General features: G+C 45.8%; 3 protein-coding genes across 5 annotated transcripts in view; all 3 read left to right on the forward strand.

Moving 5' to 3' along the window:
* The first annotated feature begins 14,441 nt into the window (after nt 1-14,441).
* On the forward strand, nt 14,442-30,924 carry LOC114592277 (zinc finger protein RFP-like). Of its 3 annotated transcripts, XM_077921938.1 has the most exons (9): nt 14,442-14,939; nt 17,134-17,229; nt 18,773-19,003; nt 20,327-20,349; nt 21,696-21,814; nt 23,042-23,074; nt 23,627-23,656; nt 24,637-24,819; nt 30,136-30,924. In XM_077921938.1, the coding sequence occupies exons 1-9, from the start codon at nt 14,505-14,507 to the stop codon at nt 30,651-30,653; spliced, it is 1,668 nt and encodes a 555-aa protein (XP_077778064.1). In that variant the 5' UTR covers nt 14,442-14,504; the 3' UTR covers nt 30,654-30,924. The 3 variants fall into 3 exon arrangements, with proteins under 3 accessions (XP_077778064.1, XP_028576172.2, XP_028576173.2); XM_028720339.2 differs by lacking the exon at nt 24,637-24,819 and having other exon boundaries at nt 14,445-14,939; XM_028720340.2 differs by lacking the exons at nt 23,627-23,656; nt 24,637-24,819 and having other exon boundaries at nt 14,445-14,939.
* A 2,709-nt stretch (nt 30,925-33,633) lies between these two features.
* On the forward strand, nt 33,634-53,009 carry LOC144326605 (zinc finger protein RFP-like). Its single transcript, XM_077923079.1, has 8 exons — nt 33,634-34,172; nt 34,921-35,016; nt 36,286-36,516; nt 37,657-37,679; nt 38,452-38,568; nt 39,176-39,210; nt 50,252-50,281; nt 52,223-53,009. Exons 1-8 carry the CDS (start codon nt 33,747-33,749, stop codon nt 52,738-52,740), a joined length of 1,476 nt encoding a protein of 491 aa, XP_077779205.1. The 5' UTR covers nt 33,634-33,746; the 3' UTR covers nt 52,741-53,009.
* A 12,142-nt stretch (nt 53,010-65,151) lies between these two features.
* Nucleotides 65,152-70,244, forward strand: part of LOC114592270 (zinc finger protein RFP-like) — a 12,225-nt gene continuing 7,132 nt past the window's right edge. The window contains exons 1-4 of the mRNA XM_077922269.1: nt 65,152-65,596; nt 67,167-67,262; nt 67,785-68,015; nt 69,350-69,372. Coding sequence (XP_077778395.1) covers nt 65,171-65,596; nt 67,167-67,262; nt 67,785-68,015; nt 69,350-69,372 — 776 coding nt within the window. The 5' untranslated portion in view covers nt 65,152-65,170. The remainder of the gene's footprint in view (nt 65,597-67,166; nt 67,263-67,784; nt 68,016-69,349; nt 69,373-70,244) is intronic.

Here is a 70,244-nt window from a genome sequence, read left to right on the forward strand (position 1 = left end):
GTGGCTACTCTCGCGGGACAGAAACTGCGAGTTCCAAAGGAAGAACTTCCCGCAATGCGAACATTTATATGGCTTATGCGGTGTGTCGCCTCGGTGAGTTTGCCGATGAGCTTTGAGCTCCCACCAGTTTATGTAGGATTCCGGGCAAAAGCAGCATTTATAAGGTTTCTCGCCTCTGTGGAGTTGCTGGTGTTTGAGGAGGACCGACTTGGAGGAGTAGCTTTTCTCGCATTCTGTGCAGGAATAGCGTTCTTCTCTCCCACGGGTTTTTACTTGAGGGATCCAGTGAAAGTTTTTCCCGCAATGGGAACATTTATGCGCAGTCTGGCCAGTCTGGATTGTCTCTTTCTTTCCACAGTGGGAGCATTTATACAGTTTCTCACCTACGTGGCTCCTCTCATGTATCAAAAGGTCTGAGCTGCTGCTGAAGCTCCGACTGCATTGCCAACACTTGTATGGCGTCTCCTCTGTGGGAATATCCCCGTCAGTACTCCCGTGGGCCTTTTGACCACAGATTTCCCCACCCGTGTCATATTCCATGTCATTCTCTTTATGCTGCTGGGCGGCATCTTTGCAAACCCCCTTTTGGATAATAAATGGATCTGCTTTCTTCTCTGTGTCTTTTCTCTTCTGTGTCTCTGCCCTACGCTGGTTCTTATCAGCTTCTCCCTGGCCCAGGAAATCCTTCTCTTGGCCTGCTTTCAAGGTTGTCTTCCGCTGCTCTGTTTGTTCAGGACTTTCTCGCAAGCGCTTCTGCCCCTTGCTTTCACTCAGTCGCCTGTCCCCTGCTGGAAGAAAAAGAGAATCAGGGTAGGAATCAGACACAGCTCCAACCAGGGCTTTTTTTTCAGCCAGAACACACTGGAGTTTGGTTCTGGCTCCTCTCAGGTGGGTGTTATTGCCATTATAAGAGAACAAGGGAAGTGTTCATTGTGAGTTCTGGCACCTCTTTTTTCTAGAAAAATAGCACTGGCTCCAGCTTTGCTCTTTGTGAAGAAGTGCTTCCTGTTTTGTCTATCATGAATCTTCTACCACTTGTGATACAAAGTATTATGAGGAAGTGGACTTCTTTTTTGTCCCTATTCCCTTTTCTCCATTCCATGCCTACAGCTCTACTATGTTTTCCCCACCAAATTAAATAGCCCCCAAAATTTATAAGCCATTTGATTTTAGAGAACCCCAAAACAGTTTTAAAAAATAATAAAACAGTAAGATTGCGCTGGATTATGGAGAAAGCTAGAGAGTTCCAGAAGGACATCTACTTCTGCTTCATTGACTATGCAAAAGCCTTTGACTGTGTTGACCACAGCAAGCTATGGCAAGTTCTTAAAGAAATGGGAGTGCCTGATCACCTCAACTGTCTCCTGAGAAATCTCTATATGGGACAAGAAGCTACAGTTAGAACTGGATATGGAACAACTGATTGGTTCAAAATTGGGAAAGGAGTACAGCAAGGCTGTATATTGTCTCCCTGCTTATTTAACTTATATGCTGAATTCATCATGCGAAAGGCTGGGCTGGATGAATCCCTAGCCAGAATGAAGATCACCGGAAGAAATATCAACAACCTCAGATATGCAGATGACACAACCTTGATGGCAGAAAGTGAGGAGGAATTAAAGAACCTTTTAATGAGGGTGAAAGAGGAGAGTGCAAAATATGGTCTGAAGCTCAACACAAAAAAACCTGAAGATCATGGCCACTGGGCCCATCACCTCATGGCAAATATAAGGGGAAGAAATGGAGGCAGGGAGAGATTTTATTTTCTTGGGCTCCATGATCACTGCAGATGGTGACAGCAGTCACAAAATTAAAAGACACCTGCTCCTTGGGAGAAAGGCGATGGCAAACCTAGACAGCATCCTAAAAAGCAGAGACATCACCTTGCCAACAAAGGTCCGTATAGTTAAAGCCATGGTTTTCCCAGTAGTGATGTATGGAAGTGAGAGCTGGACCATAAAGAAGGCTGATCGCCAAAGAATTGATGCTTTTGAATTATGGTGCTGGAGAAGACCTTTGAGAGTCGCATGGACTGCAAGAAGATCAAACCTCTCCATTCTTAAGGAAATCAGCCCTGAGTGCTCACTGGAAGGACAGATCCTGAAGCTGAGGCTCCAATACTTTGGCCACCTCATGAGAAGAGAAGACTCCCTGGAAAAGACCCTGATGTTGGGAAAGATGGAGGGCACAAGGAGAAGGGGACAACAGAGGACGAGATGGTTGGACGGTGTTCTCGAAGCTACAAACATGAGTCTGACCAAACTGCGGGAGGCAGTGGAAGACAGGAGTGCATGGCGTGCTCTGGTCCATGGGGCCACAAAGAGTCGGACACGACTAAACGACTAAACGACAACAAAAGATTGCACTAAAAACAATTAAACTGCTCAGAAAATTAAAACCAGCAATAAACCGAAAACACATCAGCATTCTAATATCTTACTAGGGTTGTCTATAAACAAAAAATGTTTTAACAGGAGTCAAAAAGGGTATGCCTGCCTAATGTCAACAGGCAGGGAGTTCCAATGTGTAAGTGTCACCACAATAAGATCAATTTCTAACAAATGTGGAACCTTTTATTCTAGAGGAGGTGATCATTTCTGAAGTTCCTTTCTGCACATTTTCCAGTTCTAACTCTATCTATCTGTGTGCAGTGGTGCCTCGCAAGACGAAATTAATTCGTTCCGCGAGTTTTTTCGTCTAGCGAATTTTTCGTCTTGCGAAGCACGAAATCCCATAGGAATGCATTGAAATTCAATTAATGCATTCCTATGGTCAAAAAAAGTCCAAACAAAGCCAAATTTGGTACAACAAGAGTTTATTAAGTGCTCTTTAAAGTCACACATACTGTAAAGAGCATTTCAAAAATTGAAGGAACAATTAAGTTTCTAAACATGACAGAAAAACATTTAAAAATCAACAAAGTGTACAGTACATTTTCTAAGACTCTGGGGGACAACTCGAAGAAGGTTCCTTTTTTTTAATTTAAATGATATTTATTAGAAATTTAAAGATTACAGAGAAAAGAAAAAAAGAAAACAACAAAAAAATTTAACATAACATACATTACAATACATAAAAAAGGGGGGGAAGTACATAAAAAACCAATACAATACAGCAAAAAACCACACATCCAATATTCCATATCTTTATCTTTCATTTGCTTGTTTCATCGACCTCCTCACACCTCCCTTTTTGTGTTCTAGTTTAATTAATTGTTTCAGCAAATTCTTTCCATCTTTCTCAATTTTTGTTGGGTAATTTATCTTAACAGTCTAACCTATTAATTAACTCAGCAAATCCTTTCCATCTTTCACTATATTCTGTCATTCAATTTGCCTTAATTTATTTTAACCTTATCTTTACCATAAAATACCTTAAAGCTTAAAACCTAATACTTAGTTATACATAACTCCTTATATCATTTCTACTAAAGCCAGATAGTTTCATTCCAATATTTCCCTAATATTCATTAATTTTACACTAATTCCCCCAAAAATTTTTTTTATAAACTTTCTTCCAATCTTCATCCAACATCTCTTCTTCCTGGTCTCGGGTTATGTCAGTTCTTACTGTCCATTCCATCTAGTCCATCAACCTGGTAATCTTATGTCCGAGGCTCTTAAGTCTTTTCCATGTCCCTTCTGCAGATCTTCTTCTTGTTTATACCTGCACTTTTCCTTGTCTTTTGTTGATCTCTTTCTTAATTTCTTTCCTTTCTCATTGAGGAGTAGGTCTCGGGGAGACTCCATCCCAAAAGAATCTCCATCTCCCCTCATCAGATCAGCCCATTCCCCACAGTCCCACTCCCCACAGTCAGCAGTGTAATCCAGAAAATATTTAAAAGCATGTTTCAAAGTCCCTCCGAGATTAAGAGCCCCCACAGCTCCAGACTCCCCCTGGCCCACTCCAAATTCAATCTTCAAGAACGACGGCTTATGCTTCTGCAGGGCCTCGAGTCTCTCCATTTGTATTACTTGAGGTTCAACAGCAACCTCCTCCATTATCTTCTGCACTTGCCCTGTCAAAACAGGTTCCTGAGTTGGTTCCTGAATGGTTTCTATATGAGTATTCGCCGTTTGTCCAAAGTTTTTAACTGCAACAGTCATCAAATCCATCTTCTCATGCATCTGCTCCTACAAAGCGCTTGTCTTGCAAAAAGCAAGCACCAAAACTTCTTCTAAACACATTTTTTATTCAAGGTCAGAGACTGGTCCCACGATCCTAATCTCCCAGCTGTGAAATCCCCAAATCGACTGCAGCAACAATTTAACAAGCTCCCTCTAGAGGAGACAATTTCTACTTGTACCCATCTTTTAAAAGCAGGTGCAACAAAGGAATCAATTTGTTTCTCTTTTTTTTAAGCTATCTGTCAAAGACGTTCCCTTCACAGTCAATGAACATCCCCAAAAATTTCTGTCTCTGACACCCCGTTCCCAGGTTTGAGACGGTGGAAATTTATCTTTCTTTACTCTCTCTCCTGCAGGCTTGAACAGTCAAAGTTCCCCCCCTTTTCTCCTGCTTCCAAGGGGGGTTTTGGTGGTTATAAATGAAGGAAATTTAGACCTTTATATACGACTTTCCAGACTTTAGCTTGCAAGGTTTTTGCTTCAGTCTATTTACAAAAGCGGAAGGCAGACTTCCTGTTTTGAACCTTCCCGCTTCGGTACCAAATTAACATGTTTCTTAATCCAATTTTCCGTTTCTACTCACGGGTACTTGTTTAGAGTCCAATTGTCCACAGGAAAAAGTCAGTGCTCTCCGGCAACGGCTGTGCGGCTTCACTCTGTAAAAGTAGCAGTCGATTCAAAACACCGCGCTGCTCACCCCACGTCGCTTCGGATCCCCGAAAAAGGGTTTCCAACTTGAAGAAGGTTCCTCTTCCACTCTTTGCTTCTTGCTGAAGAACCTGTCCATGGTCTGCTGCTTCATCCGCCTTTTCAGCTCCTCCCTGAAAGGCGACATGACCCTCGTATCAAAAGTGTTCGCAAGGTCATGTGCCACGCGCTTGTCAGGGTGGTGCCGCTGTGCAAAAGCCTGCACATGCTTCCACTTCAGGCAAATGTCCCTCAGTTCTTTGGAGGACAGCTGTTCCTCAGTTGCTTCCTCCTCTTCCAGCGAGGCCTGCTCCTGCGCAGCCTCTGCCTGCAGTTCGACCAGCTCCTGGGTGGTCAGCTCGTGGTTGTGCTCCTCCACCAGCTCGCTGATGTCCTCCTCTGTGACCTCTAGGCCCATGGTCCTCCCCAAGGCAACAATGTCCTGCACCACTGTTGACTCTGGTGCATCAGAGTCACTTGGTGCCACACAGTCCGGCCACAGGCTGCGCCAAGCGCAATTCAAATTTCTCTGGCTGATCCCGTTCCAGGCCGTGGTGATCATCTTCAAGCAGGTGACGATGTCGAAGTGGTCCTTCCAGAATTCCCGCAGGGTGATGGTGGTGCAATCAGTCACCTCGAAGCATCGCCTGAAAAGCTCCTTGGTGTAGAGTTTTTTGAAATTGGCGATGACCTGCTGATCCATCGGCTGGAGCAGTGGCGTGGTGTTAGGCGGCAGGAACATGATTCTGATGAAGCTGAACTCCTCCAGCAAGTCCTCCTCAAGGCCTTTAGGATGAGCAGGAGCATTGTCCATCAGAAGCAAAGCCTTCAGCGGCAGGTCGTTGTCCAGCAGGTACTGTTTGACAGCAGGGCCAAAAGCAAGATTGACCCAGTCCACAAACAGCACACGTGTGACCCAAGCCTTACTGTTGGATCGCCACATGACACTCAGCTGCTCCTTGTCGACCTTGTGTTTCTTGAAGGCCCATGGGTTCTCCGAGTGGTACACCAGCAGGGGCTTGATCTTCAGGTCGCCGCTTGCGTTGGCACAGAAGAGCAGGGTCAGACGGTCCTTCATGGGCTTGTGGCCAGGCAACTTGGCCTCCTCCTGTGTGATGAAAGTCCTTTTGGGCATCCTCTTCCAAAATAGCCTGGTCTCGTCGCAGTTGAAGACCTGCTGTGGAACGTAGCCCTCCGTCTTCACAACCTCCAGGAACTCCGCTGCAAAGTCTTCAGCTGCAGAAACATCAGAACTGGCAGCCTCTCCATACCTGACCACGCTGTGGATTCCAGATCTTGCCTTGAACCGGTTAAACCAGCCTCTGCTTGCCTTGAAGACTTCTGGCTCGCCTGAGGTTCCTGGCTGTTCCCGGACGAGGTCTGCGTGCAAGGCCTTGGCCTTCTCACAAATGACAGCCTCAGTCACTGTGTCCCCTGCACGCTGCTTCTCTTCTAACCAGATGAGCAGCAACTTCTCCACCTCCTCCAGAACAGCTGGGCGGTTCTTCACGATCCTGGTGACTCCCTTGGCTGCATCAGTCGCAAGGATCTTCTCCCTCATCTTCAGGATGGTCCCGATGGTCGATGGACTCCTCCCGTACTCCCTGGCGAGGTCTGTCACACGCATTCCACCGTAGTGCTTCCGGATGATCTCCTTCTTCATTTCCAGCGTAACCTTCTCCTTCTTCCCCTCGCCGGACTCTGCAGCAGCAGTCTTCTTGGGTCCCATGGCAGCACAGCTCCTACCTTCGCAAACCCAAAAAATAAATAAATCAGTGCTTCACATCCAAAAATTTCAAAAGCACCCAGCCACCCACCACACAGAAATTCAAACCCAGAACCAAGTCCTTGAATTCCAAACACCCCAACCCAAAATCCAAAACCCCCCCAAAAAGTTTTAAAAGTTTAACTTACCGAATGGCTGCAAAAGAAGTTTTGGAAAAGCTTCAAAAATCACCAAAGTCTTCAAAAACCTCAACTATTCCCCCAGCCACCCACCACACAGAAATTGCAAACCCCTCCCCAACTGTTCTCCCAGCCCCTCCCCAACTGTTGCAAACCCCTCCCCAACTGTTCCCCCAGTCACCCACCACACAGAAATTTAAACTCAGAATTTTTTAAAAAAAACAGCAGAGAGGCCCAATGGTCACAGAAAATCATAAAAATGCAGAAAAAAACGATACAAGCTTCCAGATTCTTGCAAACCCCTCCCCAACTGTTCCCCCAGCCACCCACCACACAGAAATTCAAATCCAGATTTTTTTTTAAAAAAAAACAGCAGAGTGGCCCAATGGTCACAGAAAATCATAAAAATGCAGGAAAAAACCACACAAGCTTCCAGATTCTTGCAAACCCCTCCCCAACTGTTCCCCCAGCCACCCACCACACAGAAATTCAAATCCAGATTTTTTTTTAAAAAAAACAGCAGAGTGGCCCAATGGTCACAAAAAATCATAAAAATGCAGGAAAAAACCACACAAGCTTCCAGATTCTTGCAAACCCCTCCCCAACACCAGGTCCTTGAATTCTAAACACCCCAACCCAAAATCCAAAAAACCCCCCAAAAAGTTTTAAAAGTTTAACTTACCAAATGGCTGCAAAAGAAGTTTTGGAAAAGCTTCAAAAATCACCAAAGTCTTCAAAAACCTCAAAAAAGACTACCACACCGCGTGCTATGAGTTGCTCCTCGAAGTCAAGTCGCAACTGCACCTCTTCAAGCAATGCACCCTGGGTATTAACGGTTTTACGAAAAAGGAAACAAACTTGCAAGATGTTTTCGTCTTGCAAAGCAAGCCCATAGGGAAATTCGTCTTGCGAAGCACCTCAAAAAATGAAAAACCCTTTCGTCTAGCGAGTTTTTCGTCTTGCGAGGCATTCGTCTTGCGGGGCACCACTGTGTTTCTGAATTGCATATATAGGTACTGAATTTTTTTGAATTACAAATGCAATTTTAAAAATGGACCTGTCGGCCAAATAGGGAAGCTCAGCACCCAGCCCTGGTCTAGAGTAACAGGCTTCCCTCTCTGTGCTTCTTCCCCCTTTGCAAAAATGATTGATCTGCCCCATAATTGAGCAGGACCACTACTTAGCAGGCAGTGGCCATGTGTGGACAGTTTTAGGCCCCCAAACCCACAGAGCTTGAAGGTGACCTGGGAAGACGAGCCTTAAATTTTAGGTGGGGGAAAGCAGCAAAACTGGAAATTCAGGAGTCCCTGAGGTATTCGAAGAGACAGACCCCAGAGGAACTCACCCAATAAGCTCACACTCTGCTTGTCCTCCTGCTTGGGCCTTGTGGAAAGCATCTTCACCTTGCCCGGCAGAGCCTGTTCTGCCTTTTGGGGATTTACAAGCTCCTTTTCTGACATCTCTGTGATCTGCCAGTGGGGAAGATGGAGGGGAGAAGAGTCAGCTCAAAACCAAGTCACAGCGCAGGCAAAATGTGTGTTTAGAGGTTGGCGATAAATGTTACTTATTACAAGGACTTGATATTATCACAATCCGTCACAAGAATGTAAGGACATAATATGAGCCCCCTAGTCTCTCATAACACAAAGGGGAATGAAGAGGGTGGAGCAAAGGGAGACAAGAGGAAGGAGTCTCAGGTTCCTCACAACTGCCTCATTGGGTCAAGATCTACTGGGAAGAATTGCTGTGATCACTAGGCCTGAGCTGCTTTGTTTCTTTGAATAAAGAGTGAATTTCACTGACACTTTGTGAGTTACTGCTGACTTGCTCCCCACTCCTGCCTTGACACTGGCTTTGTCAAGGTGGCTGGGTGCCCAATTGGGGCTTTCTGCTTACGAACATTGTTGTATGTCACTCTGGGTTGCATTGGCAAAAAAACAGAGTGATAATAAGTTATAATAATAATAATAGCACAGTGGTACCTCGGGTTAAGTACTTAATTTGTTCTGGAGGTCCGTTCTTAACCTGAAACTGTTCTTAACCTGAAGCACCACCTTAGCTAATGGGGCCTCCCACTGCCGCCGCACCGCACCGCCAGAGCACAATTTCTGTTCTCATCCTGAAGCAAAGTTCTTAACCCGAGGTACTATTTCTGGGTTAGTGGAGTCTGTAATCTGAAGCATATGTAACCTGAAGCATATGTAAGCCGAGGTACCACTGTAGTAGTAGTAGTCATAGCAACTCAAGACCCAAGAGTGCTTCAAGGGCACCATTTTCGAAACCCAATTCAGGCATGCTTATGATGCCTGCAGTACACATTTAAAGCACATGGCTTCTCCCCATTGAGTTCTGGGAACTGTAGTTTACTCCTCACAGAGCTACAACACACAGCACCCTTAATAAACTACAGTTCCCAGGACACTTTGGAGGAAGCCATATGATCCACATGTGCATCAAATGTATGCTGTGGATGGGACCAAGGAGACAACTTTGGAAACATCATCTTACCTGTACTTCCCAGCTGTTTACCTCCTTCTGACTCAGAAGGAATTCCTCCGCCAGGGTCACTGCCCAGGCACAGCTCCCTGGGTTACGTTCCCTCACCCAGCTCTGCATCTCCAGTGGCAGGACAGCCAGGAACTGCTCCAGGGTCACCAGCTCCAGGATCTGCTCCTTGGTGTGTCTCTCTGGCTTCAGCCACTGATGGCAACACTCCTGGAGCTGCCTGCAAAGCTTGTAAGGCCCATCGGCCTCTTCGTAGCAGAGCTCACGAAAACACCGGCGCTGCCTCTCCATCTCGGCACCATCCCCAGACGGAGTTCTTGCCTTCTCCTTCCCACTGGGAGTGGCACCCAGATTGGTCTCATGGTCCTCTTGGGCTTCCCCAGCAAGACGTGGCTGGATTTGGGAAGCCCACAATGCTCTGGGCCAGCTGTGGTCACTTGTCACTCCCTCAGAAGTAACCTCCAATACTTTGGGATTGTCCCAATCCCTTGTCTCAGGCACTTGTGGGTTTCCCTCTCCAGAATGGGAATCCTGTAGCATCTTCAAAAACTCCTGCAACTGGGCATCCCAGTTCCTTGACGGCTCATCGTTTGGCTCCTGTTTCACATTTTGTTGGGCTTCCACAAGGAGAACTTCCTTGAGCCTCCCAGTTTTCGGACAAATTGATCTTTGCTCTCCAAATTCAGGGCTCCAGCTCTGCTCCATTTTGATTTCGGGTTCCATGGCCAGCTTTAGCACCAGCCACAATCTCTTGCGCCACAGCCTTTTTCCTCCCACAGGGACTGGCCTTGTTGTGCCTCTTCTCTGCTCTCTCTTTCACTATCAACCCTTTAGGGATGCCTCAGCGCTCTTGCTAATATCCTTGTCCTTCAGCTAAAGATATTCATCCAGCTGGACTCTTCAAATGAGACTGCAAACCATCTGGATCTTTCAACAACTGGCAGAATCTGACTGTCCTTGAAGCTAATACGACCAAACTTCACCTACTGAGGGGGGAGTGGAGGGAAAAATAAGAGAGAAAATCTATAGGACTGAAGACTAAATAAAACCTCTCGGGATCTCTGAATACCCCATATTAATTGGGTCTGCTATTTCTCCACCTCCAAAAATCTATTTTAATAACTGTTACGGAAATTACTAGGGTGGGGTGCATCTTTAAATTAAATATTACAAATATTATGCCTGAATGTATCCTTTCAACTTGACAGCTCAGGGAAGTTACCTAGCTTTAAAAATAGTATAAAATCATCTCCTTTCCCAGTTTCCTCCATTCCAAAGCTATTTTCCCCTTGAAAAGGACTCCAGGAAGTTCCCAGAGGTGACAATAGCTGGGCTCATTGTTAGCCAAGGGAAGCCAAATCTCATCACCCGGCTCGCCTCAGGCTCCAGACATGCAAAGGAACTTCTATTGTACTTTTGGGTGGTGGGTACTTAAGACATATTTGTCTATGTTAATCTTATACCTGAGTCTTGCCCTGCCATGTCTGCTTATGCTAATCTTGTACCAAGGACTTGTCTGGACATGTTTGCCAAGGTTAACCCCTCCCCTTTTTGTGATATGTCAGTGATGTAGCAATGATGCTGTACAAACTGTATTCTGGGATATGGTGGGAAAGTTTTAAAAGTCTTTGTCACCCCATCCTCGGGGTTCAAATTTGCTCTTTGAACCTATTGCGCAATAAACTTTGGTCTACAGCTATTTGCTCTGGTTGGCTGAAATCCTTCCTTTATTCCACAGGGACCCGCGAGCTCTGCCCGACAAGCTGGGTGACTGAGCAGCCTCGCACCTAGATTTTACCATAACATTCCTAAGGAGCCTACAGACAAAAATACTCAAGGCACATGATACTTAATACCCCTCCTGTGCTCACAAGCCAAGGTGATGTAAACAGCCAGGATTGCTTGCTACAGCCTCTAAAACACTTTTAAAAAATCCCAGAGTCCCCTAGAAAACGGTTGGATTGAGAAGACACTCTTGGAATTGGAGGGGAATGTGGGCATGTCTCTCTTAACAATTCTCAGTTCCCTTAACAAATTGCGCTCCCCAGGATTTTACGGAGGAAGCAGCGACTGCTGAAAGTGGTATGAGACTGCTTTAAATGTATAGTGCAGATAAGGCCATACATAAGATTGGGTGTGGGTGGGGGTTCTCAGCAGCCCAGAAGCAGGGCTGGCCTAAGACATTTTGCAGGGCGGAAAACAGCACCCAGCACTTGGAAAATCTAGCCGTGCAGTGGGAGGGGACCTCTGAGGGTCATCTAGTCCAACCCCCTGGAACGCAGTAAGATGCAGGTGCCCCATATGGGGACTTGAACCCAAACCTCAATGTTATCAGCACCATGCTCTAAGCAACGGAGCTATCAGCAACCAAAGGCACAGCACCCAAGCCTGGCCATTCAAAACCAGTTCCCCAACTCATTCAGCTTAATGGGAGGGCCAGCTTGCAACTTCTACCAGCGGCTGACCCAAGTGACGGGGATGCCTCCGTCGCCCTGGTCCTCTTGTCTTATGAGACCTCCCCAAGCTCAGAATAAAGAGCAATTAAAAAATGTAATTAAATGAAAACAGAAGCAGACTCTCCGCTTCTTCCCGCCTTTCACTCACCTGCTCTCTCATTTCCCTCGCGGAGAACCTGCCGCCAGCTACGTCATTCTCAGGTGCCAGCCAAGAGAGGGAGGGAGGGAACCGGAAAGCAGCGTCTCCCTTCCGCCCGCCCCTGCGCATCATCTTCCTTTGACATATGCTTGGGCCGCTCTAGGATTCGGACCTCTGTTACTTTAACCCCTTCATAGCTTGTGGCCCTTCATAGCTTGGTCACAGAACTTGCCTGAGAAAGAGATGGGCTGGAAGTCTCATAAATGAATGTCAATGGTGCAAAGCGATGCCTGCATTTCCCCCATAAAATTAGAATGGAAGTTTATTTTAGAAATCACAGTGGACATAAAACCATGCAATAAAAAAATATACAAAAGGTTGAAATCAGAAATCAGATAACTACTGTAGTGTGGAAACATGTGTTCTTAGTTGCCCAACACGCTCCCTCTGCACTACACTGCTTTAGTAATAATAGCAATAATTTTCTTATTTATAACCCACCCATCAGCCACTCTGGGCAGCTTACAACATATATAAAACTTAGTAAAATATCAAACATTAAAAACTTCATGATACAGGGCTGCCTTCAGATGTCTTCTAAAAGTTGTATACAGTGGTACCTCGGGTTTCATACACTTCAGGGTACAGATGCTTCAGATTACAGACTCTGCTAACCCAGAAATAGTACCTCGGGTTAAGAACTTTGCTTCAGGATGAGAACAGAAATCGTGTGGCGGCAGCAGCAGGAGGCCCCATTAACTAAAGTGGTGCTTCAGGTTAAGAACAGTTTCAGGTTAAGAACGGACCTCTGGAACGAATTAAGTACTTAACCCGAGGTACCACTGTAGTTCTTTATCTCCTTGACATCTGGTGGGAGGGCATTCCACAGGGTGGGCGCCACTACCGATAAGGCTCTCTGCCTCGTTCCCTGTAACTTCACTTCTCACAGTGAGGGAACTAGCAGAAGACGCTTGGAAACGGACCTGTGTCTGGGCTGAATGATGGGGGTGGAGACGCTCCTTCAGGCAGGGCCAAGGCCATTTAGGGCTTTAAAGGTCAGCACCAGCACTTTGAATTGTGCTCGGAAATGCACTAGAAGCCACTGAAGATATTTTAGGACAGGTATTATATTGCCCCAGCGGCTGCCCCTGGTCACCAGTCTAGCTGCCGCATTCTGGATTAGTTGTAGTTTCCAGGTCACCTTCAAAGGTAGCCCCACGTAGGGCGCATTGCAGTAGTCCAAGCGGGAGATAACCAGAGCAGGCACAACTCTGGCTTGTCATCTCTCCAGCTCCGGCAACAAACCCTCAGGCAAAGGCAGACTGAGGGGGAATTGGAAATATACTTGGAGTTGAGAGTGGATTTCATGCTCTTTATTCAGCTCATAGTGGTGAGGAGGAATGGAATTCCCCCAGAATGACTGCTTTATATACATTACAGTGGTACCTCAGGTTACATACGCTTCAGGTTACATACTCCAGTAAACCAGAAATAGTGCTTTGCTTCAGGATTACCCACGCTGGAGGAATGGCAGACGCAGTTGATGGACTACATGGAATTGGCTGAGATGACTGGCAGAATCCGAGATTTGGGAGAGGAAATAATGGAGGAAGACTGGAAAAAATTTAAGGACTATTTGCAAAAACATTATAAGTTGTATGAATGTTAAGAATGTGTACGATTAGGAAACTTTTGCTTCAGCAACTTGAATTGGTGAATTGGAAACTAAGTTATAAGAAAGACGAGGTGGACAATATGAAATAACTATACTATGTTTATTTTTAAGGTACAAATAACGGAGATACAGCATTTTGAACTTAGAAACTTAGTATTTGAAAGATACAGTAAGATATGAAATAAGGTAACAAATTGCTGATGTTCTAATTGCAAAGAACGCAGGGTTCGGAAGATGTGGGGAAGTCCAGTTGGAATGGCAAAAATAATTTGGAAAGTTGGTTTTTATGTATCTCTTTTTCTCTTTATCTTTATTCTTTATTCTGTAAATTTCTAACTGTTGGAAAGAAAACTTAATAAAATATTTAAAAAAAAAAAAGAACTTTGCTTCAGGATGAGAACAGAAATTGTGCTTGGGCGGCGCAGCAGCAGCAGGAGGCCCCATTAGCTAAAGTGGTGCTTCAGGTTAAGAACAGTTTCAGGTTAAGAACGGACCTCCAGAACGAATTAAATACTTAACCTGAGGCACCACTGTATTTACACAATGGGCCCCACGTGATTGGTTAATTCCGGGATTCACCTGTAGGCCAATCACTTCCACCTGGATTCACTTCCACCTGGAACTGGATTGGGTGGCTCCTGTGGACCAATCAGACTGCTGCCTTTTGGATCCTATTCAACACAGTACTGTAACAGAATTGTAGAGCTGGAAGATGGATTTTCTTTAAACAGAGCCTGTCTCTCCACAATGCTTATTTGTTTTTAACATTATTTGCACATTGCCTTCTTGGGGCAGTGTACATCTCTTTCCCACCCCCCCTCTCTGCAAAGCAACAAAGAGACTAGCAAAGCTGCTCCAGAAAACATTAAGCAGAGGTCTGTCGGAACTGGGAAGGGAAAAAAAGAAGCCACGTGGGCGTTGATTTCCGGAGTCCTTTGCAGGAAGGGGAAAGCCCAGCGGCTGAAAACAGAAGACGTGAAATTTGACTCGCTCTTTGGCGCGAGGGAGCCATGGCTGCTGCTGCTGCTGCAGGGAGTCCCGTGCAAGATCTCTGCGACGAAGCCACTTGCTCCATCTGCCTGGAGTATTTCAAGGATCCAGTGACCACCGCAGAGTGCGGGCACAATTTCTGCCGGTCCTGCCTGGTCCAGTGTTGTGGGGCGAGAGGCAGGCAGGCCTCCTGCCCTCAGTGCAGACAAACAGTCCAGAAAGGGAATCTCATCCCAAACCGGCAACTGGCTCACCTTGTGGAATTGATCAAGAAGCTCAGTCTGGAAAGGGAGGAGGAGGGAGGACGGAAGGGGGGAGCCTGTGAGAAGCACCAGGAGCCCCTGAACCTCTTCTGCGAGGACCATGAAAGTCCTATCTGTGTGGTGTGTGAGAAATCCAAGATGCATGAAAATCACAAGGTGATCCCTCTGGAGGAGGCTTTCGAGGAATACAAGGTAGGATCTTAAAGGAGGGGGGGCAGAGGGATAGCTGCGGATTCTTCAGCAATTTTCTTTAACTCTTTTTTTAAAAAAATATTTTTATTAGGGATTTCAACATAGCAGTTTGTCAAAAATACACCATCCATAATTCCCCCTCCCGTTCCCCCACTAAAAAAACACACCCCACCCTCCCACCTCCCACCCCAGACTTCCCTCAGCTCCTCTCTCTGGTTTCTTAGCACATGTTATTCTCTGCATGTTATAAAATTGTAAAGATCCTCACTTTATCTATCTGTATGTTACCGATAAAAAAATTGTGAGTGTTTATTCAAAACCTGCCAAGGAGTCCAGTTCATTTTGTTGTTTCTTTAAATACTTCAGAAAAGGTTCCCATTCTTTAAAGTCACAGTAGTCCTTGTCATGGAGTTTATGTGTCAATTTCGCCAATTTCGCGTAGTCCATCAATTTCTCTTGCCACAGTTCTTTAGTCGGGATTTCCTCATTCTTTCATCCTTGTGCTATTAAGACTCTTGCTGCCGTTGTCGCATACATGAAGATGTTTTTTAATTTCCTTGGCAGGTCTTTTCCTACAATCCCTAACAAGAAAGCTTCAGGCTTTTTTACAAATGTTAATTGGAACATTTTCTTCAACTCTTTATATATCATTTCCCAATTTTTTTTAATTTTACTACAATCCTACCACATATGATAATTTTCTTTAACTCTTATGCCTGAATTATGCATGGTATTAATTGCCTGAATGCAGTTTCCATACTTCTTCTTCTTCTTCTTCTTCTTCTTCTTCTTCTTCTTCTTCTTCTTCTTCTTCTTCTTCTTCACAATAAGTAATTAGTAGTAGTACTACCCCGTCCATCTTCCTAGGTTGCCCCAGCCACTCTGGGCAGCTTCCAACACATATAAAAACATAATCAAAGAATATACCTTTAAAAGCTTCCCTATACAGGGCTGCCTTCAGATGTCTTCTAAGGTTATATTATGTAAAAAGCAGCTGAGGAGAAGCCTGAGGGCTGGCTGGGAAGAAGGAATTTGGATTCTTTCTCTCTTTGCTAGGGTACCAAAAGGAGCTTCCCCTGAAACGCAAACAGCAGCTTCAGAGATTTACCGTATGTTGCCACAATGCTAGGAAGAGAAAGTGCTTAAACCAGTGTATAAACTCAGGTATATAAGCCAGGCACCAAACAGCTTTTTCAACCGGGGTTACAGTCACCAAAACCGAATGCCTAGTTGCCATTTTGGGGACAGGCAGCTCAAAAGTCGTAATTGTCAATAATACTTTTTGGTTTCTGAAATTCATTCTGATTTTGCAGATAAAATATAATGGATAGAATTCTACAAGAGGTGTTGCTAGTGTGTGAAAACAGTCAAGATCCAAGGATCCCCAGGCATCAGGCGCCATCCTGGCACCCAGGCATCTTGGTCGGAAGTGGCCAATAGCCAGGTGCAAAATATGCCTGACACCTGGCAAATTTTGAACACTGCTCTAAACTCCACATGTGTTTTGCTGGTTGGTGGCAGCCTTTTGGTAGCAGAAACCACAGAGGTGGGGAAATGAGATTGGACAAGTCACAGAGCAGGAGAAAACGGACAAATCAGTTGTTTGTGTCTTTTTTGCTGATTGGCTGCAGCCATTTCAGGAAAAAATATGGAGGGGGGGGGGGAAAGCAGACAGATCCCACATCAGAAGTAATTCCATAGGGAATAATGGAAATCAAGCCCTCATTATGTGAACGCTCGCCTAATGAACGATTTCCAGGGATCTAATTGTGTTTGGGAAGTGGGACCTGTGTGTACAACCTCTACACTGTTTTGTAACTTTTATTATTTTTGTTTATTCTTTTGTCTGTATTTTTTATATTTTGTTAATAAAAATAACAATAGAAAACATATGGATGGCAGCAGGTTGGCAAAGGCTGCTAAAAATGCCCCCCACCAAATACTCATATTTTTTTATCAATACTTCTTCATTTATAATTATTTTAAAAATGCAAGCATTAAGTGTTGCATTTTATATTTCTCAAAAAGAATTTATAAAATAGAAGGGGGGGACTACAACGCTACAAACCATTACGCACAAGGCCTTCAGAAACTAGAAATCAGCAAAGTAGTCAATTCCTCTCTCCTCCTCTCTCTCTCTCTCTCTCTCTCTCTCTCTCTCTGTCTAACCTGAGTTTTTTTCTTTTCTCTTTAGGGACTGATTTGCAGCCGCCTGGAGATTCTGATGAAAGAGAAAGAGAAAATTATGGCCTGTCAAGCAGACCTGGACAAGGAAAGCCAAGACCTCCTTGTAAGCATCACTATTATTATTAGGCAGGGAGCAAGTACTTTATGAATCAAGTCTGGACTGAGTAGGGATGGGCAAATCTGTCCATTTCGGTGTCTTTCCATTTCTCATTTTTCCACATTAGTTTGTTTGTTAGCTTGGTTTGTTGTTTTTTTTAAATGCTGAAAATTAATCAGATTTTAGGGTGGATTTCTCTGTATATAAATATTTTCACCTGCAATTTCCCTATATTTAAAATTTTGCAAGACAATCTTCCCTAATATCAGTTTTCCCCCCTAAAAAATATATATGTTTAGGGGTACTCTCATTTTCCTATCCATATTAAAATACTGCCCCTCAATGAGGCCAAACTTAGATTCACAAAATGTTTAGGGGTATGCATACCCCCAGAAAAAAGCACTGCCTAATTTTATTCAATTCTCTCTGTTATTTATATTAATAAATACATCTTTATTCATACTTCACCCCCCCAATATATGCATTTCTGTAGACACTACCTTGCTGGGGTAACGTTGCAAAACTTGGAGAAGTGTGAATTTCAGGGGATTGCTGTGTTTTGAATGCAAACTGAATTGAATTTCTTTCCCATTTGGCAGCCCGGCTCTACAGAACATAGATTGCTTGAAGCAATTACTATAAAAATTGTTAATGAAATATGTTTCTGAATGTGCCCGCTTGTTCATCTGTAGGGGACGCAGGCCATACTGAAGCTTTAAAGTAAATTGGGGAGGTGAATGCAGGTGATATATTGGTCTAAAGCACTGAGCCTCTTGGGCTTGCCAATCGCAAGGTCAGCAGTTTGAATCCACCCAACGGGGAGAGCTCCCATTCCTCTGTCCCAGCTCCTGCCAACCTAGCAGTTTGAAAGCATACCAGTGTCAGTAGATAAATAGGCGGGAAGGTAAACGGCGTTTCCGTGCACTCTGGTTTCCGTCACGGTGTTCTGTTGTGCCAGAAACGGTTTAGTCATGCTGGCCACATGACCCGGAAAGCTGTTTGTGGAGAAATGCCGGCTCCCTCGACCTGAAGTGGAAATGTGCACTGCACCCCATAGTCAAATTTGACTGGACGTAACCGTCCAGGGGTCCTTTACATTTACCTTAAATAGGGGAGTGCTGGGAATGAGCACGCTAGCTCTGCCACCCCCTCCTCCTCCTCCATTTTTGTTGTTGTTGTCTTTGTACTCGTGAATGGCACAGGTCTGAAGTGAGGAGTATTTTGTGCCCATGGAGGCTCTCTGAACATCTTAGAACCTTGATTATGCCGAATATGAAATGATACAGGGAACCTCCATGTCCAGAAAAATGTTCCGTGCTTTAGGGCTGTTGCTTCCCACAAAATGGAAGGCAACAAAAATGGAGATGGCAAATAGAATGTGTTCATCTCTGCCTCCCCTTCTTCTTTAGCCACTGGAAGTTTATTTCATGTCTATGAAAAGTCATCAGAAGTGCACTTCCTGCAGAGATCTCATAACTCCCCTCCTGATGTCATGAAGACTGGCCGCATTTCAGATTCTGGTCTCTTCTTTTCCTCCTGCTTCTTACAGAAATTAACAGAAACCGGGAGGCAGAAGACAGTGGAGAAGTTCAGACAACTTCAACAGTTTCTCAAAGAACAAGAAAAACACCATCTGGATCATATAGAAGAGGTGGAGAAGGAGATTGCAAGGAAAAGGAATGAGCAGCTGGCCAGGCTCTCCAGGGAACTCGCCCATCTTGAAAAGGTGGTCCAGGAAATGGAGAAGAAGCGTCTGCAGCCAGCAAACGAACTCCTGCAGGTAAAATGGTGGCAGGAACAGCCCAAGGATAAGTCTGTAAAAAATTATGGGCCTCCTTAATTTATGCAAGTAGTAAAAGAGCTTAGTGGATGGAGTCTCTAGTCCAGTCTCTTATGCATAGGTGCACCAAGAGACCTGGGATGTTTTCCTTACCTTAATGCAAACTAGAGATTCTTCTGCGGAGTTGATGGAACCAAGGTGTTTTTTCCTCCTTGCTAATAGTTTGCATCCTAATGCCTTCCAGTTCGGCTGTGCTGTTTTCATGCCCTGTAGTGGGCTTCCCAGAAGCTGTTTGGCCGCCTCAGAGCAGGGGTCAGCAAACTTTTTCAGCAGGGGGCCGGTCCGCTGTCCCTCAGACCTTGTGGGGGGCTGGACTATATTTTTTGGGGGGTGGTGGAAAGGAACGAATTCCTATGCCTCACAAATAACCCAGAGATGCATTTTAAATAAAAGGATACATTCTACTCATGTAAAAACATGCTGATTCCTGGACCGTCTGCAGGCCGGATTTAGAAGGTGATCGGGCCACATCCAGCCCCCGGGCCTTAGTTTGCCTACTCATGCCTCAGAGCTTACCAAAAGTAAGGTAAAGGTAAAGGTACCCCTGCCCGTACGGGCCAGTCTTGACAGACTCTAGGGTTGTGCGCCCATCTCACTCAAGAGGCCGGGGGCCAGCGCTGTCCAGAGACACTTCCGGGTCACGTGGCCAGCGTGACATCGCTGCTCTGGCGAGCCAGAGCCGCACACGGAAACGCCGTTTACCTTCCCGCTTGTAAGCGGTCCCTATTTATCTACTTACACCCGGGGGTGCTTTCGAACTGCTAGGTTGGCAGGCGCTGGGACCGAACGACGGGAGCGCACCCCGCCGCAGGGATTCGAACCGCCGACCTTTCGATCGGCAAGCCCTAGGCGCTGAGGCTTTTACCCACAGCGCCACCTGCGTCCCAGTTTACCAAAAGTAAAATGAATCAAAACAGATGTGAGCTCCAGCATTGAGCACACTTTTCTTGACATCCCAAGGGGGGTGGGAAATTCCACTGAGCCCACACTTAAAGGTGAACCTGCCTCATTTGCTCTTTATACATCAATACACAAACCGAGTCACAACCTTCCATCAATGTTTGCACTTCTAGGGACTTTCCAAGGCAGCTCTCCAGCCAAGTAATGTGTACAATTCATCCATTTGCAGAAAATTGTCTGATTTAGCTGTTCCTACCCCAAACTGACATCAGAGGGCCAGAGTGTTCCTCCATTGCAGGGTCTGAGGGGTCTTCATAGTGTGGCCTGTGGTGTGCAGTGATTTCCATTCTCTTTTCCCTCTAGGATGTGAGAAGCACCTTGCAGAGGTAAGTGGATCTGGCTCATTTCCATTAGCATCACTCCATAAGACTGGGAAAAGTCACATAAGACCACTGTGGGGGAGATAATAGGATTTCTACCTCTAAAATACACCAGGATCTGTGGGGGTTTAGGGGTCCTGGAGTTTGTTTACTGTTGTCCCTTGCATAGAGTTCCTTGGAATTGCTCCTCAAGCTTCTCCTGGATACGATCACAGGCTATCCTGCTGAGCAGGTCATGAATGACCTCTTGGGGAAATATCTTTCTACCGTAAGGGTTTTCATTTTATTGAAGTTGCATGGAAAATTTCAGAGACTGCCATGATGGGGCCTTTCAGGCAGAGGTGGTTTTCGAATGAAGTACATTGGTACCTCGGGTTACATACGCTTCAGGTTATAGACTCCGCTAACCCAGAAATAGTACCTCAGGCTAAGAACTTTGCTTCAGGATAAGAACAGAAATCGTTTTCCGGCGGTGCGGCAGCAGCAAGAGGCCCCATTAGCTAAAGTGGTGCTTCAGGTTAAGAACAGTTTCAGGTTAAGAACAGACCTCCAGAACGAATTAAGTACTTAACCCGAGGTACCACTGTACTGCCATTTCCCCTGCTAATTTTTGTTTTACTTATTTAAATTGTGTAATGTTGTTTTGTATTGGCCTGGATGGACTTTTGACCAATAACTTGGTTTGCTTGTACATCTGTGGAAAGTCTGCCTCATCCTCTGAGATCATTTGGTTCTAGAGCAGAGGTTATCTACATATCAAAGCAAGATATCGCCAAGCTCAAGAAACAAATGCTTTGAATTTACTCTAAGGGAAAGCTTTTCTCCTCGCACGGGAAACTTACTGCTGTTGCTCTGCAGCACTGTCTTGGCCACTTCACCAAGTGTGATATATCCCCAGGTGGGGGGAATCTCACAAGGAAGAGAGTTAGCGGTTTACCTTTGTTCCTGATCCTGTAATTTGTAACTTCAATGTGTCACTCAGGTTCAGGAGAGAGGTTATAAGGAACATTTCACGTATATGAACAGCAGCAACCATCTTTTTCTTCTCCACACCTTCTCTGGGGACATCTAGTGAAAGATGCTGTGCTGTCACCAGGCACTCAGAGAATTCATGCCCCCTGATATCACATGATGGTGCTTCTTCTTTGAGTAAATATAAGCGGGGAGACTCAGAGGCCTGCGGTTGCTGTTCTGGTCCTGAAATGTCTGGCTTTGGAGTCCGTAGTGCAGAAGAAGAATCTTTCCCTTCTGTGCCTCCCTGTCTGCAGCTCTCTTCCTCTTTCTCAATTCCTTTCTGTGGATTTGTGGAATTGTGGATTTGAACAGACTCACATTGTGTTTCTTTTCACCAGGTATGAGAAAAGAGAGACATTGGTGAATCCACTGGCTTTCCCTCCAGAGCTGAAGGGGAGAATCTCAGAATTCTGTGATATAAACCCTCTCCTGGAGGATGTCATGAAGCAATTCAAAGGTAATGAAAAATGGCTGCAAGGGTTTTATATTGGGCATATATTACAGACAACAACTAATTTACGTGGGACCGTGACCATGTGCATCACCGCAACCTGGAAGTGACCGGAAAAGGGGCAGGGGTCAAAAACATAACCCCTGTGCAAAACGGTCATTGCCTATAGTCCAAGGCTGGGCACGCCAGGCTCTTATTGTTTTGTATTTTGTTCTCACCACAGACATGGGTATCACCAGGATACCTTCCTTCTTGGTGGTGCAGCCATTATTTTGTTTTCCCCAGAATTCCCCATATACATTGTTATTCTGGTGCAGGGGGGGGGGGGTTGGAGAAGAGAAATGGTGTCTGTCACAATTAAAAAGAAGAAGAAGAAAAGGCATATCAAAGTGCATATCAAAATCAGGGTTCTTTCATTCATTATGTATCTGTTTACAATTATACACAACCTCCTTTTCCTTGTGGTTCCCTGTCTGCACAATCTGAGTTTGTCCTTTTGGAGGTTTTCCTGCTCCGAATGGAGTCAGTGGGCATTAAGAAGCCCCCAGTTCCCCCTCTGCCTCCTGCTCAGGCTTGTTTCTCAGCCGTGGAGCCAAGGCCTGAGCCATCTCCTCCTCAGACGTCCCCCTGCAGCTGCCATATCTAGGGCTTCAGCCTTCAAGATCTCCTGAGAGTTCCCCCATTGAGAGTGGAAGCAAGAGCACACGAGCCCCAAAGGGCACAATTATGCTCGTTAACAATCTGAAAGATTTGTGAGGAAGGACTTCCTTTTGTCCTGAGAGCTCTGCCAATCCTTCCTCATCGAACTTCGCTTCTCCTTATGTTTCACAATTTTGGCTTTAATTATTACCCCCATCACTTTACTTGGGGAAAATGTTAAGGCTGCCTCCATCTCCTCTCTGCCTCCTTTTACAGGATTCCTATTGCTCTGCCTCCCCTCCAGTCCTCTAATGTAGAGCCCAATTTCAGTGACAAAGTTCAGAGACTAGCAGGATTCTTGCTGAATATTTTTGTTCTGCTATTTGTAAGCTTGTGTTATGTTTGCTAAGTTTTGAAGCTTTAGTTATTTCCATAGATTCTTTCTATGGTTTTCTTGTTTACAATTTTTTCCCCTACTAGTTCATCTTTTCCTTAAATTATAATAATGCTACATTATGAAGCATTATTTTTGTATGGAGATTTATTTCTGGTGGAAGAGAGTCGCCCTTACACTTTATGTTTTTGCTTCCTCAGATGCTCTGTTACTCAGAGAACAGCTTCAAGAAGGTAAATTTCCAGGGAAGGAACAGGAGGGATGGGGGACCGGTGTTTCATGGGTGTTGAACAGTCTGTTCTTTAGACTTTGGAACCATCAGCAATAGCGTTAGCATGTCTAAAATTTCTGGCTTTAAATAGCTTTTCCCCACCTGTTCACTTCAGGCAGATGTTAACCTTTTAAAAGATGGAAATTGCACTGCCATCCAGTATAGATCCCCATTTCATTCATGGATTCCGAATAATTTTATTCTGCCATTTTCCAGTACGGTTTACCATTTCTGATTTTCACATAGAATCAGAATAGTTTTAAGAGTTTTAAAGGTTTCCAGGGGTCATCTAGTCCAGATTCCTGCAATGCAGGGAATAGCAGCTAGAGAAGTTGGCTGTGTGAATTTCTTAGTCATACAGTTTTCTCATTAGTAATTTGTTCTATGATTTAATCTTTTGCTTGAAATAAGGAAACAATGTATGATAAGTTATGAAGCATTGTTTTGTAATGATTTTTTTAATTTTAGATATAGCTGTGTAAGCCTTAAACATTATATCTTTTTGCTTTCTCAGAGGTTCTGTCATTTGGAAAACCTCAGAAAGGTAAATTTCACATGGAGTCCCAAATTCATGGGGTGGTGGTGGTGTTTCAAGGGGGTGAAAGTTTCTGTGCTTCAGAATTTCAAGCGACCCAGCACTTGAGTCTATCCCTGCTGTTTGAGTTCTTCCTATGTACAACAAAGGCAGGGAAGGTGGACTCGAAGGTGCAGACAGGGTGAGAACGTGTGGACTAAGGAGGGAAGAGTTATTTCCTTCCTAGAGAGAGTTTGGTTACTTTTCCATGTGATCAAAGCACTTTGCAAGAGCCCTGTTGGGTCAGAAGAAGAGTCCATCTTGCCCAGAATCCTTTTTCCAGCAGGAGCTAAGCTGGTGCCACCAGGAAGCCTCCAGTCAGGGCAGAAAGGCAGTGGCTCTCGCCAGTTTCTGACTCCCATCCCCTGTCAGGGACTGGACTGATAAGGGCAAGAGGGAAGAGGAGGAGGAATGATGGAGATCACACCCACCCTTATTCCGTGTTCCTTTCTGACAGACAGAGAGGAATCTGAAGAGGAGCGGGGAGAGCCAGAGAGGAGTAGATACATGATTCCTTCACACAGCGAAAGTGGGATAAGCCTCTCTCGCTCTGGAACGCTGCCTGTCAGTTCTGAAAGCAACACAGAGCTGAAAGAACAGGATGCAGGAGAAAGGGGGGGGGGGTTAGACTTGACTCCAGGTGAGGAGGGGCTAACAGTGCCAGAATCTCCAAAAAGCAGGAGAAAGAGTAGATTAGAAGAACAGCGTAAAACCGGAAGGAGGTGGGGAGGAAAGGTGGAGAGTATCTTGCCTTGGCCGGAAAAGGAATCTAGTCGAGTCAACTGACTCTGACAGTGATGGATGACCCAAGGAAACTTGGACTGCTGAAACTCTATAATTGCTGAATAAATCTGAAAGTAATAAAACTGTCAGCATGCTGTGTCGTGTGTGGGAGAGAAATACTGTACTAAACCCGGCAGCTTGACTCGACTACAATCTCTCTCACACAGAAGGACAGCAGAGAGCGGCAATGGAAGGTCAAGACCCAGCAGGGGCTGGGGCAGCGGAGCCAAGAGACCCCCTGAATGAACTCCGGCAATACAGCTGGCAGCTGGAATCACAATTAGATACATTAGCAGGAGCCCTGGGAGAACAGAGATTGCGCCTAGAGGCAGAGAGGACTCTCAGAGCAAGTAAGACGCATGTGGCTTATCCATCACCATACTCCGGAGAACCTGATGAATATCTAGCTTTTAAAACGGTAGCGCTTTATATTCTAGACTTATACTCGGGAGAATTTGAGACTGATAAGGAGAGAGTCGCTTATCTAATCAGTTTGCTGGAAGGGAACGCTAAATTATGGACTATTCCTCTTATGGCAAGCCAGCACAGCGCACTCTCAAACCTGGAGGAGTTTTTGCAAATGATGGATAGTATGTTCCAAAATCCCCTGCAGAATGCTATGGACGAGCAGCAACTGCTGAACCTATGTCAGGGCAGTGACTCAGTCTCTACTTATTGGACTTCGTTCATCTTGTTGGTGCAGAAGCTTGGGTGGCAGGCAGACAGTCCGCCTTTGGCCGCTTTGTACCGAGCGGGGTTGAATGGATCTATCTTGGATGAATTGTCGAGAATGGCGCCCCTTGAATCTTTGAATGATTTAGTACGAGCTTCTCTGCAAATTGGCCTGAGACAGCAGCAGAGGGTGTTGGAGAAGAGGGGGCAAGGACGGCCAATGTTTGTGAGAAACCACATTCCTAGCATGCCAGAAAAGAGAGTTGGCAGTATACCCAGACAGGAAGATGCTCCCGAACCAATGCAGCTGGGCTCAGCAGGGAGGGTGACTCCTGAAGCTGGATGGATGGATGGAGGCAGACGCCGCAGAGAGACTCGCCGTTGCTTTGCATGTGGCAAGCCAGGACATTTGGCAAGAAGGTGCCCAAGCAAAAGGGCAGGAGGTTCTCTGTCTGCGCCTGTGTAGTTGTTGTTGTTGTTGTTTAGTCACTTAGTCGTGTCCGACTCTTCGTGACCCCATGGACCAGAGCACGCCAGGCACTCCTGTCTTCCACTGCCTCCCGCAGTTTGGTCAAACTCATGCTGGTAGCTTCGAGAACACTGTCCACCCATCTCATCCTCTGTCGTCCCCTTCTCCTTGGGCCCTCCATCTTTCCCAAGATCAGGGTCTTTTCCAGGGAGTCTTCTCTTCTCATGAGGTGGCCAAAGTCTTGGAGCCTCAACTTCACGATCTGTCCTTCCAGTGAGCACTCAGGGCTGATTTCCTTAAGAATGCATAGGTTTAATCTTCTTGCAGTCCATGGGACTCTCCAGAGTCTCCTCCAGCACCATAATTCAAAAGCATCAATTCTTCGGCGATCAGCCTTCTTTATGGTCCAGCTTTCACTTCCATACATCACTACTGGGCCTGTGTAGAGAGGCCTGTGTAGAGGGAGGGCCAAAGCCTAAGGAAGCAATGGTGGGAAGCGAGAAGCCCCAGTCCATGAAAGAGGCTGGCGGCTGGGATGCAAGTCAATAAAAGGGCCTCAGGTTGAAACAGCCGTCCCTGGAATTGCGGTGCCAGTGATGCTACAATTCCCGAATGGCCGCAGAGCTCAGGTGCAGGCCCTCAGACTCAGGGGCCTCCCTGGACTTTCTGGATCGGACTTTGTGGAGCAGCAGAAGGTTGACACACAGCGGCTGGAAGCCCCTCTAGATGTGCAAACCATTGATGGCAGGCTGCTGGTGTTGGGACAAGTTACTTATGCTACACAGCCCATGGGGGTAGAATTGCTGGGCACAAGGAAACGATGATGTTCCACGTCACAAAGCTGGCCACATAACCTCTAGTTTTGGGAATGAAGTGGCTCATGATCCTGTGATAGCGTGGGGGCAGCGTTTCATAATGTTTGCTTCAGCATACTGCCAAGCACACTGCCTAGGGTTCAAAGTGCCAAAAGAGGTAGGAGCCAAAGGGACAGAGGTAAGAGGGAAACTCACAGGAGAGTAGAGTAGTCCCGGGCCCTAGGGAAGTTACGATTAGCTTCAACCAGAGCCAGGGCCTTTTCAACTCTGGCTCCGGCCTGGTGGAACGCTCTGCCTCATGAGACCAGGGCCTGCAGGATCTGATTTCTTTCTGCACGGCCTGTAAGACAGAGTTGTTCCGCCTGGCCTTTGGCTTGGAGCCAATTTTATTCCCTCCCTCTCTTTCTTTTTTCTTTTCCTCTCCTCCTGCGATGAGGCACTTTAATGAGGCATTTTAATATTTTAATGTTTCAATATTTTAATGTTGTATTTTAATTTTGTTTTAAGTTGTAATCATTCAACTTGTTTTTATTATTGCTTGTTAGCCGCCCTGAGCCTGGCCTTGGCTAGGGAGGGCGGGGTATAAATAAAAAATTATTATTATTATATTATTATTATTATTATTATTATTATTATTATTTTATTTATTATACCCCGCAGTATAAGGCCTATAGAGACGTGTTCTGTGAAAAGGAGGCAGATAGGCTACCTCTCCACAGGCCTTACAACTGCAGATAGACCTGCTGTCTGGTGCCCAGATGCCCACCAGTTATGTCGGAGGCAGAATTGGCCGATTTGAGGGAGTTCCCGAAGAAGAACTTGGAACGCAGGTTTATTAGGCCGTCCCAAGCGCCTGGAGGGTCCCCAGTCTTCTTTGTGAATAAGAGGGACACCCCAGAATGCAGGCTAGTTGTGGAACTTAGAAAGGTCAACAGACAGTCTCAAATTAACAGCAGGGTGTTGAGGAAGTTAGCAGCTCTGAGAAAGGAGAACAGCAAAGTTATGAAGTGTTGGGAGAAGGGGAAGCAGAGCAGCAAGGTGACACGTCATTGGACAGCATAACCAGCCCCCTTTCTCCCAAAACGCAGCGTTCGTTAAGGGTCCAAGAACAAAGAGCTCAAAGGCAATTGTCCACTGACAGACGCCATAGAAGCAAATGCTTTTGCTAGAGGGGGAAGGGGGAGGAGTTCAGTGGAAGCAACTCTGTTATGGAGGAACAACCAGAATACCTTGTCTTTACCATGTTGTTTTTTAAAAAATGTATTTTTATTAAATATTTTCTTGGTTTACAAAAGTATGTGCAATCTCTCTCTTTTTTTCAAGTAACATTTTTTTACAGATCAGTTTCATTTGTTGAGACATTAGGAAGAAAGGGGGGAAAGAGGTGGAGGGGGGAAAGGTGAGTGGGGGTGGGGTCGGGTGGCAATGTTTCTATTTTACTTAATATATGTGGGGTTTTGTGTCAGCGTCGCTTGTGCGGGCTCTCTGTGATTCACTTGTGTTCCTTTGGTGGTGAGAGAGGTTGGGGCTGGCCTAGGGTGTGGTTGTTTGTTTGTGATTGGCTGTGATGATCTTTGTTTTCATGTGTGAGTGGGGTGGGTGGCTGTTTTGGATCAGGTTAGCCATATTGATTTGTATGCTGTTGGTGGATTTTTGTCATTGTCTTGTTGGGCTGTGTGATAAAGGGGAGCCATACTTCTTCTATTTGTTCCCATGTCAGTTTCAGTCTGTTGGTGAATTTTTCTAGTAAGGCTGTTTCCCATACTATTTGGTACCACTGGTCCATGCTTACTCCTGACAGGTCTCTCCAGTGTCTAGTTATGATGCTTCTGGTTGCTGAAAGTATGTGGGTTATGAGTTCTTTGTGGTGTAAGTGGACATTATTGTCTTGGAAGATGTTTAGTAGGGCCAATTCTGGGGTGATTTCTAATACCGTATTTTTCGCATCATAGGGCTCACCGGACCATAGGGCGCACCCAGTTTTTAGGGGGGGAAATCAAGAAAAAAAATATTTTCTCCCCCTAGCCCCAAAGAGCAGCGTACAGGCTGCACACAACCTCTCCCTGCCAGAGGGGTTGCGCGCAGCTATGGAAGAAGGCAAGGCAGCGAGCGGGATGGATCCCGCTCGCTGTTTTGGCTTCCCCTTTAGCCCCTCCCGGGAGAGGCTGCATGGGGCTAAAGAATCCATAGCCCCGTGCAGCCTCTCCTTGCGGAGGGGTTGCGCGCAGCTATGGAAGAAGGCAAGGCAGCAAGCGGGATGGATCCCGCTCGCTGTTTTGGCTTCCCCTTTAGCCCCGTGCAGCCTCTCCTTGCCGGAGGGGTTGCACGCGGCTGTGGCACAAGCCTGCATTCCCTCCATAGGACGCACACACATTTCCCCTCAATTTTTGGAGAGGAAAAACTGCGTCCAATAGAGCGAAAAATATGGTACTTGCTTAGTTATTTTACATATTTCTTGTATGGCTGTTGTCCAGATTAATTGGATTTTGGGGCACTCCCACCACATGTGGAGGTATGTGCCTGTGGAGGTGCACCCTCTCCAGCATTTTGGTGTGGTTCCTGGGCGTATTAGCGCTAGTTTTCTTGGTGTTAGGTACCACCTGTAGGTGAGTTTCATTCAGAGTGAGTTCTTTTCCTTGGTCTTTACCGTGTTGACTGAATAAATCATACATAATAACTTTCTTGTTTCTTTCCTGCCTCTTAGTGTGAACAGGGCAAGGGGGAGAGAATTCCTCAAGCCTGACACCCCCAAGATTCATATGCAGCCACATTCCCTGTTAGAGCCTCTTATAGCCGAATCTTCCCCCGATGTCAGGACTCAGGAATTGTAGATATCTTGGTTCAGTCTTATTTTGCGGAACAAACCATTAAATATGTTATTATTATAATTTATTAAATTTGTATGCCACCTTTCATCTGTAGATCTCAGGACCGTTCACAACATTAAAAATAGAAAGATAGAAAATACAGGATAAAAAACAAGAATAAAAATCAATAACACCCTTCCCCACTCCAAACACATTTAAAAGGGTATCTGATGTTGAGAATTGGATTGGTGGCGAAGTGACACCCTGTGGTGAGAATAGAAACACCAGGGAAATTACATTTGTTCATTTGCTCCTCTTCTCAGAAACAAAGGGATACAATTTTGTCTCCCTCACTGAGAGGGAACCCTTGAGGCAGCATTAGTTCTGCCTCCAGCTGAGGCAGAATTGGGTCCACATTGACACTCTCCCCAGTTCTAACCATATTGAGGGCATTAAAGGGTCCATGACTGTTGTCTGCCCATCTAAACTGGCTGTCCTCATTCGCCATCCCCTGGGAGCCCTAAATAGCCAATTCACACAGAGTGTGTCAGAGGAGGGCATTTTCCCTTTTCTTCTGCCCTCCCTCTCCTTAGCTGACACAGCAGAGCTGAAATAAAAAAAAATGGGACTTTTTACTCTGAAGATTTGTGAAGTGACAGGAAGGGCACAATATAGGAAGTATATTGAATACAAAAATAGCAAGGATGGTTTTTATTTGAAGTTTATTCTGATGAGAGTCTGGAAGAAGGAGAGGAGGGTCCTAACCCTAAATGCAATGCAAATAAGTCCTGTTTTTATGAGAGGGAGTCTGGTTCCTGGGCTGTTTCTTGGATCAGGATGTCCGTCTCTTGACTCTGGGCTGATTCTGTCTCTCTTCTCTTTCCCTCATCTTCCCCCCAACAGCAAATGTCACTCTGGATCCAGACACAGCCTATCTCAGGCTCATCCTGTCCGAGGATCGGAAAAGTGTGAGACTGGGAGATAAAAGGCAAGCCCTGCCGGACAACCCTGAGAGATTCAACAATTGTACTTCTGTGTTGGGACGTGAGGGATTCACAGCAGGCAGACATTTCTGGGAGGTCACTGTGGGAAGCGAGGGATGGTGGACTGTGGGGGTTGCCAGGAAGTCTGTGAAGAGAAGGAGCTTTCTTCCCTTCAGTCCTGAGGGAGGAATCTGGGCTGTGGAGAAGTCTGAAAGCAAGTACTGGGCCTGCACCTCCCCTGATGACCCTCCTCTGTCCCTCAGTGGGGACCTCAAGAGGATCCGAGTGACTCTGGACTATGAAGGGGGACGTGTGTCATTTTTTGACGCTGACTCAGGAGCCGAACTCTACACGTTCTCAGGAGCCTCGTTCTCTGGAGAGACTCTCCTCCCATTCTTTTGTCTGGGTGGAGGTAAAACACAGCTCAGGATCTCCTGAAGACACTATATTTGCCTCACAGGCCCAGCAGAAGTTTCTCTCCTGACCAGAATGACTGATATAAAACCAGCATTTCCCTCTCAAGAGCATTTTTTGGCAGCTTTTCTGGGACCCTTTGAGAGGATTCGTTCTAGTCACAATCAGCACAAGCAACAAAACAAACAAACATTGGTTCTTTTCCCTTCCCTTTCCCGGAATTTACTTTGCAGCGGAGTTTTTTAAGAAAAAGAAACACCTGAACATTCCCAATAAATAATCTTTTCCCTCAAAAGCCTCCATCACTCGATTGCTGTTATCTATCTTCATTAAGCATTAGCAATAAATAAAGAAGTAAATGAAAGGAAACAAATATTCATTGGCTAGGAATTGAATCCCAACTGTGTCAGTGAGAGCACCAAATTTTGGAGAGCTCTGGGCGGGATGTGGATTTTGATTGGCCTTATTTCTTATTTGTGGTAAACAACTAAGAAGATTAAAATTTAAAAAGAAGGAATCCGCTATTCAGAAATTATCTGTGCTGGGTGAAAATGAGGTGGCCAAATTCACTGATACTTTCAATGGTCCAAGGTGGTGGAAACTAGAAGGGATTGTGAGGATATTTCCAAACTGACTAAATGGACATAAAAATATCTAAATGGTAAGTAATGAAATTTGGGGCAGAAGCTCCTAATTTTACTTATAAGGCAATGATGACTGAAGGTGGGGGCTGAGTGTGGAGGAAGCTTTTGAGGCCATTCTTTGTGTGCCGCCTCCTCAAGAGGCCCAGAGGGTGGCAACACAAGAATGGGCCTTTTCTGCAGTGTCTCCCCTCTTCTTGGAGGAGGAGTCCGGGAGGGCAAGAGTTAACACCCCCCTGCCCTTGAGGAGGGTCCATATGTACATGTTTAACAGTTTAATAAATTGTTCTGTGCACACTTATGTTCAGCAAGATGGGAACATGAGCCCAAATAGTTTCATGTGGCAAGCGAGGGAGCAATATGCATTATGACTCAGGAGCCGAACTCTACACGTTCTCAGGAGCCTCGTTCTCTGGAGAGACCCTCCTCCCTTTCTTTTGTCTGAGGGAAATAAAACCCCCCTCAGTATCTCCTGAGGAGACTAAATCTGCCTCTCAGGCCCAGCAGGAGTTTCTCTCCAGACCAGAGTGACTGACATAAAAACCATTTACCCGCCAAGAGCAGGTTGGGCACTTTTCCAAGGGCCCTTTGAGAGGATTCATTCCAGTCAAAATCAGCAGAAATAACCAAACAAAAATGGGTTGCTCTTGCTCTGCATTTTCTTTCCTTTTCCCAGAATTCCCTCTGGAGCTCACTTCTTCCAGAGACATTCACACTTTTAACAGTCCCAATAAATAATCTTTTCCTCACCTTCAATCTTGTTTTCCTTTTGAGATGTCTGATTTGGCAGAGGATGATACTCTTAATCCCAGGGATGTGGGTCTGAGCCCCACGTAGGGCAAATGTTTCCTGCACTGCAGGGGGTGGGACTAGATGACCCTCAGGACCCCTTGCAACTCTGCAATTCTAGGAAACCTTCCTTTCCCATAATACCTTATGCAGCTGTGAAAATGCATACATTATTGGATTAATAGAGGACTAAAAAAATGCACAAGGAGGAGGGGACGGCAGAAGACGAGATGGCTGGACAGTGTTCTCGAAGCTACCAGCATGAGTTTGACCAAACTGGGGGAGGCAGTGGAAGACAGGAGTGCCTGGCATTCTCTGGTCCATGGGGTCATGAAGAGTCAGACACTACTAAACGACTAAACAACAACAAAAATGAACCCCTTCACCCATGTCAGGCAGGATAGCTCCTTGCTCTGGAGACCTCAGACGGGAAGAAAAAGAAATTGAACAGGGCATCATCTTCAAATGCCCTCTGCAAATACAGCCTTGCCATCTCCGCACAATGTCAGAAGTAAACCTTCTTGCATTGAGTGGGGCTTCTGCTCAGTTAAATGTGTTTTGAGTGGATGCATTAACGTTCCTTATTTACAGGCTGGATTCTGTCTATCGGGGGCATCAAATGGGGTCTCCTCTGGATAATACTGGACTCCAACTCCCCTCTGACTCATCCAGCATGGCTAGGGGACAGAGAGGATGGGAGTTGCAGACTGGCAGCTTCCAGAAGGGGCTCCATGGCCTGTGCTGCCCCATACATTTTGCAGGAAACCTTCCCTTTGCTCCTCAGCCCCACCTCAAATATACAGTGCTATCCCCACAGTGGGGGAGCAACAAGCTGCAGCTCCCGGAGCGGAGAACAGGCTGGGGTGTGGCCCGTGGCCCGGTGTTGTGCAGTGTGCGGCGCAGGTCCCGCGCACCCCAGGGGAGCAGCCGCGATGGTACCCTTTCCCTAAAGGGTACCTGGAATGGCACACCCCTGCACCCCCTTCGTACCCCAGTGCTCCCCCAAGGAGGGTCATTTCGGCAGCAGGTGCATCTGATTTTTCTCCTGGGGTACTAAGCGCTGGAACAACACATGCCTGTGGAATTGACCCCTCTCAAAGATCTGGCAGCCTGCTCTCCTTTCCCTGCGTTTCCCACGGGGTGGTGGCACATGATGGAATAAAGACACCTTCCCACTCCCCACCTGCCTGAGGGCTGCCTCCCCTTCCTCCATCCCCTACATGATGTGGGCCTCGTTTGTGTGTCATCATACAAAGTTACATTTAGTAGGGAGACAACATAAAAGTAACATTAAAGAAAGTAACATTAGTACAGAGGCAGTGAACACAATTCTAATATCTCACAGGGGCTGGAAAAGGAAGCAATAGAGCAGACTATACCGTGGTTTTGAGGGTGCAATGCAGGGGGGCAGACAAGTGGGGAGACTTTACTGATAGCAAATATTTATTCCCTTATTGATACAGAGGAAAAGAAACCTTTGTTCAACTCAAAATTCTTATAACACAATCAAAAAGAATTTGCTGCTCCTTGAAAAAACATTCAGCAACTGCAAAGCCCTGGAGACATTTTAAAAAATAAAATAAAATAAGGAGCACGTGATCACTGAGTCATTTCCAGGAAGGGAAACTCCCAGTGCCTGAAAACTGAGAAAGTGAAACTTAACTCGGATCTTCGGTGCGAGGGAGCCATGGCTGCTTTTGAGGGTCACATCCAGCGTCTCCGTGATGAAGCCACTTGCTCCATCTGCCTGGATTACTTCAAGGATCCAGTCACCATCCCAGAGTGTGGGCACAACTTCTGCCGATCCTGCCTGATCCAGTGCTGGGGGGAATCGGAGGCAGAGGCTTCCTGCCCTCAGTGCAGAAAAAGAGTCCAGAGAAGGAGCCTCATCCCCAACCGGCAACTGGCTAATATGGTAGAAATAGCCCAGAATCTCAGCCTTCAAGAGGGAAAGGAGGAAGGAGGGAAAGGAGGAGTCTGTGAGAAGCACCAGGAGCCCCTGAAGCTCTTTTGCAAGGAGGATGAAGCCCCCATTTGTGTGGTTTGTGACAGATCCAAGGAGCACAAACACCATGAGGTGATTCCTGCGGAGGAGGCTTTTGAGGGATACAAGGTAGGAGATCCCTGGATCTTGATGTGGAGAAATAGCTGTGGATTCTTCTTGGGAGGTTTTCTTTTTACTTCTCAGGTCCAAAGTAGGCATGGCATGAATTGGTGGTTGTTTATTATGTAAAAAGCAGCCCAGGGGAAGCCTGAAGGCTACTGGGATGACTGAGAAGAGGGAGTCACAGTCTTTCTCTCTGCCAGGGGGACAAAGGGATCTCCCCTGATATCCCTGAGTAGCATCTGCAAAGACTAGATAGAAGTCTGTACAGTGGTGCCCCGCAAGACGAATGCCTCGCAAGACGAAAAACTCGCTAGACAAAAGAGTTTTCCGTTTGTGATGCGCTTCGCAATGGGCTTCCCTATGGGCTTGCTTCACAAGACGAAACGTCTTGCAAGTTCTTGCGAGTTTGTTTCCTTTTTCTTAAAGCCACTAAGCCGTTAATAGCCGCTAAGCCGCTAATAGCCGTGCTTCGCAAGACGAAGAGACTCGCGGAATGGATTAATTTCGTCTTGCGAGGCACCACTGTAAGCAAGGGGTGACCTAACTGGGTCCCTGAGCCCCACAGGGCTGGCACAGAAAAAAGGTAGCTGGTCCAGGGAGCCATGGACCCAAAAAGGTTGAAAACCTCTGGACTTTTATTTCCTCGAAAAAACTACTTTGCTATTATAGCAAGACCACTGGGCGCAAGAAGCCAGCGTAATATTCATCTCTCTGTGTGTCTCTATCAAACCTGAGTCTTTCCTTTTCTCTTTAGGCAGAGATCTGTCACCGCCTGGGGATTCTGAGGAAAGAGAGAGAGGAAATTCTGGCCCATCAAGCAGCCCTGGACAAGGAAAGCAAAGACCTCCTTGTAATTGTCTCTGTTGTTACTAGTGAGGGAACAAGCACTTGAAGAGTCGAGTCAGGACTGAGGAGGGATGGGGAAATCTGCCCATTTCAGCTTCTCCCCATTTCTCCTTTTTCCATATCAGTTTGTTTATTAATTTATTATTCTGAAAATGAATCAGATGTTAGGGTGGCTACCTCCTTGTATAAATATTCTGAAATGTGCTTTACCCTCATAAATACATTTTTGTGAACATTACTTGGCTTGTTCAACCTTGAAAAATTCAGAGGTGTGAATTGCAAAAGATTGCTCTGTTTCGTTCTCCATATTTTTTCAGCAGTTGCGAATTATGTAAGTTCACCTTTGAATGCAGCTAAATAGAGTTTATTTCCCATTGTCGTTTATTAAATGAATAATATAATAAGGAGAAGCCTGAGGAATTGTGAGATGAGAGGGTGGAAGCAGGTCAATTCAAATCCTGATTTACCATAAATATTACTAAAGAGTTGTCTTTCTAAATGTGTGCTCTCCTTCATCTTTAGGAAACTCAGGCCATTTTGAACCTTTACAGAAAACAAGGGAGCTATGGGGATGAACTCTGCACTTTGTTCTCTGTTTCTATTGCCTTCCTACACCTAAATGGCACCAGCCTAAACTGAGGGGTGTTTCATGTCCCTGGATGTTCTCTGAACAATTTAGAACTTTGGCTATGCCATTCCCCAAAACATGCAGGGAACATCCATGGCTAAAAAAAATGCTCCTTCCTTTAGTCTGTAAAGGTAAAGGTACCCCTGCCCGTACGGGCCAGTCTTGACAGACTCTAGGGTTGTGCGCCCATCCCACTCAAGAGGCCGGGGGCCAGCGCTGTCCAGAGACACTTCCGGGTCACGTGGCCAGCGTGACATCGCTGCTCTGGCGAGCCAGAGCCGCACACGGAAACGCCGTTTACCTTCCCGCTAGTAAGCGGTCCCTATTTATCTACTTGCACTTTGACGTGCTTTCGAACTGCTAGGTTGGCAGGCGCTGGGACCGAACAACGGGAGCGCACCCCGCCGCGGGGATTCAAACCGCCGACCTTTCGACCTTTAGTCTGTAGCTCTCTGCAAAATAGAAGTAAATAGAAAGAACAATGGAGAGGCCTCCCCTCAAAATAAAGGTTTACATCTTTAGCCACTGGAGGTTTCATGTCTCTGAAAAATCAGAAGTGTCCTCCCTGTGGAATTCTCATAATTCTCTTCCTGGTGATTTGAAGGCTGAGCACCTTCCACACTCAGACCTCCTCTTTTCTTTCAGAAATTAACAGAAATGGAGAGGCTGAAGGCCGTGGAGAAGTTCAGAGAACTGCGCCAGTTCCTGGAAAAACAAGAGAAACGTCTGCTGAATGATGTGGAAGAGGTGGAGAAGGAGATTGCAGGGAGAAGGGATGAGCAGCTAGCCAGACTCTCCAGGAAACTCTCCTCTCTTGAGAGGATCATCCAGGAGATGGAGGAGAAGCGTCAGCAGCCAGCGAGTGAACTCCTGCAGGTAAGATGGTGGCAGGAACAGCCCAGGGCTCTGCTCCAGGAAAAGGCTGCCCCTTTCATGTATGCAAGGAGTGCAGGGGCTGAGTTGATGGAGCCTCTAGTCAGGTTTGTACAGGAAGACCCGAGAGACCTGGGATGCTTAACTCACCTGAATGCAGAATAGAGATTCATCTGTGTTCTTGATGGAACAGGAGCTGATCTTCTGCTCTTTGCTGATGCTTTGTCTCCGAATGCCTCTCAGCTGTGTGGGGCTTCGTCTAGGATGCGTTCAGGCCTCCTTCCAACATGAGCCAGTCTCTTGACCAAGCTTCTCTTTCCGTTTCCTGCACAACTTCTTTGTTGATCCCCTTCCCCATGGATACAGATTGGCCCAAAATGGTGCTCAGTCACAGTGACCAAAGAGCAAGACAGAGGGACTCATCCAGACTGCTGCTTGTCCCACCCCTTTCCTCCAGGAAAACCCACTGTTTACTGCAGAATTAGAGCAAACCTCAGCCAGGTTTTCTCTGCATTGACGTTTGCTTTGATTTCGCTCTAAGGAGCAGGTTTTTCCTGAGGGAAAGCGGCAGGGCAAAGACAAAACCACTTGGATTTTTTTTTCTGGGCACAGGAAAAGCAGAAGTGTGGATGAGCCCAAAGAAACACAGAGCTGTTTTATTACCCCTCTGGAGGCATTTTATGCTGCAGGTGCTTTTTGTACTTCCAGATGGAAAACAGAATTTGGGGGCTTCTATGGAAGATAATCCTGGTAGGATTATCCTTTAGGCTTACTTACATCTGAATTGCACAATGCAAACTGGATTAAAGTTATTAAATTATAATCTAAGACCAGAGATGGTGTGAATCGTCTCTTGAACCCACAAACCTGAAATTTCCCTAAAATGCTGGTGGGTTTTCATAAGGATTTTAAACAATAATGGCAAACTGATGTGGAAATTTGGGGAACTTGATATCGGAACAATTAATAATTTCAGATTGGAAAAATAAAAGTTGTGAGAAACCAAAACTGGCTGATTCCGCCATCCCTACCCAAAACCTTGGCATGTGCCAGGCAGACTGACATCTGAGGGCCAGGGTCTGAGGAGGTCTTCCTAGTGTGGCCTGTGGTGTGCAGTGAATTCCCTTCTCTTTTCCCCTCTAGGATGTGAGAAGGACCTTGCAGAGGTAAGTGGATCTGGCTCATTTCCATTAGCATCACTCTTTGAAGCTGAGATGCAAGAACCTCAGACATGGCCCTCCAGGGGCTGCGGGGGGGGGGGGGAGACTGTAGGACTCACTCCCTGCAGCACCTCACAGGTAAAAGTAGAGCCCCCTCCTCTGAACTTGTAGCCCCCCAATTCTCCCTCCAAGCATCAAGGTCAACTGCCTCCTCCCTCCCTCCCCACATCACTTCACACAGGGATGGGGGCTCTTTTCTTTCTCTTGCACTTTCTGTTCATTGACTTTTTGGTAATTTCAAACATCTAGAAGAGAAAGTGCCAAAGATGCTTGGGAAGAGCTTAGGATGTACCAACAGATTTCAATGTCCAAGTAGCATCTTGTCCAAGTAGCAGCCACCCAACTCTTGGCAGCTTTGGACATCACTCACATCCTCTGGAGAAGCTCAGGGAGGGAGGGATTGCAGGCATTCCACCTCAGGGGATTGCTTCTTAAATCCTGGCACCTTCCCAGAAAGTTGTTAGGGGGCAGCATCGTTGTAAGCCATGGGAGCCCTCCGGTGGTGTCGCTTGGGGTTACATCTTGTCCCTTGTGCTGTTTAGCATCCTTACGAAGCCACCGACCAGGGATTGGAGGTGGGTGTCAAGAGATGAAGCCGAATCCTGAAAATTACCTGTTGCGAAATGAACTTCAACTTTGTTCATTTTATTAAGATCTCCTGCAAGTATTAGGGAGATAGGGCCACAATGGGTCCGTTCATTGTTTTTCTTTTCACCAGGTATGAGGAAAGAGAGAGTCCAGAGAAGCCACTGGCTTTCCCTCCAGAGCTAAGGAACAGGATCTTGGAATCCTGTGATCTAAATCACCTTGTGGAGGATACAATGAAACAATGGGAAGGTAATGAAAAATGGCTGCCAGGATTTCACACTGGGAATTCTATTACTTCTTTAGAACTGAACATGCCAGGCTCTTACTGCATGGAATTGAGTAACCCCAGGATACCTTCCTTCTTGGTGCTCCAGCCTTCATTTCCTGTCCCCCAGAATGGCCCATGTATATTGTGACGCTGGATCCTGTAAAGAAAGCCTGAACCAGAGTGTAGAGCAAAGTCAGGATTTTTTCCTCCCATGTGCATCTGTTTACAGTTATACGAAACCTCCTTTTCCTTTTGGTTCCCTGTCTGCACAATCTGAGTTTGTCCTTTTAGAGGTTCTCCTGCTCTGAATGGAGTCAAAGGGCATTAAGAAGCCCCCAGTCCAAGAATGTAGAGCCCAATTTCAGGGACAAAGTAAGCTTGCTTTATGATTGTTGAGTTTTAAAGCTTTAGTTATTTTCATAGATTCTTCCTATGATTTTCTTTTTTTTAATTATTTTTTGTATGATTTAATTAATATTTAATAATTGTACTTGAATTTATGAATTTATGGAAGGTTAGTTTTGTATGGAGATTTATCTCAGGTGGAAGAGTGTTGCCCTTACACTTTATATCTTTTTGCTTCCTCGGATGCTCTGTTATACAGAAAACTGATTCAGAAAGGTAAATTTCCAGAGGAGGAACAATTTCACAGGAGGGATGGGGACTGATATTTCATGGGTGTTGAACCGTCTGTTCTGCAGACTTTGGGACCCCATCAATGACCGAACTCTGGGAAACAGTCCTCTAGTGGTGTTTGGGTTCTTGTCTGCCCCATTAATGAACTGGGAGGGAGGTTGAAGGCTTGGATTGGGGGCAGAGCTTGTCCCTGCGAAGAACCTGCACACCAGGCGTCAGTTCCTTTTTTTTTTTTTAATTTTTATTCAAGATTTTTTAAACATTTATCTTTTTTTAAAAAAATAAATTTTTATTGATTTTCCATAAATAAAAAAGAAAAACAAATCAACAACATAAACAAACACAAAATCGACTTCCCCATACCACCCCTTTTCTGCATCCTTGTTTCAAGATTTTTCAGCAACCCTTTCATCATAAACTTATTTTATGTTTCATAAAGTTAACTTCCTTAAGATGTTAAAACAGCTGTAGTTCTTTATCTCTTATTCCCTGATCTCTTAATTTTCATCCAAATTACAACAGTTCTTAAGATAAACTTTAAACTTGTTCCAATCTTCTTCCACCGCCTCCTTCCCCCGGTTTCGAATTCTGCCAGTCCCATATAATCAATCACCTTCGTCTGCCATTCTTCCAACGTGGGTAGTTCTTGTGTCTTCCAATACTTTGCTAGAAGAATTCTTGCTGCTGTTGTGGCGTACATAAAAAATGTTTTGTCCTTCTTTGGCACCATTTGGCCCACCATACCCAAGAGAAAAGCTTCTGGCTTCTTAGTAAAGGTTCTCTTAAGAACTTTCTTAATTTCATTATAGATCATTTCCCAGAAAGCCTTAATCTTCGGGCAGGTCCACCAAAGGTGATAGAAGGTTCCCTCCGTTTCATTACACTTCCAACACTTGTTATTGGGCAAATGGTAGATCTTCGCTAACTTAGCAGGAGTCATGTACCACCTATAGATCATTTTCATAATGTTTTCTCTTAAGGCATTACATGCCGTAAATTTAACACCGGTGGTCCATAACTGCTCCCAGTCAGCGAGTTCAATGTCATGTCCAATATCCTGAGCCCATTTAATCACACTGGATTTCACCATTCCATCTTGAGTATTCCACTTCAACAGCAAGTTATACATTCTTGACAAATTTTTAGTATTGGGTTCTAACAGTTCTGTTTCTAGTTTTGACTTCTCCACCTGGAAGCCTTTCTTTCTGTCCTGTTTAAATACTTCATTTATCTGTCGGTAATGTAACCAATCTCTCACCTTAAACTTCAGTTTCTCAAAACTCTGCAGTCTTACTTTTTCACCATCCTGTTCTATAATTTCAACATATTTGGGCCAATTAGCACCCATGTTCAGTTTTTTCACCTCTTTAGCTTCCATTGGTGACAACCACCTGGGGGTTTTACTTTCAAGCAAATCTTTGTACCGTATCCAAACATTAAACAAAGCTTTCCTGACCATATGGTTCTTAAAGCCTTTATGCGATTTTACCTTGTCATACCATATATATGCATGCCAACCAAATCTGTTGTCATATCCCTCAAGATCCAAAATGTCTGTATTCTCGAGGAGCAGCCAATCTTTCAACCAGCAGAACGCTGCTGATTCATAGTAAAGTTTTAAGTCCGGCAGGGCAAAGCCTCCTCTATCTTTCACATCTGTTAATGTCTTAAATTTTATTCTTGGCTTTTTGCCCTGCCAGACAAATTTCGATATGTCTTTCTGCCACCTCTTGAAACAGTCCATCTTGTCTATTATTTGTAGTGTCTGAAACAGAAATAGCATTCTAGGCAGCACATTCATTTTGACAACAGCAATCCTGCCTAACAAGGAAAGTTTCAACCTTGACCATATGTCTAGATCTCTCTTGACTTCTGTCCAACATTTATCATAGTTATCTTTAAATAGATTTACATTTTTCGCTGTCAAATTCACCCCCAGGTACTTCACTTTTTTTGCTATCCCCAAACCTGTTTCATTCTGAAATCTCTCTTTTTCCTCATTTGTTAAATTTTTCTCCAGCACTTTAGTTTTTTGTTTGTTCAGTTTAAATCCTGCAACTTGGCCGAATATCTCAATCAATTCTAAAACTCTTTTGGTACTAGTGTTTGGCTGCTGTAAAGTCAAAACTAGGTCATCTGCAAATGCTCTTAATTTATACTCTTTCACTCCGACCTGAATTCCTTTAACCAACTGGTCCTTTCTAATCATGTTTAACAAAACCTCCAGGACCGATATAAAAAGTAGAGGGGAGATAGGGCATCCCTGTCGTGTTCCTTTCTCTATAGCTATCTCTTCCGTTACCACATTATTCACAATTAATTTTGCTTTCTGCTCAGAGTATATCGCACCTATACCATTTTCAATGGTATACGCACCTATACCACATTTATCATCCAATACATATAATCCCATCCCCAATAATACGATAAACAGACAAAAAAGAAAAAAGAAAGAAAAACATACAAAAAAGGAAAAAATATAACATCCAAATCAGATTCTTACTTTCCTCACTTTTTGGACTTCCTCACATCTTTCGTTCCTGCTTTCCAAATTTATAAAATTCTAAACAGCAAATTATCACCTTATTTCAGTTTCTTATTTGTATTTTTCCAATATTATGTCTCCAAATTTAAGTTTATTTTCCAAAAGCTTAAAAACTTAATTTAGGCATAATATTAACCAACAAATTAACTAACTTACTGATGCCACATTTATTTTTACTCTTGCATCTTCTTAACATTCATACAATTTACAATATTTTTGTAAGTAGTCCTTAAATTTCTTCCAATCCTCTTCCACTGCTTCTTCTCCCAGGTCGCGGATTCTGCCAGTCATTTCTGCTAATTCCATATAGTCTATCAGTTGCATCTGCCATTCTTCCAGCGTGGGCAAATCTTGAGTTTTCCAATGTTTAGCAATAAGTATCCTTGCTGCTGTTGTTGCATACATAAAAAATGTATAGTCCTTCTTTAACACCCTTTGGCCGACGATGCCCAAAAGCAAGGCCTCTGGTTTCTTAGGGAAGGTATACTTAAATACCTTTTTCAGCTCATTGTATATCATTTCCCAGAAAGCCTTAACCCTAGGGCAAATCCACCAGAGGTGGAAGAACGTTCCTTCAGTTTCTTTACATTTCCAACATTATCAGGCAAATGGTATATTTTTGCAAGCTTGACTGGGGTCATGTACCACCTGTATATCATTTTCATAATATTTTCTTTTAAGGCATTACATGCCGTGAACTTCACACCGGTGGTCCACAACCTTTCCCAGTCAGCAAACATAATATTATACCTAATGTCCTGTGCCCATTTTATCATAGCTGATTTCACCGTTTCATCTTGTGTATTCCATTTTAGCAGCAAGTTGTACATTTTTGAAAGAATCTTAGTTTTAGGTTCTAACAGTTCTGTTTCTAGCTTTGATTTTTCCACCTGGAATCCTATCTTTTTATCCAAATTAAAAACCTCTTTAATCTGGGCATAGTGTAGCCAATCTCGCACTTTATCTTTTAGTTTTTCCAAACTCTGCAGCTTCCAAGAGTCTCCATCCTTTTCTAATATTTCCCAATATTTCGGCCATTTGGCCTCCATATTGAGTCTTTTCTGGGCCTTAGCTTCCATTGGTGACAGCCACCTTGGGGTCTTATTCTCTAGAAGATCTTTGTATTTTATCCAAACATTAAACAGTGCTTTCCTGACAATATGGTTCTTGAAAGCCTTATGACTTTTAACCTTGTCATACCACAAATATGCATGCCATCCAAAAGCGTTGTTAAAACCTTCCAAATCTAGGACATCAGTGTTTTCAAGAAGTAGCCAGTCTTTCAGCCAGCAAAACGCTGCTGCTTCATAATACAACCTTAAGTCTGGCAGGGCAAACCCCCCTCTTTCTTTAGCATCAGTTCATATTTTAAACTTAATTCTGGGCTTTTTGCCCTGCCAGACAAATTTAGAAATGTCTCTCTGCCACCTCCTGAAACACTCCATTTTATCCATAATCTGTAGGGTCTGGAACAAAAACAGCAATTTTGGCAATACATTCATCTTTATAACAGCGATTCGACCAAACAAGGAAAGTTTCAGTCTGGACCAACCTTCTAAATCCCTCTTAATTTCTGACCAGCATTTTTCATAGTTATCCTTAAATAGACTCAGATTCTTGGCTGTAATGTTTACCCCTAGATATTTCACTTTCTTAACCACATTTAAACCTGTCTCTTTCTGAAACCTTTCTGATTCTAGTGATGTCAAGTTCTTTTCCAATACCTTGGTCTTTTGCTTATTTAATTTGAACCCTGCCACCCGACCAAACTTATGAATCAATTGTAATACCCTTTTCGTACTAGATTCTGGCTCCTGTAATGTCAAAACTAGGTCATCTGCAAAAGCTTTGAGTTTATACTGTTTGGCTCCGACCTGAATTCCTTCAACCAACTGGTCCCCTCGAATCATGTTCAGGAGCACTTCCAGGACCGAAATAAACAACAAAGGGGAAATAGGGCAACCTTGTCGTGTTCCTTTCTCAATTTTGAACTCTTCTGTCACCACATTGTTAACTATCAATTTAGCCTTTTGTTCTGAGTAGATTGCCTCTATACCATTTTCAAACCCCCGTCCCACTCCCATCCCTTCCAAGTTTTTCTTCATAAACCTCCATGAGATATTATCAAAGGCCTTCTCCGCGTCTATAAATATTAACACTGCTTTTGTATTAATCTTTGTTTGCAAAAGTTCCAAAATATCTATAATATTCCTTGTGTTAGTAAACAGTTGTCTACCTGGGAGAAAGCCTGCCTGGTCCTTGTGAATCACTTCATTTAACACTTTTTAAAATCTACTTGCTAAAATGTCTGCAAATATTTTGTAATCCACATTTAGGAGGGAGATGGGACGGTAGTTCTTAAGTTGTGTCTTTTCCGTTTCTAGTTTCGGTATCAATGTGATGAGGGCTTCTTTCCACGTATCCGGTGCTCTCTTCCCCTCCATAATTTCATTGCAAACCTCCAATAAAGGATGTATCAAATAGTCTTTCAATGTCTTATAATATTTGGAGGTAAGCCCATCTGGCCCTGGAGACTTGCCCAATTGCATATTCTGAATGGCTCCTTCAATCTCTTGTTGTGTTATTTTATGATTCAGGATTGTCCTATTATTTAGAGACAGTTTTGGTAGTCCATGACTCCTCAAAAATTGGTTTATCTCAGTCTCATTCTGCGGCCCTTGAGTATATAGTTGTTTAAAGTATCTCTGGAAGCACTTTCTAATCTCCACCGGATTTTGGATGTTTCTCCCATCGATCTCTAAATTGGTGACCGTATTCAATTTCTGTCTTTTTTTTAACTGCCATGCTAGCAGTTTTCCACATTTATTTGCCGATTCAAATGACCTTTGTTTCATTAACTTAATTTTCCACTCCACTTCTTGGTTTATCAATTTAGAATATTGTCCTTGGTAAAGTTTAATTTCTCTCAAAATCTCCAATGACTTCGGTATCGATCTTAACCTCTTCTCACAGTCTTTAATTTTTTCCAAAATCCTATCTTTTTTCTCATTTTGTGCTCTTTTCTTTATAGTATTTTGTTGTATCAAAAACCCCCTCATAACCGCTTTACTTGCATCCCAGATTACTCTTTTTTCCATTGTAGTGTTCAAATTTATTTCAAAATAGTCCTTCAAAGTTTTTTGGGCCTTTTTAGTAATCTCCTGATCTATAAACAAGTTGTCATTCATCTTCCATCTAAAGGAAACAGTTGGCATTAGTCTCATATCCATCTTTACTGCATTATGGTCGGAGCAGGTCTTTGGGCAGATATCCACCTTTCTTATCTTAGGTGCCAGCCCTCTAGTTGTCCATATTTGGTCGATTCTTGTCCATGTCAGTTGGGCTTCAGAAAAGAATGTTCCCTCTCTTTCTAGGGGGTTCTTTGTCCTCCAGATGTCAATCAAGTCCATATTGTCAGTTAGTTCAAACAAGGTTTTAGGCAGTCTGCCGTCTTTTGTCACATTTTGACTCTGTGACTTATCCATGTTTGTTGATACCACTCCATTCATGTCTCCCATCATAATGATGTTGTTGTAGTCCATATAGTCCAGTATTGTCTCATGCAGTTTCTTGTAGAATTCCGATTTCCCCTCATTTGGTGCGTAGATTCCTAATATTAAAAACTTTTCACCTTGAGCTTGAATCTCAATTGCCAAAATTCTTCCTTGCTCATCTTTGAATAAAAATTTTGGTGCTAGGCTCTCCTTTGCATAAATCACCACTCCTCTTTTTTTGACTCGGTCCGATGAAATAAATTCTTGGCCTAATCTCTTATTTATTAACACTTTCCTGTGAAGCCTAGTCACATGTGTTTCTTGCAAGCAAATAATGTCCAATTGTTCTTTCCTCAGGATATGGAATATTTTTTTCCTTTTTTCCGGGGAATTATAGCCATTAATATTCCAACTAAGAAGTTGCAGAGACATCCTGGACGAATATGTTATTCGTTTGTTGTTGTTGGTGGTAGTACTTTCTCTTTCTCCTGATCCTCAGGTCTCACAGGTGTAGGTGCAGGCGATGGCCCAGATCCTGGGGGTTTTTCAATCCCCTTCTGAAGATCCTCTCCGTAGGCACTCAGAAACTTTTCTTTGTCCTCGGCTGTTTTGATTCTCACTTTCTTCCCTCTAAATCAGTGTTTCCCAACCTTTTTTGGGCAAAGGCACACTTGTTTCATGAAAAAAATATCGAGGCACACCACCATTACAGCCCCGTGACGTCAGCGCGCAGCGTCACGCCGGGAGGGACGCACGAAAGTGTAAGTTTCATTTTTTCCCCCTCCCACTTGCCTTGCGGGGGGCAAGGGCTTTTCTTCCCACCCCCAGCATTTTAAAAAACCCCGGGATAGCGGAGGACTTCTCCGCTGTCCGGGGCAATCTTAAAATGCTGGCGGGCGGCATTTTAAAATCGCCCGGGACAGCGGAGGACTTCTCCGCTGTCCGGGGCGATTTAAAAGCCCCTGGGAAGGCAGGCAGGGGGAACAAAGATTTTTGCCCCCCGCCCGCCTTCAGAGCCTGCTCCTCCCGTCGCCAGCCCCGCAAACTCGGACAGCGGGAGAGGCGCAGGGCGCCCATCCCGCTGCCCCCCGACTTGGCTGGAGGCTGGCGGGGGGAGGAGCCTGCTCCTCCCGTCGCCAGCCCCGCAAACTCGGACAGCGGGAGAGGCGCAGGGCGCCCATCCCGCTGCCCCCTGACTTGGCTGGAGGCTGGCGGGGGGAGGAGCCTGCTCCTCCCGTTGCCAGCCCCGCAAACTCGGACAGCGGGAGAGGCGCAGCGTGCCCATCCCGCTGCCCCCTGACTTGGCTGGAGGCTGGCGGGGGGAGGAGCCTGCTCCTCCCGTCGCCAGCCCCGCAAACTCGGACAGCGGGAGAGGCGCAGGGCGCCCATCCCACTGCCCCCCGACTTGGCTGGAGGCTGGCGGGGGGAGGAGCCTGCTCCTCCCCATCGCCAGCCCCGCAAACTCGGACAGCGGGAGAGGCGCAGGGCGCCCATCCCGCTGTCCCCCGACTTGGCTGGAGGCTGGTGGGGGGAGGAGCCTGCTCCTCCCGTCGCCAGCCCCGCAAACTCGGACAGCGGGAGAGGCGCAGGGCGCCCATCCCGCTGCCCCCCGACTTGGCTGGAGGCTGGCGGGGGGAGGAGCCTGCTCCTCCCCATCGCCAGCCCCGCAAACTCGGACAGCGGGAGAGGCGCAGGGCGCCCATCCCGCTGCCCCCGACTTGGCTGGCGGCTGGCGGGGGGAGGAGCCTGCTCCTCCCGTCACCAGCCCCGCAAACTCGGGGGACAGCGGGAGAGGCGCAGGGCGCCCATCCCGCTGCCCCCGACTTGGCTGGCGGCTGGCGGGGGGAGGAGCCTGCTCCTCCCGTCACCAGCCCCGCAAACTCGGGGGACAGCGGGAGAGGCGCAGCGCGCCCTTGCCGCTGCCCCCCGACTTGGCTGGAGGCTGGCGGGGGGAGGAGCCTGCTCCTCCCCATCGCCAGCCCTGCAAACTCGGGGGACAGCGGGAGAGGCGCAGCGCGCTGTCCCACTGTCTCCCGACATGGTTTGGAGGCTGGCGGAGGGCTTCCTCCTCCCCCAGCCCCGCAAGCTCCCAGAGCGATGCCAAAGCTGCGCGCAGCCTCGGCATGGCTCTGGGTCCCGTTCTGGGGGAGGGGGAAGCTCGGGTTTCCCCCGCCCCAGCCCCACGCCTGGCGGTGGGGGCATAATTTCCCCCCCCTTTATTCCCCCCCGCCAATTTTTCCCGAGGCACACCAGGCAACGTCTCGCGGCACACTAGTGTGCCACGGAACACCGGTTGGGAAACACTGCTCTAAATAAAAATGATAATCCCTGGGGGAATTCCCACCTGTAGGCATTCTAATTGCTCCTCAAAAGTCGTGATAGCTCTCTGTAGGTGGATCTAAGATCCAAAAGCTGTTTTGGGATATCTTTAAATATCTCTGCTCTTTTGTCCTGAATTTCAAGTGACTTTTCGTAGTGTAGGCCTAATATTTTATCTCTTTCCTCCTTGGATCTCAAAATAATCAAGCAGTCTCTGGCCCTGTCTTTCCTTGTTACTTTTCCAAGTCTGAAAGCAGTCAGGATTTTAAAGTCCTTTTCTTCTTCCAATTTCCAAAACTTGGAAAATTCTTTTGTCAGAAACTCAATTAAATTACCTTGCTCAAGTTCTGGAATTAACCTCAATCTCAGATTATTTTCCCGATTCCGTAGTTCTATCATAGACAGATAGGCCTGCTGCTCACCAATCTGTTTATGCAGTGGTGTTACCTCTTTCTGTAGAGCTTCAAATTTTTGATTGGCTTCCTCCGCCAATTTACGATTTTCTGTGGTAGCTTCAGATAACTTCCCAATTGCTTGTGCGTTCAGAGCAACTTGTTCAGTTAATTTGTTGACACTGGCTGTATTTTGGTCAATCTTGGCCGATTGTTCATCCACTTTTTTGTCCAAAGATTCCAATTTTTCAAATATTCTATCTAATACCGATTTGGACTCTCCTGCAGCCATGCCTTCCAACAAACCTTGCTCAATTCCTTCTTCTTCTGTCCCCAAAACAGCAGGAACAGATGATCTGTCCTCTAATTCCAAAACAGCAGGCACAGATGATCTACGCGGCTGTGAAGTTAAAGTCAAAGTTGTTTGTTTAGCTCTTGCTTTAGCTGCTCTTGTCTTCGCAGCAGCACTCATTCCAAAACCGTCTGGTGGCCAAGGTCAAACTATGTATAATCCCATGGGAATCCACAGGCCCAGAGAGTAAACAACAAGATAAGAAGGTAGAGAACAAATGAACAAAGTCACGTACCGTTGTAAATCCACAATCCTCTAGAGGGAGCTCAACAGAGTATTTGAGGGAAGAAAACAAACTTGAAGAAACTCAAACCATGTCCAGCAAGCCTCCAATTTCCAAAGGACCTTCAGGTCTCTAAAAGCCAGTAGAGTTGGTCTTAAATGTAAAGCAATGTCTCAGAGAAGTGTGAGCAATGCTCCAATGTAGCAGTTCCAGTAGCACTCAGATGTAACAAAAACCAAGTTTCTAAGTATCAAAGTCTGCAGGCTGACAGCTCTATTTTTCAGGCAGCCCCTTGCCTGGGATTCACAGCAAAATTTAAGTTCCACAGGGAGAGGTTAAGACACAGTCCATAACAGAGAAACAATGCACAAAAAAGTTAAATCCTTAAAGTTGAGAGCTATTCTCTGTGATGCAAGGGTTGGTTACTTTAAAAGCAACTTCAAAGGCTCCAGACTTCAAAGTCTTTTGCTTTAGCTCTTTAAGCAGAAACGGAAGACGGACTTCCTGGTTACGTTTCCCGCTTTCAGCCAAATTGCAAAGTAAATTTTAGTCCCAAATTTCTTCCGTTTTTCTACTCACGGGTTGTTGCTTTTGCAGTCAAATTTTCCCAGGAAAAAAGGTCAGCACTCATCGGCAGCGGCTGTGCGGCTTCACTCCACGGAAATAGCGATCGACCCACAGCACCGCGCCAGCCCTTCCACGTTCCGGAGCCCCTTACGGGGTTCCTTCTTCATTTCTGAGGGCGCTTCAGGTGCCCGCCGGGTCCCACGACCACAGGCTAAAGCTGCCTGTGGGTTTCCTGAATGGGTCTCCGCTTTGCCGTAGCGGACGACCCGTTTCTGCGGAGCTTCCCCTTCACAGCATGAAGAGGTCCGCCGTTGCCATTTTGCGCCGCCTCCGGAAGTCTGCACCAGGCGTCAGTTCCTTTCCTGCCTATAGACCAGTGTTTCCCAACCGGTGTTCCGCGGCACACGAGTGTGCCGCGGAACGTTGCCTTGTGTTCCGTGGGAGGGAGGCGGGCGGCGAGAGGCGGGGCGGCAGCGGCGAGCACACACGGGGCGGCGAGCGAGCTCCCTCCCACATCCCATCGCCGCTCGCTTCGGCCGGCCTACTGGAGCGAGCGGCGATGGGATGTGGGAGGGAGCTCGCTCGCCGCCCCGCGTGTGCTTGCCGCCGCCGCCCCGCCTCTCGCCGCCCGCCTCCCTCCCACGGCACACCAGCCTACCTCCGTGTGCCTTTGCCCAAAAAAGGTTGGGAAACACTGCTATAGACTATTATGCTGGCTTCCCCTTTATTTTAAGTTCAGATCCCCGTTTCATTTGTGGATTTTGAATGATTTTATTCCAACATTTTCTAGTATGGTTTACCATTTCTGATTTTCCCATGAAATCTCTGAATAGCAGTGTTTGAAAGGATCCCAAAGATCATCTAGTCTAATCCCCTGCAATGCAGGAATTACAGCTAAACACGTTCGTTATTTTAATTCCTTAGGCCTAGTGATATTACATTCCCAAGAATAATCTTTTGAAGAATATTTAACATCACTACTTAGTCCTACAGTTGTCGTCTTTGCATGATTTAATCTTTTGCTTGAAATAACAACAGATGCTATGATATGGTGATGTTTTGTAAAAAAAGATTTATTTTTTGTTTTTAGCTATTGCATTGTAGCCTGTTAAGCCTTTCGTTTTGCTTCCTCAGATGTTCAGTCATTCAGAAATCTTCAGAAAGGTAAATTTCACATGGAGACCCCGATTCAGGGGACGGACAGACTAGAGTTTCATGGGGGTCAAGAGTCTCTTCTGTACAGCTTGACTCTGGCCCTGCTGTTTGTACCACAAAGGCAGAGAGGGTGGACTTGAAGGCGCAGAGGGGGGGGGGGGAGAGAAATTGCCCAGAAGGATTAGTGCATTAGACTCAGATCTAAGGCACCCATCTAAGCTAGCCTAGAGCAGAGAATCGCAACAGAGCAGCATTTTAAGCTGGCCACATCCTGTATAAAACCCTTCTCTTGTGGCTGAACTAAAAGGACACTGGCTCAGCTACAAGATCTTGGAGAAGGAATCTGGGAGGGCAAGAGTTAACATCCCTCTGCCCTTAAGGAGAGTCCATATGTACATATTTAACAGTTTAATAAATTGTTCTGTGCACACTTGCGTTCACAAAGATGGGAACATGAGCCCAAATACTTTCATGTGGCAAGTGAGGGAGTAATATATATTATTATTATTCTTTGGTTGTTGAAAGTTAAGAACATTGCTACTAGCAGTATATCACAGCTTTGAAAGCCTACATAGAGTAGGGGTATTTAAAATGAGTGTCGTCATAGCGATCCATGGTTAAGAGTAGAAGTTGGCAAATGTGTCCTCTTTTTGCTCTTCGAAATACAGCAACTCTACACTTGCCTGCCATGAATGTCTAAGCCCCTAACTGGTAACTTTTTGAGTTATTCCTCCTTCTCCCAGGGAACTAGTCTTGGTATATATTAAATCCAAAAGAGAAGCATGGAATAAGCAGTCCTTTGTAAAATTGCCCTGCCATCTGCCTCCTCTTCCCTGGCGGTGAGGCCTAAACTTCCAAGATGGTGGGGAGGAAGGAGAGACCAAGTGGGTGAGAGAGATGGAGAGCAGGAATAAACAGGCTCCCCACTTAATGCGATTTTGACTAATAATAATAATAATAATAATAATAATAATAATAATAAAAAATAATAATAATAAATTTTATTTATATCCCGCCCTCCCCAGCTGAAGCTGGGCTCAGGGTGGCTAACAACAATAAAAATAATCCGACATTCTAAAACATTCATTATAAAATTAATTAAATCAAATTAAATTAAAATCAAATTAATGGCAACCATCAAGCCAAATTCTGTGCAGACTGCCGATTGCCAGAGGAGGGGGTCAGGCTGCGCCCTGACCAAAGGCCTGGTGGAACAGCTCTGTCTTGCAGGCCCTGCGGAAGGATGTCAGGTCCTGCAGGGCCCTAGTCTCTTGTGACAGAGTGTTCCACCAGATTGGAGCCGCGACCGACAAGGCCCTGGCTCTAGTTGAGGCCAGCCTAACCTCTTATGGGCACGAGGGCCCAGAACGTGACCCCAGTGAAAGTGAGGAGAGGCCTATATGTGGTATTATGTTGTATTTTTATGCTGTGAACCACCCTGAGACCTATGGATAAAGGGCAGTATGCTATCATCATCATCATCATCATCCTTATTATTAGAACACGGGGGTCCTCCTCCTCCAGCCCAACCCAGAGTTCCCCAAAGGCCAATTCCCACAGAGTTTGTCAGAGGAAAGCAGCTTCTCTCCTCTCCTGCCTCCTCCAATTCTCCTCTCTTTCCCCTTAGATAACACAGAAGAGATGAATAAAAGGTTTCCTGGGTGGTTTTTCCTCCTAGAAAATGCCTGGGTTGAGAGAAAGGCAGGCACAATACACATCGGATATAAGAAAGTGAAGGAAACTGATTTAAAAACTATCAAGGAAGATATTTATTCTGATGAGAGTCTGCAAGGAGGAGTCTCAGTCTAGCATGTGACACAAAGAAATCCCCTTGATCTGAAAGGGAATCTGGGGTTTTGGGGTGTTATTTATTTATTTATCAGGATGTCCGTTTCTGTCTCTCAGCTGACTCTGCCTAATCTTCTCTTTCCCTCATCTTCTCCCCAACAGCAAATGTCACTCTGGATCCAGACACAGCCCATCCCCAACTCATCCTGTCCGAGGATCGGAAAAGCGTGAGAAGGGGAGAAAAAACTCAAGCCCTGCCTGACAATCCTGAGAGATTTAGCCACAAGATTTGTGTGTTGGGACGTGGGGGATTCACAGCAGGCAGACATTTCTGGGAAGTCACTGTGGAAAGTGGGGAATTGTGGGATGTGGGAGTTGCCAGGAAGTCTGTGGAGAGAAAGGGCAGCTTCCCCTTAAGCCCTGAGGGAGGGATCTGGGCTGTGGGGATGTGGGGAGGGGAGTACCGGGCCTGGACATCCCCTGATTACTCTCCTCTGTCCCTGAGTGAGGAGCCCAGGAGGATCCGGGTGACTCTGGACTATGAAGGGAGACGTGTGTCTTTTTCTGACGCTGACTCAGGAGCCAAACTCTACACGTTCTCAGGAGCCTCGTTCTCTGGAGAGACCCTCCTCCCTTACTTCCTTCTGTGGGGAAATGAAACCCAGCTCAGTATCTCCTGAGGAGACTAAATCTGCCTCTCAGGCCCAGCAGGAGTTTCTCTCCAGACCAGAGTGACTGACATAAAAACCATTTACCCGCCAAGAGCAGGTTGGGCAGTTTTCCGAGGGCTCTTTGAGAGGATTCATTCCAGTCAAAATCAGCAGAAATAACCAAACAAAAATGGTTTTGCTTTGCATTTTCTTTCCTTTTCCCAGAATTCCCTCTGCAGCTTACTTCTTAAAGAGACAGTCACAATTTTAGGAGTCCTAATAAATTTTCTCACCTTCAATCTTGTTTTCCATTTGAGATGTCTGATTTGGCAGAGGATGAGACTCTTAATCCCAGGCTTGTGGGTCTGAGCCCCACGTTGGGCAAAGGTTTCCTGCACTGCATGGGGTGGGAATAGATGACCCTCAGGGTCCCTCACAACTCTGCAATTCTAGGAACCCTTCCTCTCCCCACAAGACCTTATGCAGCTGTGAAAATGCATAAATTATTGGATTTATAGATGACTGAAAATGAACTCCTTCACCCATGTCAGGTAGGATAACTGCTTGCTCTGGAGACCTCAGACAGGAAGAAAAGGAAAAAGAAATTGAACAGGGCGTCAGCTTCAAATGCCCTCTGCAAATACACCCTCGCCATCTCCGCACAATGTCAGAAGTAAACCTTATTGCATTGAGTGGGGCTTCTGTCCGGTTAAATGTGTTTTGAGTGGATGCATTGACGTTCCTTATTTACAGGCTGGATTCTGTCTATCGGGGGCATCAAATGGGGTGTCCTCTGGATAATGCTGGACTCCAACTCCCCTCTGACCCATCAGCATGGCCAGGCGACAGAGAGGGTGGGAGCTGCAGTCTGGCAGCTTCTGGAAGGGGCCCCATGGGCTGTGCTGCCCTATACATTTTGCAGGACATCGTCCCTGTGTTCCTCATCAGGGCTTAGATTGAACCCTTTTTAAATTAGTCCATGCTGGAAATAGGCATACATAGAACTGAGCAAATGCCAATGTTGCATGAGGTTGCAGAGCAGAGAGAGAGAGAGAACCCAATAAGGGTTATTCCATTGCTATGGCTCAGAGCTGCCTTGGGCTCTTCCGCAATTTTCCCCTAGTAACAGTCACTCCGTCACTGTTTCTACCCCAACTGGTCATTACAGCTTTAAGAACTAGTACCTGAGCTTGTTCCTTTCCTCCTCCCTCCCCATTCCCCTTTCCTTTTATGTCACCTATTTTAGCTTGTTTTTCATTGATCTGTGAAACTGCATTCTTATTTCACCACAAACACATGCTTATGTTCAAAGAAAGTGGCATAGAAGCACATTCATGCTAAAACAAGCATTGCTGCAACCAGCAAGATTTCAAACCGTAGTGATGGGTGGAGAAGAGATACAAACTGCTATGACTGTTGGAAACGCAGCTTAAATTGTGGCTAGGTGTTGTGAGCAGGTGCTAGCAACATGGGTCCCCAGTGCTAGTGAAATGGCTTATTCCCCCCTCACCCCACTTTTTATCCCCAAAACAGCTCTGTGAGGATGACTGGTATCAGGAACAGCAACTGGTCCAGGGGACTCTGAATCCCTAAAGCTAGAAAGGGACTTGAACCCAGCTCTCCCCAAGCCCAGGTTTCTAGGCACCTGGTTGTCTCCTCCCTCTCTGCTGTCAAGGAGGGCCGGTTGAAAAGTTATGCATTTACCTGCTTGCGCATATTGTTGTTGTTTATTCATATAGTCATTTCCGACTCTTCGTGACCCCCTGGACCAGAGCACGCCAGGCACTCCTGTCTTCCACTGCCTCCCGCAGTTTGGTCAAACTCATGCTGGTAACCTCAAAAACACTATCCAACCATCTCGCCCTCTGTTGTCCCCTTCTTCTTGTCCCCTCCATCTTTGTCAACATCAGGGTCTTTTCGAGAGAGTCTTCTCTTCTCACGAGGTGGCCAAAGTATTGGAGCCTCAGCTTCAGGATCTGTCCTTCCAGTGAGCACTCAGGGCTGATTTCCTTCATGGTTAATGGTTGTAACCTTGGGGTAATGGGCTGATTCACAGCAAGAATAAGAATAAGTGGGGAGCTTTATCCTCCAAGTTGCACTCCCAAGTTTCATTTCTTAAAATGATAAGCAACTGGGAGCTGCTTCTCTAGCCTAGTGGAGCAAGCAGTTTGCATTCTTTTCTTCGTTTGATCTGCTGAAATCACAAAGCCTCATTTTCTGGTGTTCTCTGAAGTTGCATGGATGGTCGGAGATTCTCCCAGTGTGGTGTAGTGGTTGAGAGCGGTAGTCTCGTAATCTGGGGAACCGGGTTCACGTCTCCGCTCCTCCACATGCAGCTGCTGGGTGACCCTGGGCCAGTCACACTTTAAAGTCTCTCAGCCCCACTCACCTCACAGAGTGTTTGTTGTGGGGGAGGAAGGGAAAGGAAAATGTTAGCCGCTTTGAGACTCCTTAAAGGGAGTGAAAGGCAGGATATCAAATCCAAACTCTTCTTCTTCCCACCATCGGGGCATTTGCATGGCTCTATTGGGTTATTGCTCTATTGCCATCTGAAGGGGCCCTCTTGCCCAAGAAGCAACAGTGGAGTCTTATGGACCCTCCAAGTGTCCATATTTTCCAGGAACAGACCTGGATTTACTGAAGCCGTCCCAGTTTTGGATTTGATCCCAGAATGTTCCGCTTTTCCCTGGGATGTCCCTCTTTTTGTCAGAGAAATGTTGGAGGGTACGGAGTTATGTGACCCCGGAGCCAAGGTGATAAGTAACTATACAACCTTTAGAAGACATCTGAAGGCAGCTCTGTATAGGGAAGTTTTTTTGATGTTTAATGTTGTATTATATTTTATATATGTTAGAAGCTGCTCAAAGTGGCTGGGGCATCCCAGTCAGATGGGTAGGGTATGAAGAAGAAGAAGAAGAAGAAGAAGAGGAAGAGGAAGAATCGGACACCACTATTTTCATCAGAGAAATGTTGGAGGGTATGCCACCCCCTCAGGCCCAGCCAGGTGTCCCTGTTTTTCATCAGCCAAGGGGGCAAGGGCTCAGAGATATAAGCTATTTGGAAAGCTCAATTGGCAGAGCATGAGATTCTTAAATCCCAGGGTCACGGGTTCCAACCTCATTGCCTTGATGATCTTCGTGTTCCCTTCCAACTTTACAATTCTGTGATTCTCTCTTCTTCTTTTTTACAAGTTCTGCTTCACAATGTAGAGCCATCGATGCAGTGTACTAGATTAAAAGTGAGATGAGATTCAAGTTCTAAACCCAAAGCCATTCCTACACACCCCAAAACAATGAAAGCATTTCTACAGATGTACAACTGATATGTTATAAAATGACTGGGCCAAAGACCTCAGGGAAAACCCCGTTTAACAAGTGGCACCTAAAATTCATGAGCCCTGAGCGCATGTTTAATATCAGCTGGGAATTAAAACAGTTAAAGCCATTGTTCAGATGCCTGATTATCATCTTCCAAACCAATAATAATAATAATAATAATAATAATAATAATAATATTGTTTATACCCCGCCCATCTGGCTGGGTTTCCAAACTACTCTATTCCAAACATAAAAATGGAAAGCGTAACGCTGGTGGTCAACGAAAGAGGTTTAAAGACTCTCTCATGGCAAATCTTTAAAAAGGTAGTATAATAATATAGTATAAACACTGACAACTGGGAAACCCTGGCCTGCAAGCGTTCCAATTGGAGAACAGCTTTTATCAAAGGTGTCATGGGCTTTGAAGACGCTCAAACTCAGAACGAAAGGGAGAAACACGCTAAGAGGAAGGCACATTTGGCACACCCTCACAGTGATCAACTCCCAGCCAGGAAACCTATGTTCCCACTGTGGAAGGACGTATGGATCCAGAATTGGCCTCCACAGTCACTTATGGACCCACTGTTAAGACTGTGCTCATTACTTGATTACGAGTGATTGCCAGAGATGAAGATGAAGAAGAAGAGACTAGACCATGAAGCAAGGATGCTACAAGCCTTCAAACTGCATGGGAATCAGAATTTGGCCACCCACACAAATGGAAGGGAATCTGGACCACTCCCTGCCCCTTAAAAGCACCTCTGCTCACTTACAAGATGTCTCCTTCAAGGTCATGTTCTGCGGGCACCAGACACTAGTCAGGCTGGCAAAAATCAATCCCTTCCTTTCCCATTTATGTTGGAAGAGTTGTGGAAAACTTGTTTCATTTATTCCTGTTTGCTGGGAATGCCTACATGTTAAAAACTTTTGCAATATTCTCCATTATATCTGCAGTTACAAGCCAACCCCTCTCTCCAAATCCTGTCTTAGCCCTATTATCTAGGCCTGTCATACGTCCAGGTTATCCCAGAGATATCCAGGAATCAGACTGCAAAAACTGTGTCCGGGGGATTTTTGCCGAATCGGCAAAATGTCCAGGAAAACCAGGGCATATGAAAAGTAGGTTGTGCTGGTTTTTAAAAATAGAAAACAGAGCTTTAAAAAGCCCCAAAACTTAATTTGGGGGGGGGGGGGAGATGTTGCCAAAAAAGCTCTACTCTGTCCCTATATTATCTTTAGACGTAGACGTGGGTTCTACCTTGCACCACAGAGAACTAGTAGACTTCTTACAGACTGTAGCACAATTAGCAATAGCTCAGCAGTGGAAGAACTAGACTGAAAATAATATCTGGGATATAGCAATGTCTAAACGTCTCACCAGATATAGGAGGGCAATTAAATTCCAAACAGAAAGTAACACTTTCCAAGAAATTAAAGAAACACTTTCTTTAACTTTGTTGTTGACCAAAATCAAAACCTTGTTATGCCAACCGCCCAATAGTCTCAGCAGAGAGATTACATTAAATAGTATCAGTTACAGATAGGTAGCCGTGTTGGTCTGCCATAGTCAAAACAAAAAAATTCCTTCCATACTGGAAGGAATTTTTTTGTTTTGATTAAATAGTATGTTTGAGCATTGAATGTGTAAGTTTATGTCTAAAGTCAATGGACAGAACCAACACCATTAGATGTATTGCTGGATAAGTGTTTAATGGTTTCTTAAAAAATCAGTTTAAAAATGTTCAAAAAAACAACTACCAGGAAAGGGTGTGAGTGCCTAATGACCAGAGGAGGGGATGTTTTGTTGCCCAGGTTTCACCACAGCAAAGGCCACACCCTCTGAAAATATGCAGAGCAGGACCTTGGCAGAAGACCTTAAGAAACAAGAAACAAGTTCATCAGGATTGGGGGTGCAAACTTTGAAGATCAGCTGACACTGAACCCCATCAGGTGTTTTTGGGACATCGGTGTGGCTTGTCACCCGTGTGCATCTCCCTACAGTGCTTCACGAGGTTGGCTTTCTGGGTTAACCTTTTCTTGCAGCCCAAACAATCATAAAGCTTCTCCCTGGTGTGGATCCTTTGGTGACGAGAGAGGTCCGAAGCGAGCTGGAACCTCTTCCCGCACTCGCAGCACTTGTACGGCTTCTCGCCCGTGTGGATTCTCTCGTGGCGGCTGCAGTCCGAGTGGTGCTGAACCTCTTCCCTCAGACGGAGCACTCAAAGGGCTTCTCCCAGTGTGGGTCCTCTGGTGCTAGATGAGATGGGAGCTGTAAACAAAGCTCTTGCCGCACGCCAAACATTTGTGTGGGATTTCACTCGGGTACATTCCCTTATCTTTATCAAGGTCTGCACTCGGCCAGAAATTCTTCCCGCTGGCGCTGTGTGCCTCTTAACAGGGTGGGTTCTCTGGCGGGCAGCAGTTTTCCTTAGGTGCTTGTCACCACCTGCCCCAGGAACGGATCCATCCTCTCTCTCCCCTGAGTGGCTTTGCTTTGGATGCTCCAGTCTGTGCTGACCCTACAGAGCATTTCTCACTCGGAACTCCAGGAAACATCGTCCCGCTCACTGAGGAGCTCTCATAAGGATCTCCGAGGGAGCGTTCCCCGCCAATTAGGCTGGGTTTCCCCAGCCACTCTGGGCGGCTCCCAACAGAATATTAGTATTAATAATAAAAAAAGCAATAAAACGTCAAGCATTTAAAACATCCTTTTATAGGGCTGCCTTCAGATGTCTTCTAAAAGTCAGTTGTTTACGTATTTCCTTGACATCTGATGGGAGGGCATTCCACGGGGTGGTGGCACATGTTGGAATAAAGACACCTTTATTCCGTCCCGTCTTTGCTGGCTCCGGGAATGGATAATATTGAAAAATGCAGATTTACTAGATTTGGCAACAGATTTGGATGGCATGCATATTTATGGTATGAGAAGCTAAGGTGGAAAGGTGTTCAGAATCATCTAATAAGAAAATCAATCTTTATGGTATGGGAAAAATACAAAAACTTCTTAGAGCAAAAAACACCCTGGTGGTTTTCCCCTTTAGAAGCAATATCTTTGAAAAAGTGAATATGAGAACCAAATGGCCGACGTATAGAGAGCTGTTAACCAAAGTAGAATATCAGGTTAAACTAAAAGACTATGATGAGATAAGGCATTTATTAAAGGACTGGTTACAGTTTCACCAACTAAATGATATATTGAAGATAGTTTAAAGGAAAGGTTTTAGTTGTGAAAGACTTGCCTCTGAGTAAACATGCTTGAATCGTAGCCAATGGGCCCTGGTAGAGTTGAGTATGGAAAGAAAGTGCTTCAGTCTCCCCAGTGGGACTGACCCCTTGGAAACACGCTTAGCATTGCAGCCTGAAATGTTTTTGGGGTTTGCTGCAATCCTCACCCCACTTACCTGGGAGTAAGCACCCCCGGGACTTACTTCTGAGTAGACCTAGTTAGGGCTGAAGCCCTAGGCCAGCTGTGGGGAACCTTCGACCCTCAGATGTTGCTGAACTACAAATCCCATCATCCTTGGCCATCGGCCACACTTACTGGGGCTGAGGGGAGATGTGGCTCAGCCCCACCTGGAGGACCATAGATTATCTCCTCTGAAATACTAATCCTTACCCAGAGAGCCCACAATGCGGCAGTTCTCCTCTTTGACTTGCCAGAACATCGTCCTCAGGCCTGGCTGTGTCAGGGATGCCTCCTCCTTGCCAAAAGGCCCCTCCTTCTCCTTGGCGCTCGCTGGGCCCTGAAACAGCAAAACGTCCCCCACTCAGGTTCTGCCATCCTAGAAAATGCCATTTAAAGATGGATGCCCAAGACCCCACACACACTCCCACTCCCGATTTCGCAATGCCAAGCCGTGTAACATAGCAGCCCCTAGTCCCATCCCTAAGCAGCTACTGAGAGGCAGTGTGGTGTAGTGGTTAGAGCTTGAGTGTGGGACCAGGGAGGCCAGGGTTCAAATCCCTACTCAGGCATGAAGCTGAGTGGTGACCTTGAGCCAGTCACAGGCTCTGTCTAGCCCACCTCACAGGAAATTATTTTATAATTTCCAGCCTTTTTCATTGTACGGAATACTTTGTGCACTGCTTAGAGACAATGGCAATCAAGTGGTATAGAAAGGGTTGAGACAAATTAAACGGGGCTGGGAAGTTGCTCAGTGATGGGGCATATGCGCTCTGCATGTGCTCAGGTGTGCTCAGGTCCTTAGCTTGGCGTTACATTTGCCCTGCTCAAGGCCTGCCTCTAACCTTGGCTTCCCTCAGGATAACCTTCACTTACCTCAGTCAGCCCAGCTTCAGCCATTTCCAGTCCCTCAGGAGGAAGCAAGGAACAGGGGTGAATTGGGAGCGTCGTTCCGTTGGCTGTGAGGGACAGAAGAGAGGAAGGCGACTGGATCAGGGACAGGGCACAAGCATTGCCTGAAGATCCCGCTCCCCATCCCTGGCACCTCCAGTTAAAAAGCAGTCAAGTAGCAGATGATGGCAAAAGTCCTCTGCTGCAAGAACCCCTGAGAGATGCCACCAGTCAAGACTGGGAGCTGGCCAGGTCCTTATTTTCTGGGTCCTGGGGTGCTTCAAGCAGGAGCAGATACACATCTTGGGTGGCATTCAATGAAACGTACGCCAACTGGAGGTTTAGGACTAGCACAAGGAGACTTTGTCCCCTTCCTCCCCTTCCTGCACACCCAGATCTGCTAGGGAAGGTCAGGGGGGAACCCAGAACAGCTTCAGGCAGGGGGAGCCACAGATTCTTCACTGAGTTCCTGAATTCACTGAGTTCCGGAGTCATTTCCAGGAAAGGAAACACCCAGTGACTAAAAACTGAAAAAATGAAACTTAACTCAGGTTTTTGGCTAGGGCTTTTCCACCCTTCCTCTTGGCCCCACTGCTCTGCCACTTAATTGGGTCAAAAGGCAATTCAGGTTTGCTACTACTTGTCAGTTATCTTCTCTGACGCAGCCAGAGCCCACGTGTGCTTATTATTACTATTTCCTGGCGTTGTCGACATTGCATGGCACAGGAGCATTTTGCACCTCTGTAGTAGAAGTGAATTTTTAAGGGGATTAAAGGGCATTTTTTAAAGTTGCTTCTGAAGCAGAATAAGAATCTTACCTTTTTTATATAATAGCACAGGTCCGATTCTGAGTTGCCATGGAAAAGTCACCTTCCCCCTTGTCTTTGCAGATGCTACTCTGAACCACGGAGTCCTTTGCCATTTGGGATGGGAGGAGATCCTCAGCCCGCCCCCCCCCCGGCTAAAAGCTCATTGCACAGGCCCCACAGCACCCCCAGAATAAGCGTGCTCCCCACCAGTAGGTGCTTCCACCCCCCCACTCCTAAATCTACATCCAACAGATACTTGGGGGGAGGATCCTGCACCATCTGGTCAATTCCTGGCCACTGCCCCCCCTGTAACTGATCCCTTGCTGCTCTCTGTTTTGCAGGGCATTGAGGAGGCATCCTGCTAGCCAAAGGAGACATGTACTTAGTTGTGTATGTGCAATTTACATTTGTAGTGTTCTAAATATGTACAAAGCAACCTTGCTGGGGGATGTGGACGAGGTTAACCCTTTCACTCTCTCCCATGGTATCCGTTCAAATCTTTGAAGCTGCTGTGAGCATTTCAAGGGAAGGGTTTGATTGGGCTTTGGTTGTGGGACTTGGCAGCGAGGCCCCTTAGGGCCTCGAGTGGCGGTTTTTAGGCCTTGGCAAGGTAGCCTTAATTTTTCTTTTTTAAAAGATATTTATTAGAATTTTACAAAATGAAAAAAGAAAAAAGAAAAATACAACATAAAAATAGATAAAAAACAATTCCATCTTTCCATCACTTTCTTTCATTTGCTTGTTTCCCAGACCTCCTCACACCTCCCTTTTTGTATTCCAGTTCAATTTGTTAGTTCAGCAAATCCTTCCCCTCTTTATTTATCCTAATTTTTAATCTTAAAATAATGTAACGTTAAGTTTTTGTCTGTTAATAGTCCATTTTTTTTCATACTCCTTATAGCTAAAAACCACATAACTTTTCATCCAACATCATTCTAACATTCATTAATTTTACAATATTTCAATATTTCTGTAGGTAGTCTTTAAATTTCTTCCAATCTTCTTCCACTGACTCTTCTCCCTGGTCTCGGATTCTGCCAGTCATTTCTGCCAGTTCCATGTAATCCATCACCTTCATCTGCCATTCTTCCAGGGTGGGTAGATCTTGTGTCTTCCAATACTTTGCGATAAGTATTCTTGCTGCTGTTGTAGCATACATAAAGAAAGTTCTATCCTTCTTTGGCACCAACTGGCCGACAATGCCCAGGAGAAAGGCCTCTGGTTTCTTCAGAAAGGTATATTTAAATACCTTTTTCATTTCGTTATATATCATCTCCCAGAAAGCCTTAATCCTTGGACACATCCACCAAAGGTGAAAGAATGTACCTTCAATTTCTTTACATTTCCAACACTTGTTATCAGGCAAATGATAGATTTTTGCAAGTTTGACTGGTGTCATGTACCACCTGTATATCATTTTCATAATATTCTCTCTTAAGGCATTACATGCCGTGAACTTCATACCTGTGGTCCATAACTGTTCCCAGTCAGCCATCATAATGTTATGTCCAACATCTTGTGCCCATTTAATCATAGCAGATTTCACCATTTCATCCTGAGTATTCCATTTCAACAGCAAGTTATACATTCTTGACAAAGGGCAAGGTAGCCTTTAGTCTAACATCAAGTTGCGGGGGGATGGATTCATACTCCCTCCCCATGCGGTGGCGCTTGCAGGGCCCGTTAAAGGGCAAAAACTGGGAGTCCCTGGCCCTAGAGCGGCGGCATGTAGGTCAAACTCCTGGGATGAGGTCGGTGGAAAGGCATGCTGTGTAAGTTTGCACTTTGCAGTCCCCTCTCACTGGACCTCATCTGCCTGCATATCCTCAGCCAGGCGGGCTGAGAGGGTTACCTGCCAAGGCCTGTGCCAAGTTTCCCACTTCTGAAGCTCAATAAAGTTGTGGCCAATTTGAACCCATACTCTGGTCTCTTGTCTCATCATTTGAGATAATGGGGTAGTTACCACAGACAGGGTTTAGCCCGTGGGCCCGCAAAAAACAACCACCAATTAATGCTATGCCTACTTTGGACCTGAGAATTAAAAAGAAAACCTCCCAGTACAGCCTGCACCACAAAAATCATGGATCCACGGCTTCCTTGCGACACTGTGGCCAAAAAACATTGTTGTCCACTACAGTGTGGTGTAGTGGTTAAAAGCAGTGGACTTGTAATCTGGTGAACCGGGTTCGCTTCCCCGCTCCTCCACATGCAGCTGCAGAGTGAGCTTAGGCAAGTCACACTTCTCTGACGTCTCTCAGCCTCATTCACCTCTCAGAGTGTTTGTTGTAGGGGAGGAAGGGAAAGGAGAATGTTAGCTGCTTTGAGACTCCTTAATGTAGTGATAAAGCGGGATATCAAATCCAAACTCTCTCTTTAAAAGAGCTATAAAGATTATCAAATCCTACAAAGTACTGAGCGCAAATACAACATTGAATCACAATGGTACAAAATCACTCAGTAAGCTGACATTATTAAGAGTTAAACAAAGGTTAGTGTACTAAATATTATTTCCCATTCTAGGTAGTTTGCTATAAGAGAAATACCAAAGATGATTATAAAAATCTAAAGCAAAAATTATTTTAAAATATGATTTCATTTCTAGATCAGACAGGATTTCTTTTACTATATATCTTTATCATATACACACAAAGCTTCTATTTTGGGGCCATGGTGTCGCCAGGAAGCCATGGATTTATGATTTTTGTGGTGCAGGCTGTGCCCATGGCCATGATGTGTGATTTGATGGTGAGTTAGGGGTAGCCCGATGCAAAAACCCTGAGGATCCCTTAGGATCCGTGCTTTGCTACCATGTTTTTGGCCATTGCAGCCCCACAAAACAGTGGGTGCGTGATTTTTGTGGTGCTGCCTACAGACTAAGATGTATCTAACGAATATCATAGTGGTTTTATTTTCTTTCAATATAAAAACCATAGGAATTCATGAGGATCCATGCCTCGGATCCATGTTTTTGTGGTGCTCCCTTATCCCAAAGAGCTGAGCTAAGTTTCGCTTTCTCCGTTTTCAGCCACTGGGAGTTTCCCTTCCTGGAAATGACTCAGTGATCACGTGTAGTAATATTGATTAATAATAATTGCCAAGATAATGCACCAGGCATTCCTATCTAGGGAAGGAGCTCCATAACTTGTCTGCCGCATCACAGATGGTGCCTTCTGCCAGGCCAGCCCATTGCTCCATCGAGGTCAATATTGCCTCCACTGACTGGCAGCTGCTCTGCAGGGTCTCCAGGCAGAGGGTCTTCCCAACCATACCTGGAGATATCCTGGTCAGGGATGATGGGAGTTGTAGTCTGAAGCAAACAGAGGGCTCCAGGCTGGCAATGCTGAAAGCGTCCTTTTCAATCTGAAGTTCTTTGCCAGCATGCTAAAGATGGATTAAGTCAAAATTAGCAACCAGATTTTTGGGAGTTCTCTTCACAGAATCCAATCCTGCTGTCCAGGGTGAGCCTGTGACTTGGATTCGGGAACTGAGTATTTGCCATCAAAAAGAATGGCCAGATTGACCAGGTAATGCAAACAGTGACCATTATCAGGTATCCTGGCAGACTGCCCCTTCAGTGATGTATGTATGATGTATTGGGCTGTGGATTTGAGCTTTAATAAAGATCACGCTTACTAGCTGTTTTGCTTCTCAATATTCTCTGGCTGGCCTCTGTTATTTTTCTCCTATCAATAGTGAACCTACATAAGGGCTCTATACGGGCTCTAGGGTACCCCATAAAGGAAAAGGAGCAGTTTTTTCCTATCCCAAAGCCTACCAATGAAAATGTTACAGTGTGAATACCCCAACTTAGTAGGTACCTGTGTGTTTGTGTGTAATCAAAAGCATGGGAAGCAATCCAGAAGCATTCGCTGCTCCTTGAGAAAACATTCAGCAGCTGCAAAGACCTGGGGACATTTAAAAAAGAAAAAAAGTTCACGTGGTCACTGAGTTTCTGAGTCATTTCCAGGAAAGGAAGCTCCCGGTGGCTGAAAACAGAGAAAGTGAAACTTAACTCGCGTCTTTGGCGTGAGGGAGCCATGGCTGCTGCTGGGTGTTCCGACCAGAATCTTTCTGATGTAGCCACTTGCTCCATCTGCTTGGAATATTTTAAGGATCCAGTGATCATCCCAGAGTGTGGGCACAACTTCTGCCGGTCTTGCTTGATCCAGCGCTGGGAGGAATCGGAGGCAGAGACTTCCTGCCCTCGGTGCAGAGAAACAGTCCAGCAAAATAATCTCATCCCCAACCGGCAACTGGCAAACTTCTTACAATTAATCAAGAATCTCAGCGTTTTAGGAAGGGAAGAAGAAGAAAGAAAAGGAGGAGTCTGTGAGGAGCACCAGGAGCCCCTCAAGCTCTTCTGCAAAGTCCATGAAGCCCCCATCTGTGTGGTGTGTGACAGATCCAGGATACATGAAAATCACAAGGTGATTCCTCTGAAGGAGGCTTTGGAGGAATACAAGGTAGGGGATCCCTGGATCTTGAGGGGGAGAAATAGCTGTGGATTCTTCTTTTTAATTCTCAGATCCAAATTAGGCATGGCATTAATTAGTCATTGTTTATTAAGTTAGAAGCAGTCCAGGGGAAGGCTGAGGGCTCCTGGGATGGCTGGGAGGAGGGAGTTGAAGTCTTTCTCTCTGCCAGGGACAACGGGATCTCCCTTGAAATACTCACAGCAGCTTCAAAGATTTAGTACCATGGGAGAGAGTGAAAGGGTTAACCTTATCCCAATCCCCCAGTAAGGTCGCTTTGTACATATTAAGAACAGATGTACATTGCACATACACAACTAAGTAAATGCTCCTGTGCCATGCAATGTCAATAATGCCACATATTAGTAATAATAACGAAATGAAGCTGCCCCTTTTGAATTTGGGGAATGACCAGACAGCAATCTTCTGACCGAAGGAGCTACTTAGGTGGATTCTGGGCCAGCAAGAACTTCTTTGGCCCAGAAATGGAAGAAGCTCTTAAATCTCTCCTGGTGGTCCAAGCACACGTGGGCTCTGGCTACTGCAGAGAAAATAACTGACAAGTAGCAGAAAACCTGAATTGCCATCTGACCCAGTTAAGTGGCAGAGCAGTGGGGTCACGAGGAAGGGTGAAAAAGCCCAAGGCTTGCAGAAGAGGGGTTTGGAATGGGTGAAGTTTTGAGAAACGCTGCTCTATCCCTGTCTCTCTAGCCTCTTGGGCTGACCTCACTATCTCTTTGATGCTAGACTGATACATCCCAGATTGGATCCTGTCTCACCCCTTCCTCCTCCTCCTCCTCCTCTTCCCACGTCTCCCTGGGACCTCAAGATGAGAAGTCAGGCTGGGACTTTCCTCGGAGGAGATAAAGGAGCGAGTATGGCTGCCTTTGCTCTTCTCCAGACTAGTTTGTTGCGCTAGAAAACTTTCCCATCCCAGTTCTGCTGTGCTTTTCAACCCGTGTGCTGTGGCACCTGGGCTGCCTTGAATGATGCTCAGGGGTGCAACACTGGCCTCTGTCCCTCTTTCCTTCCCTCCCTCCTTGGATCTCCCAAAGGCTTGCGCAGCTCTTTGTTGCAGCAGCCCTGGCTACAAGCTCCGCTGGCGAATGGTGCCTCTGGGGATGGCCAGGGGGTGTTGGCTGCCAGGAGCTGAGGTGGCCTCGGAGTAAGCAAGGAAACTGGCGAGGGGCCCTTGCTGTTGGGAAGGGACAGACAAGTCCCTGTGGGGCAGCGGGAGGAGGCACCTCTCTTTGGGGCAGCTCAGAGACCAAGAGGAGGACTCCTAAGAAGAGAGGAGAGAAGAGGAGGCTGAGAGAGCCCTCCACAAGGGAGGGTGTTTGAGAAAGGGTGAGGGGCTGCAAGCAAGGGTTGGCTTAACTGGGATCGTGAGCCCCACAGGGATACTGCAGAAAGAAGGTAGTTGGTCCAGGGAGTTATGCACCCTCTAGACTCCAGTAAACTACTTTGCTATTATAGCAAGGTCACCGGGCCCAAGAAGCCAGTGTAATATTCATCTCTCTGTGTGTCTCTATCAAACCTGAGTTCTTCCTTTTCTTTTCAGGGAGAGATCTGTCACCACCTGGAGATTCTGAAGAAAGAGAGAGAGGAAATTCTGGCCTATCAAGCAGCCTTGGACAAGGAAAGCAAAGACCTCCTTGTAAGTGTCTCTGTTGTTACTAGTGAGGCAACAAGCACTTGAAGAGTCGAGTCAGGACTGAGGAGGGATGGGGAAATCTGCCCATTTCAGCTTCTCCCCATTTCTCCTTTTTCCATATCAGTTTGTTTATTCATTTATTATTCTGAAAATGAATCAAATGTTAGGGTAGCTACTTCCTTGTAGAAATATTTTGATATGTACTTTACCCTCATAAATACATTTTTGTGAAGAAAATTGACCTGGCTGGGTCAACCTTGAACAATTCAGAGGTGTGAATTTCAAAGGATTGCTCTGTTTTCGTCTCCATAATTTTACAGCAATAGTAAATTAGGTAAATTCACTTTTGAATGCAGCTAATTTGAGTTTATTTCCCATTGTCATTTATTATATGAATAGCAGTGAAGGAGAAGCCTGAGGACTTGTGAGCTGAGAGGGTGGAAGTAGGTCAATTCAAATCCTGATTTACCATAAATATTACTAAAGAGTTGTCTTTCTACACCCTGACCTCCTCTTTTCTTGCAGAAATTAACAGAAACGGAGAGGCTGAAGACTGTGGAAAAGTTCAGAGAACTGCGCCGGTTCCTGGAAGAACAAGAAAAACATCTGCTGACTCATGTGGAAGAGGTGGAGAAGGAGATTGCAGGGAGAAGGGATGAGCAGCTGGCCAGACTCTCCAGGAAACTCTCCTCTCTTGAGAGGATCATCCAGGAGATGGAGGAGAAGAGTCAGCAGCCAGCGAGTGAACTCCTGCAGGTAAGACGGTGGCAGAAACAGCCCAAGGCTCCAGGAAAAGGCTGCCCCTTTCATGTATGCAAGGAGTGCAGGGACTGAGTTGATGGAGCCTCTAGACAGGTTTGTATTGGACAGGAAACCAAAGAGACCTGGGATGCTTAACTCACCTGAATGCAGACTAGAGATTCATCTGTGTTCTTGATGGAACAGGAGCTGATCTTCTGCTCTTTGCTGTTCTTTTGTCTCTGAATGCCTTTCAGCTGTGGGGGCTTCGTCTAGGATGCGTTCAGGCCTCCTTCCAACATGAGCCATTTCCATTCTCTTCCCGTTTCCTGCACAACTTCTTTGTTGATCCCCTTCCCCATGGATACAGATCGGCCCAAAATGGTGCTCAGTCACAGTGACCAAAGAGCAAGACAGAGGGACTCATCCAGACTGCTGCTTGTCCCACCCCTTTCCTCCAGGAAAACCCGCTGTTTACTGCTGAATTAGAGCAAACCTCAGCCAGGTTTTCTCCAGATTGACGTTTGCTTTGATGTTGCACTAAGGAGCAGGTTTTTCCTGAGGGAAAGCGGCAGGGCAAAGGCAAAACCACTTGGACTCGTGTTTTCTGGGCACAGGAAAGGGAGAAGTGTGGGCAAGCCCAAAGAAACACGGAATTGTTTTATTACCCCTTTGGAGGCATTTTATGCTGCAGGTGCTTTTTTAATTTCCAGGTGGAAAATAGCATTTGAAATTTGGGGACTTCTATGGAAGACAATTTGGGACAGTGCCCTGGTAGGATTATCCTGTAGGCTTACTTACGTCTGAATTGCACAATGCAAACTGGATTAAAGTTATTAAATTATGGAATTGTGGAGAACTTGAAATCAGAACAATTAATAATTTCAGATTGGAAATGTTATGTACTGAAGTTCTCACCCTGGGCCAGCAGGGGGATACTGTAGATAGTTATGGAAATGAAGGATCGAAAGTGACGTTCAGTGATTGGATAGTTTGTATGCAAATGAAGGATCGAAAGTGACATTCAGTGATTGGATAGTTTTAGAAAATGGCAACAGTTACATTGTTCTGAAGCTCTATATAAGCAGGCTGACTGAGCTCCTCAATTCAGTTCTGTTCCAGCTTACAAATAAAGAGCTGCTTGGAAAATTTGCTGTGTCGACTGATATGTTCGCCCACAACTTAACAGGAAAAATAAAAGCAGTGAGAAACCAAAACTGGCTGATTCCGCCATCCCTCCCCAAAACCTTGGCATGTGCCAGGCAGACTGACATCCGAGGGCCAGGGTCTGAGGGGGTCTTCCTAGTGTGGCCTGTGGTGTGCAGTGAATTCCCTTCTCTTTTCCCCTCTAGGATGTCAGAAGCACCTTGCAGAGGTAAGTGGATCTGGCTCATTTCCATTAGCATCACTCTTTGAAGCTGAGATGCAAGAACCTCAGACATGGCCCTCCAGGGGCTGCAGGGGGGAGACTGGAGGACTCACTCCCTGCAGCATCTCTCAGGTAAAAGTAGAGCCCCCTCTTCTGAACTTGTGGCCCCCCAATTCTCCCTCCGAGGTTCAAGGTCAACTGCCTCCTTCCTCTCTCCCCACATCACTTCACACAGGGATGGGGGCTCTTTTCTTTCTCTTGCACTTTCTGTTCATTGACTTTTTGGTAATTTCTAACATCTAGACGAGAAAGTGCCAAAGATGCTTGGGAAGAGCTTAGGATGTACCAACAGATTTCAATGTCCAACTAGAAGCCCTCCAACTCTGGTAACTCAGCTCCTTTGAGGCACAGAGAGAGGGAAGGTCTGTTGGTCTAGAATGGGTGGGTTCTTTTTCTTGGGAGCGTTTCCAGCATGAGAGGCTGAAGCTGGTCTTGAGTGGGGGGTGAAAGTCAGGTTGTTTGATGCCTCTGGAGGGAGAGTCCCATGGGGCATGGGGTGAGAGAGGGGGTGAAGGGAGGGTGGAGGTTGTTTTCCTTGACCACTTGGCAGCTTTGGACATCACTCACATCCTCTGGGGAGGCTCAGGGAGGGAGGGATTGCAGGCATTCCACCTCAGGGGTTTGGTTCTTAAGTCCTGGCACCTTCCCAGAAAGTTGTTAGGGGGCAGCATAGTTTGAAGCCATGGGATTCCTCCGGTGGTGTCGCTTGGGGTTACATCTTGTCCCTTGTGCTGTTTAGCATCCTTACAAAGCCACCGACCAGGGCTTGGAGGTGGGTGTCAAGAGATGAAGCTGAATCCTGGAAATTACCTGGTGGG

Source organism: Podarcis muralis, chromosome 2 (assembly GCF_964188315.1).
Source record: "Podarcis muralis chromosome 2, rPodMur119.hap1.1, whole genome shotgun sequence".
In the NCBI taxonomy this organism is placed as follows: domain Eukaryota; kingdom Metazoa; phylum Chordata; class Lepidosauria; order Squamata; family Lacertidae; genus Podarcis; species Podarcis muralis.

Bases quoted from the DNA above. Each gene is read 5' to 3' on its own strand.
- LOC144326605 (XM_077923079.1), top strand. From the start codon at position 33,747: ATGGCTGCTTTTGAGGGTCACATCCAGCGTCTCCGTGATGAAGCCACT. The intron at 34,173-34,920 runs GTAGGAGATCCC...TTTTCTCTTTAG, and splicing joins AGGCTTTTGAGGGATACAAG to GCAGAGATCTGTCACCGCCT. The intron at 37,680-38,451 runs GTAAGTGGATCT...TCTTTTCACCAG, and splicing joins GTGAGAAGGACCTTGCAGAG to GTATGAGGAAAGAGAGAGTC.
- LOC114592277 (XM_077921938.1), top strand. From the start codon at position 14,505: ATGGCTGCTGCTGCTGCTGCAGGGAGTCCCGTGCAAGATCTCTGCGAC. The intron at 17,230-18,772 runs GTAAGCATCACT...TGCTTCTTACAG, and splicing joins AGGAAAGCCAAGACCTCCTT to AAATTAACAGAAACCGGGAG. The intron at 21,815-23,041 runs GTAATGAAAAAT...TTGCTTCCTCAG, and splicing joins TGTCATGAAGCAATTCAAAG to ATGCTCTGTTACTCAGAGAA.